At 33.7% G+C, this 72,089-nt stretch overlaps 2 protein-coding genes and 1 pseudogene across 10 annotated transcripts; 1 reads left to right on the top strand and 2 right to left on the bottom strand.

The window, feature by feature from the left end:
- Nucleotides 1-2,792: 2,792 nt before the first annotated feature.
- On the bottom strand, nucleotides 2,793-5,498 carry LOC108336310 (protein LURP-one-related 7). 9 transcript variants are annotated; one of them, XM_017572720.2, is made up of 5 exons: nucleotides 5,209-5,492; nucleotides 4,719-4,763; nucleotides 4,173-4,426; nucleotides 3,868-4,080; nucleotides 2,793-3,398 (listed from the first exon to the last, which is right to left on the bottom strand). In XM_017572720.2, the coding sequence occupies exons 3-5, from the start codon at nucleotides 4,419-4,421 to the stop codon at nucleotides 3,267-3,269; spliced, it is 594 nt and encodes a 197-aa protein (XP_017428209.1). In that variant the 5' UTR covers nucleotides 4,422-4,426; nucleotides 4,719-4,763; nucleotides 5,209-5,492; the 3' UTR covers nucleotides 2,793-3,266. The 9 variants fall into 9 exon arrangements, with proteins under 9 accessions (XP_017428209.1, XP_052735859.1, XP_017428211.1 ...); XM_052879899.1 differs by having other exon boundaries at nucleotides 4,719-4,747; XM_017572722.2 differs by having other exon boundaries at nucleotides 5,240-5,492.
- A 10,473-nt stretch (nucleotides 5,499-15,971) lies between these two features.
- LOC108336651 (uncharacterized) lies at nucleotides 15,972-18,004 on the bottom strand. The gene is made up of 5 exons (XM_052879896.1): nucleotides 17,520-18,004; nucleotides 17,312-17,438; nucleotides 16,922-17,200; nucleotides 16,735-16,839; nucleotides 15,972-16,651 (listed from the first exon to the last, which is right to left on the bottom strand). Exons 1-5 carry the CDS (start codon nucleotides 17,999-18,001, stop codon nucleotides 16,142-16,144), a joined length of 1,503 nt encoding a protein of 500 aa, XP_052735856.1. The 5' UTR covers nucleotides 18,002-18,004; the 3' UTR covers nucleotides 15,972-16,141.
- Nucleotides 18,005-34,382: 16,378 nt separating this feature from the next.
- On the top strand, nucleotides 34,383-48,097 carry LOC108337904 (probable O-methyltransferase 3; annotated as a pseudogene).
- The last annotated feature ends 23,992 nt before the right edge of the window (nucleotides 48,098-72,089 follow it).

Here is a 72,089-nt window from a genome sequence, read left to right as displayed (position 1 = left end):
AATACCACACCTCCTTAACATTTCTATATCCCATCTCCTTCAGTATGGACAAGATTTCAAAATAACTCCATCTGTCTGTGTCAACCATCAAGGTACTGGTAGAACCTCCATGGTATCTAAATGACCCATCATTCACAAACTTACCCCCATGGTGAAACACCACCTCAACATCAGGGTCTGACATTTTCTTTAGTTGTCAACTATTATATGCCTATATAAAAGTAAGTGTCAGACTACATATGGAACAACTTAATGACCTTCACATGCATCTACTATCATTATTTAATGACCTTCACATGCATTTACATTGTAAAGATGCCACGTTTGTAACAACTATTAAACGTGTAGGCATACAAACTTAATCACACGCAATCATTGTTTCACCTACAACATTCCATTTCGTCTTAATGGTTAAATAAATACGCAAGAACCACACAATAAACAACAACCACACATTCAACAATACGAAAGCGAAAACAATACGCACTAAAGGTACACAAAACAGTACGCACTCATGGGGGACCAAAAACATACAAACAGTAGGCATAAGAAAATGACAGACAGTAAAGAAAGGGACCACTACAAACACAATAAAGAGGACCACGACAGGACCACAACAAGACACACTAAGGGGACAACAAGCCAACATATTTCCATGGGGGACCGAAACTACATAAAAGAACTCATAAAAAGCGCACCTTTCACCTTTCCGCCTCCAAAGGGGCACCCACCGCAATAGCTGACACACCGCAAGATACTTCACAACGCCTTTTCGCTCAACAAATCTCCTTCCACAACGACAATCCTTCACTCAGTATCAACCTTTGCTCGTAAATCCTTCTACACTATCAACCACAAGAAGGAACGAAAAATCCCCAATTTATAACCTACTATTCCTAATGTTTTTTATTGTACAATAAAAAAACCCTAATTACTGAATTCCCCCAATTTAAAAAATGTAACCCCATTTCAAATTCGCAATTTTGGCTGCCACGTCAAGTAACTTAAGCCAAGTCATTGCCACGACGCAATTTATTGCACAAATCACATCCACAATCACAAAAACGTTATCAATTTTAACGTCGTTAACTGGATAGGATTGAATTGATACAAATTTCAAAACATAGGTACCAAATGCCTACATTTTTAAAACCGGGTACTAAACAGAAAATTACCTCCTAACATGGGGACTAAGTAAGTATTTAAGCCTTTATTTTACTTATTTTTATTTCTTACATGTATTTTTTATTTCTATATTTAAATTTCAAAATATTAATACCGTGGTGGTAAAGTTGCTAAATCATTTTGCTTTGTGGTATATATTCGTAATTTATGTCTAAAGTCATCTTTATATTTGAGATTAAAAGCAATTATATTTGTAACAAATCTGTTAGTTATTTAAGTAAAATCTATTTGAACTCATTCAATCAAATCCTACACTAATTCTCAGAAACTTTACTTCCAAATCCACCCTCATTTGTCTCCAAATCCACTCAAATAAACAACAACAAAATTTACCTCTCAAATTTCCTCAATCACTCTCTTCTAAATCCATGTCAAGTGAACAAAACTTAAAATAATTTAAAATGTACTAAAGCAAAAAATACTTGTCACGTGACAAAAAACTCATTAGCAAAATTAGTTGGTGTTTTAACCACTTAAAAATATAATATCTTACAAAAAAAATGTTAATTCAACTCATCAAGTTATTTTGATAAGGATAAGTTAGTTGACATTTAAATTAAGAAGTATAATGCATTGCGTCTAAAGAAGAAAAAAAATTAGTTTGAACTTAATTAATAAACTATTTGTTCAAAACAAAATAATAATTATACTTTTTGAATTTTGATTTTTCTAATTATTGTTATTAAGATTTTTTTATTGAAATTATGAATATCATTAATCATAATAATTAGATTTAAACATTTCTCTAAATATTTAATTAATCATTTGGAATCACCCTTGTTATGGGATATGTGTATTTCTATTTAATATTCGAGAAAACTGAACCTGCATTTACACTTTTTCTTGTAAACTTACATGCTGCTAACTTGCACAGCTTGTTTCATATTGTCATTCCTATTGACATTTAAACTATTTCGAGATTGATATGTAAATTTCGAATTTAAAAAGATATGTATTAATGAATCATAGTATTTTTTAACTCACATAAATTGTCATTCTCTTTTTCAAAATTTTACATATGATTTTCAATTCTTTTTCTTATTTCGGTCAATAATTAAATTGTTTTTGTCATTATGTGTTAAGTGATAACATTTCCGGCAAGATTGAAATTTGTTTTTTTGTTTTACTTTGGTCTTTAATAATTTTCTACATTTGGTTTTTGTTTCTCAATAATTTTTTCCAATTAGGTCCCTACAATTCTTATTTTTGTTTTAGGCTTTATCATTTATTAACATATTCTAGGGGATGAGTTGGCTTTTAAGTGACCATTTCAGCAGATGTAAACTTTGGCAAACTTTCACCGATAAATAATATCAAGAAATGTGTTTATCCAAACACATCATTATGAAATAAATTAAGCAATGCTAATACATTACTGTTGTTAATGCTGAATAACTAACAGCTTGTTTGCCTTTTGTGTTACATACCCAAAACTACATTAAAAGAAACAAAAAAACGCAGAAGCAAAATTGTTAGCTTCGACGGGAATGGGATCTAACTTGTGCTGATAGATTATCAATAAAACACTTACAAAGACTACATTTACTTGACTTTTGAGAACAAAAACAAAAACACAGGTCAAATACAACAGAACGATACTAGCATAATAGTCTATCCAAATGTGTCCAATTTCACTAAATAAATACATTGATTGCTGAATCAAATTTCAGTACAGATATTTTACCAGTCTCTGGTTCTCTATGGTTGGATCTGTATTCTAAATGTGGATGCTTCCTCCAAATCTATATCTATATTTTCATACATACTGGCTACGTTCCAAATGAATGGTGAGAATGAAGATAGGTGAAATAAAAGTATTATCCAATAGGGATAAATGATAAATCATTCATGAGTTGCCCAGTTCAATAACAATGAAAATGTTTCTGGGGATAGGATCTAGCACCGGTTTAAATAAAACATTGCTTCCTATAAAGAACAATATCCCATTTGTTCCCCTTATTAGTCAATGGATGAACCGATGTTATGAGAAAAATAAATGTGTATGAGTGAGACAGAAAGATCATCAAAGACATTAATCAAAACCATTTTTTCTCCTTGCAGTTTCATTTGGGTCAATGACACTACTTTCTTCCACTTAAAAATATCACAAACATAGCCACGATTAGAGCATGATCAATAGTCCCCGGAAAGATTGTTAGACGAAATTTTCCCCTACTGACAAATATTTGGTGGAGCTTGTACATCAGGCTACTCTGCACAAAAGTGTAATGAACAAGTAAACCGGAATCAGTTGTTTTGATACCTTGGATTGTATGAAATTTCAACACGGTAAACTTGTAAATCAGGCTCCTCTGTCGTAATATACAATTCTCAGCTTTAAACTATCATTATACTCATATCAAATCATGCCGGTAGTTTTAATTCATACACTGAATAATTCTGCTACATCACCTCCATATCTTCAATCTTCCGAGGTATAATGTATCTAATGTAACATTATTTGGAATCTACCTACTAGGATCAAGGAGTTTGTTTGCATGATGGGCATAGATTCAAACACCATTCCACCGCTGTATAATAAAAGAAAATGTATTGTTTGGATTCTGAATAGAGTGTTCCTTGGGTTCCCAAACATAATTTCAATTATACATGGACGGATGGTAACTATTTGTCTATGAGTAACAAATAATTTACGACATAAGTATAGCATGAATTTAGTACCTGTGCAACCAAGTCAGCATCTTTATAGATGCAGCATGATCTCTGAAAAGGTGAACCCTTCACTTTCCAATCACAAACTTCATCATTGGATCTTCCACTCTCAAAAAGTACCTCTAACTCAACTCTAGTAAATGTTTTGAGGGTCCTCTGCACTCTAAACACCAGCTCCCTATTCCCATCACTGTCTCCCTTATAGCACTTCCAAGACCCATTCTATCAAATGAAAAAGAAAAATCAATTTTTTAAGAAAAGGAAAACTTTATTTATTTCATTAAGAAAGATAAATTAAGATAAGGGAAACAGACATGATAGCTGTAGATGGAGAAGAGGGTATGGCCTGAGGCATCGACCAATACTTTCTTGTCCTTGGGAAGGGGCGATGAGTTAGGATTGGGTGGGTGGCGGTTCACCCTGAAGACTACGTTATCAGACTCATCTGCAAATGCTAGAACACCACGAGGGACTCCGGCATGCTTTTTGGAACCGAACAGATCAATTGGGATCTCCCAGTTCCCTGAACCTGGATATGATGACTCTGAGGTTCCCAATTCCATTTTTCCTTGTTTATTTGCACAAAAATTATTAAAAGAAAAATTAAAATTAAGGTAAGGAAAGACCTTCCAGGAGACGCATCTAACTCAGGAAGTAGCACCACTACAATCCAAGAGAACAAAAAAACATGTATCTCTATTTTCACTCTAAACATGCTTATATTCAATATTCGTGATCTGTGATGAACTAATTGATATAAAGGGGACGGCATCAGAAGTGGTATATAGAATACATAATTAATTGCATTTAAGTATGCTACACATTTTTCGTGAACAAGCAAGAAGTTAATCCAAAATTACCTCAGTGGAGGAATCCTTCCTGCCTTTAACTGAACCACAATCTCACTATCAGCATCCCGCAAATGATAAAACAACACAACATTGAGACATTAAAATCTGATCACAGAGCAAAATTGGCAATCTATTCCAAGCTGCAAGCACGCCTCATGGTACATTACTCATGGAATGGAAAACATTTGTTACTTCAAACTCAGTTTACTAGAAGAAAGACATGTAACCAGCAGCAGTTCCATTAAGTTTAAGACGTTCTTTAGTCACAAACTTCGAAGTATTTTTCAGATTTTTTTAGATCATCCATACAGGAAAGAAGTTACACATTCCCCGTTAAAAAAAAACAAACACTTCCAACTGGTACTACCCAAACAGAGCCTAATTCCAAAATGTTAATAAAGAACTCGAAAAAAAAAATTGGACCTCCCAATACGATATGATAATTTTAAATTATAAATAAAATAAAATAGAGCTGAAATTGAAGTTTCTGTGAGCATACCAATATCCAGTAAAAGGGGGGGAATACATACAAACGCAGACAGGGGAGAGAGTCTTGTGATGACAGAGAGGTGGATCAGACTAAAACTACTGACAAAAACACGGAACCCAATGGCGGAGATTGCGAGACTCGGGACGATGATTTCTCAATTTAGGGATTGGTTTAGAACGCCGAGCAATGAAGAAAGCGTGTTTATATGTTTATTTCTTTTACAAGTTGGGTTTGGAAGATTCTGCTGAACAGTAGTAATATGCAGTTCTGCAAGTACATTTTCAGACTTTTATTCGTTGTGGAAAGGTGAATTGAATCGGTTTCTATGAATGTGTAAAAATATGTATGTTGTCATAATCATCTTAGATTTTATCGAGTCTTAATCTGATTTTTGACATTTTATTATATTATATTATTTTAAACAACATTTTCTCACTTTTATTCTAATATAATAGTTTTATAATATTCGCATTGTAATTAAAGCTTTATTTAAGCGTTAGTTAAAATATATATTTATAAGTAAAAATATCTTTTAATTCCTATGATTTAGAATTTAGAATTTTATGTTATATAAATGTATTCTAATTAAAATGTTTAAGCTTTTATTAATTCTATTTCGAGTCCTGCAATGTAGATGTTTTCTATATATTATGTGAGGCATTAGTTCCGATCAGGCTATAAAAAAATTCGAGTCCGCGGATAAAATTCGTAACGAATAGTTATTATCGGTGGATATTTATTATCTGTGGATAATGAATAGCAGATATTTTAATACTCGTTTTTAAATGGGTCGGATACGGGTATTATACTATTCAACTCGTGCATACCTGTTATCCAAAAAAAAATTAATTAATATTTTTTTAAAATTAAATTTTTTATTACTCTTAAAAAGGAGAAATTTTAATAATAATGACTTAGAATTCCTTTCAATTACCTTTTTTTTAAAAGAAAAAAAAGAAAAAAAGGGGTTACATTACTTTTGAGCTAACCCTAATAAAGATATCAAACATATACATAGAATCTCATTAGAAAATTCTCTCTTAATGGAGGACTCTTTTCTTCTTTCTTCTGGTTCAGCTCGCGCAGGGAGTAGGCTCAATTCCCTCTTCCTCTCTTCTTGGTTTTGATTGGGGATTTAAAATTAGGGTTTTATTTGTTTTCTAATTTTGGGGGTTTTCTTTTGTACGTTTTGATTCATGATTTGGGAGTTCGTTTCTTGATTTCTTCCCTATTGATTGGTGAAGCGATTTTGGGGTTATGATTCGAATGAGTGTTTTGAGTTTTTTCGGATTTTAGTTCATTGATGTAGATTGGATTTTTGAAGACCCTGATAGTTATCGCGGTTTGAAGATTTCTGTAATTGCGTTCGTTTTCATAATTTGGGTTTAGGATTCCTGTTTGCGTTCTCTTGAAAATTCTTTATCTTTTTGTTTCATACATTGATAGGTATTTATGGGTTAATCTTGTGACTAAATTGAGACTTCAGTTACTAGGTGTTTTGTTGTTCAATAGTTGTTTTCTTTAACTTATTTAAAAATTATATTATGTCTTTTTTTAATATGTAACAAATATATTAAATTGTTCTCTTTAACTTGTAGTTTAATTTAAACCTTATATAAAAATTCAAAAAATATATTTTTTAAATATTTGTGAGTTGAAAATGGGTATCCAACGGATATCCGCGGGTTGAAAAAAATCCACGATTTTTTTTATGCGGATATCCAACGAGTAGCGGGTCGGATTGTGGATACGATTTTTACATGTGAGTCGAGTTGCGGGTAGGCACTATCCGTGTCTGACCCGACCCATTACAATCCCTAGTTCCAACCAATATAAGTGTATGAGAGAGAATCATTATATTATATATAATTATTCTATTATTATCATTATTATTATTATATTATTATTATATTATTTATTATTATTATTTATATAATTAATAATTCCTGCGCATCTTTTTGTAATTTGTTTTTTTGTTATATTTTAATAAAATAATTTTATTTTTTAATAAATAAAATGTAATTTCTTTATTTACTAGAATAAGTAATTGAATCATTTTTCTCATTTTCAAACTAATTAAATAACTTTTCTCCTTAAACATAATTACTGCATATTTTTTAGCATTATCTTTATAAATATATGTATATTAAATTATATTACTTTAGTATTTTGTAATATCATTTATACAAAATTATATATATTTTTTTAATCTGTATTTTTTTAATGTAATAAAAATTATGAATACACATAAATAAAAGTACATGTATTTTTGCTATTAATAATGTATAAATGTCCATCAAATGTTGTCTTCCTAGCCTTATGGACGGTAAAAGCAAAGATTAGAAACTAAAGACTACATGACAGGAACATAAATGGTTATGCGTTTTTTGTACATAGAGAAGAATATTAAACATTTTATTTTTATTTCTTTTCATCTATTTTCTCTTACTTTAGTTGACTCTCATGTTAGATCTTAGACCCTTTTTCATAATGAGAACTCTTTGTATTCTCTTCAAAACTATCATTAAAAGCAATAGAGTTATAACTTGGTTGTATGTATGTTAGCAACAATCTAATCAATTTTATTGCAAAGAAACGGCATAAATTAGGGAAGAAGAGTCATTACTGTAATTGTTAATATTATGAGATTCAAATTTAAATTCATCCGTTAAAAAAATTAAAAAAAATTCAATGTAGAATTTTTTTATTTTCTTTTATCTAATGTTTATTTAATCCTTTATTGTGTTAATTTATATGACTGTATAAGATTCAGTACTTAAGTCGGAAAAGTCCACGTTAATTAGTTAATAACATTTTGATGTTGCGTGGGATTCTAAAATTATGGAAATTAATTCGTTATCGTGAACTTTTGAAGTCGATTTTTTGAGTAGATATTAATGCATCTTATTTTAAATTTTACTTGCTTAACACTAACTTTAACTTAGGTGACACTAAATAAAATCAATTTTAATATTAATTAAATATTCATTCGTTTGGCGAAATAATGTCTTCATGTTCTATAAAATAAAGTGCAAAAAAAAAAATACTGGATAAAAAAGATTAGTATAAATGAAAATGATGAATGTGGAAGAAAGATATGACTTTCAACAAGACAACAAGAGAATAATATAGATGGAAGAGAAGTTTATAGATGAAAAAGATAAATATGGAAAAAAAATGAAAATGAATGAATGATATGAATGTGGAGGAAATAGATAAGTATAAAAATATTTATATATAGAAAGTGAAAGAAAAAAAATTGTTATCTGTAAATTCGAATTCATTAAGAATAACTGATAGTATTTTTTTTTCATGAAGACACAAATTCATAATAAAATAAATTAAAATTCACTTAGTTGATACTAAAATTAAAGAATATCTTTTACATATGTTACGTCTGTTCATATTCTAGATGTAATTTTTTTTGGTTGAATAGCAGCCGTAAATTTATATATGTGAGTGTTATAACATAGGCAAGTTTTTGTGGTTTTTCTAAAAATTAAATTTGTTTTGGCAGAAAACCAAAATATGAATAACAGAAGTTATTCATAACAAAAATAATTAACTATATTTTCTCTATCATCTAAAATTATATTTTTTATGAATTTTTATATCTAAACTAATATATATGCATGTAAAAAGTTTAACAAAGTCTAAACCCAAAATCATATAACTCACATTATAAAAGTAAAGACCTAGAAAATAGAATAATAGAGTAGATAGAGGTATTAAGGTAACTAAACTAAGATTTTAATGTTGAAATACACCAACAATATAAATAAGAATTTCTAAACACTCACTTCATTATCTTAAAACTGTTTATCTCTCTAAAATCACTATTTCCTAATTTTTCTCACCCTTCTCTCTAGATTTCTTCACCCATAGTTCATTTGTTCAGCAATCAGGGAGCACTTGAGTGATCCTGGCATCACAAGCTTCCTCATCCCTCTATCAATTTCGTGTTTAGAGCAGGTAAGTGTCGTTCCTTAAATTCTCATGAATTTCTGGGATTTCTGGTACATGCAAGAAAGCTTTGCTGATTGCATGTGTTTAACAGTATTTTATTCCCCTTTCTAAATTCATTTTGGTGCTATGGTTGATCTCCTTTCATAAATCGGTGGTCTATAGGTGTTCTTAGAATTTCCTGGAAAAGTAAGCAAATTCTTGAAGGTTGTGGAAGTTGTCCGGTTCGGTTAGAGGTAAGGGAAGCTAGTTAATTTAATTGGTTGATGTGTTGTGGAACTGTACTGTTGTATAATGTTGTTTGGAAGTTTGCTTGGGTATGTAATTGAGTGATTGTGTGAATTGTATAGTTGTATGAGATAATATAACCTATGACCTTGTTGAACTATTTTGCTTTGAGTTGCTGATACTGTTTCTGAGTGTGTTTAAAGAAGTGGAGTAGCAAAAATGGGGAATTGAGATCAGGTGTGGAATTGGTTGGTGGGGAGAGTCTGAATCAGTTGTTTAGGACTTGTTAATGTTGTAACACCCTAATATTTTAAAGGGTATTACTGATAGTAGAGACTAAATTAATTTGATATCTTCTATAAACAATCAAACTTTATTTCAATTCTCCCAAAGTACAATACCAAACTTACAAACTTCAAACAATATAGTCTTCACCACTTAACATAAATTCGAAATTTCAACTTATAAGTTTTACACAACATAATTTTTCCAATACAAATTTATTCTTTTTACAAAATATCCCTAAAAGTTTTTTCCCCGCATCTCTCTCATCTCTAAGCTTTTTCAACCGCATCTGCAACATTATCTATTCACATATAACATGAGTTATATGATCATAGCACAAACAAATAAGGGTAAGCCAACCATATCATATAAATCATTAAACTTGTAATAAAAATATTTCAATCATGTATTTCTGCAATTGATAAAATATCATTATCCCGATGTCATTAATTCATCATTATCAAAATCATCTTCCTCATTTTCATAAACCTTACAAGTGTACCATGCTTACTCACGAAGCCTTATGGTCAGACCGCTCTCTGCTTGCTTCCTTAAGCCGCACCTGTATACTATGTCTTACTTTCTGAAGCCTTATGGCCAGACCTCTCTCTGCCTGCTTCTATAAAACTTATGAACCATATATTTATGTCAAAGCCTTATGGTCAGACCACTTTCTGCCTGCTTTCATAAATCTCAGGTGTTACTTTGCTCATATCAAGCTCTCATGGTATAAACCGAACATACTACTCCCCGTAGTAAACATCATTTCATAAGCAATGATTTCTTATATCCACTCCAACATTTCATCAAATCAACATTTCATACCCTCTTATCCACTCCAACATTTCATCAAATCATGAATTCCTAACCTCTTATCCACATAACTCAATCATGTTCATTCTCTAATCATAATTTGACAATAACCTATTTTGGTGTCAATAAATTAAACATATTGCCAGATATCATACTTCATATTATAAACTCATTTTGACCATGACGAGTATAACTCAACATATTTTCACCAATCAAAGATCATAGATCAGCCAAAACACTTCAACATATCTTAGCAACTACATATTAAAGTCATCATAGATCAGCCAAAACACTTCAACATATCTTAGCAACTACATATTAAAGTCTGAGCTCAATGTAACGATAAATGAAATATATATGAAGTTTTTACCATGATAACTTTATGTATCTACAATCAACTTGTTTTATTTTATTTTCATCCTAGTAAAGATCTTTCTTTACCCCAATTGGTCACCAGAGAGGACCTAGATGTCTGAACGCATCAAACTCACCTTCGACGCCAGCACATATGACTAGTCACAACTGACTGGACCAGGCCAGGGCTGCTCTATGATCAGGGATGTGCCAACTCAGGTTTTTAAGGTTCCTCTATCCTACCAACAAAGGGAGGCCCTCAATAATTAACAATTTATTTATTTAAATTATCTACCTTGTTCTCTTATGCTCTAAATCTAAAATGCCTAATTTTAATATTTTTACTTCCTCTCACAACAATCTCAAACAATATTTGTACATCTATTTAATACCCATATACAAGCTATTACAGAACCCTTACTCCAGACCTTCCAACAAGATCAATTTCAGCCAACAAACTCATTCAAAACAGATTAAATTCATCACATCACAACATGTACAATTTAACAGTTTCAATTATAACACCCAATATAATAAAAGTCAGTTTTCACAAGAGAACACCAGTTCAACATTCGTATGTATATAAATTCATACAAAAATAATTAGTTGCCCTTACCATCAAAATAATATTAATATAAAAATTCAGGGGAAACAAGAAGTTGAATCTGGTAGAGTCGGTTAGACAACTTCTCATCCTTCTAGAAAGATGCAATAAAAAGAATAGATAAAACAATAAAATTTATGGGGAAACAAGAAGTTGAATCTGGCAGAGCCAGTTAGACAACTTCTCATCCTTCCAAAAGTACAATATAAATAAGAAATAACAGGTATGGGGAAACAAGAAGTTGAATCTGGTAGAGCCGGTTAGACAACTTCTCGTCCTTCCAAAAATACAATATAAAGATATAAGAAACAACAAAAGCTTTGGGGAAACAAGAAGTTGAATCTGGCAGAGCCGGTTAGACAACTTCTCGTCCTTCCAAAAATACAAAAGAAACAATTAAATGTTCTCATTCAAAATTCAAGACCATAAAGAAACAAAATACTCTATATTCAAGATTTAGGATTAGATAAAAGCAAAGTATAAGAATGGCTTCCCTTACCTCTATTACAGACTTAATCTCCTCGCTCTCTGAAAACTTCCAGAATATCCCCTTTGCAATTAAAAATTCTTCCAACTCTCTTCTCTCAAAAATTTTCTAAGTTCTTTAGTGTAAATTTTCAGCCTCCCCCCTTGGCTATTTATAGCAAAAAAATTTACTATTCATTTTAACTATTCATTTTTTTATTCATTTTACTATTACAAAAATAATTTTTTATTTGCAATTTGATGAATTCTGATCTCAAAGCTACGTGGAACACTTATCCTTTCCAAATATATATATATATATATATATATATATATATATATATATATATTTTACTATTCACTTTTTACTATTCATAATTTACTATTCACTTTTTTTTATCTAGTATCTAACTTACAAATATTTTCAAGGATCTTACAATCTCCCCAACAACAATTATTTTCGCCCTCGAAAATTATTTATTTAAACAAAGACTATTTAACAAAAGATTACTTACAAAAGAGATATGGATATTCCTTTATCATAAATTCTTCCAATTCCCAAGTCATTTCCTGTGTGTCTTCATTCCAAAGTACCTTTACCGTGCGAATATCCTTCCCTCTTAGCTTTTTCATTTGAACATCTAGTATACGCACTGGTCCAACTTCCATTGTTAAATTTTCCTTGACCTGAATTTCATCAACTTCTAACACATGCTTTGGATCTGGAATATACTTCCTCAGTTGGGATACATGAAAAACGTTATGCAAATTTGCCAATCGAGGTGGTAATGCTATCTCATAAGCCACTGGCCCAATCTTTTTGAGAATTTGATACGGTCCGAGAAATTTTGGTGTCAGTTTCCTCATCTTGATAGCTCTCCCGACTTCTGTAGTTGGTGTTACTCGTAAGAATACATGATCTCCTTCTTCAAATTCTAACGGTCTTCTTCTTTTGTCGGCATATGACTTTTGTCTACTTTGAGTTGCTTTCATCCGATCTTGGATTAATTTTATTTTTTCTGTGGTTCGCTGTAATAGCTCGGGTCCCACTGTCAGTGCTTCCCCATCTTGAAACCAACACAACGGGGTTCTACATCTTCTTCCATATAAAGCTTCATATGGTGGCATACCAATACTGGAATGATAACTGTTGTTGTAAGTAAATTCTACTAATGGTAGTATCTCATTCCAACTTCCAAGATGATCTAATACACAAGTTCTTAGCAAATCCTCCAAAGACTGAATAGTCCTTTCTGTTTGACCATCAGTCTGAGGGTGATAAGCCGAACTCATCCTCAACTGTGTTCCCAGATCCTTCTGTAGCGTCTGCCAAAACCTTGAAGTAAACCTTGGATCTCTGTCTGACACAATGCTTGTAGGTATGCCATGCAACCTCACTACTTCCCCGATGTATAACTCCGTCAGCTTTTCTAGTGACATACGTTGATTAATGGGCAAAAAGTGAGCGCTCTTGGTTAGTCTATCAACGATAACCTAGATAGAATCGTGACCTTTTGATGATTTTGGTAAATGTGTTACAAAGTCCATCGAGATACTGTCCCACTTCCATTGAGGAATGTCTAACTGTCGTAACATCCCTCCCGGTTTTTGATGCTCCACTTTTGCCTTTTGACACACCAAGCAGGCTGCTACAAACTCGGCCACATCCCTCTTCATTCCATTCCACCAAAATGACTCTTTCAGGTCCTTATACATCTTAGTCATACCTGGATGTATGCTAAGACGACTTTTATGGCCTTCGTCTAAAATTAAATGTTTTAATTCACTCTTTGCAGGTATACACACTCTGTTCTTAAATCAAAGGAGGCCATCTTTACTTAGAACGAACTCCTTAGCTTGATCGGTGTCCAACAACCTGATCTTTTGCTGCAACTCTTGATCCATCGACTGCTCAACCTTCACTTGTTCTAAGAAGTCACTAGTGATTACTAAATGACCACACCATATATGATCTAGGGTTAACTGCAACCCCAAGTTCATATCACGTAACTTTTCTAACAGTTCTAATTCCTTCACCATCATTGTTGTTATCTGAGCTTGTCTCCTACTCAATGCATCTGCCACCACATTGGCTTTTCCTGGGTGATATAAAAGCTCGAAGTCATAGTCCTTCATATATTCCATCCATCTTCTTTGTCGCATGTTCAGCTCCTTTTGATCGAACAAATACTTTAGACTCTTATGGTCACTAAAAACTTGGAAACTTGCCCCATAGAGGTAGTGTCTCCATGTCTTTAATGCAAATACTACTGCTGCAAGTTCTATGTCATGCGTTGGGTAGTTCTTCTCATGCGCCTTTAGCTGCCTAGATGCATAAGCTACAGGTCTCCTTCCTTGCATTAGAACGCACCCCAATCCTTGATATGACGCATCGCAGTACACCTCAAAAGATTTGCTAGAGTCTGGAATGATTAATACTGGTGCTGACGTTAGTCGTTGCTTTATATCTTCAAAACTGGCTTCGCACTTGTCAGTCTACAGAAATGGTTAATCTTTACGAGTTAACTGAGTTAGAGGACCTACAATCTTGGAAAACCCTTCGACAAAATGTCGGTAATAACCGGCTAATCCTACAAAACTTCGTACTTCAGTTACAGTTTTCGGCCGCTCCCACTTTAGCACAACTTTCACTTTTGCTGGATCCACTGAGATTCCTTGAGCAGAAATCACATGACCCAAAAATTGTACTTTCTCTATCCAGAACTCACACTTTGACAGTTTCTCATACAGTTGATGTTTTCTCAAAATTTCCAACGCCACCCTCAAGTGTTCTGCATGCTTTTCCTTATTCTCTGAATAGATAAGAATATCGTCTATAAATACTACCACGAACTTATCTAAACATGACCGAAATATTCTGTTCATGTAGTCCATAAAAATCGCTGGAGCATTCGTCACGCCAAACGGCATTACTATGTACTCAAAGTGTCCGTAGCGAGATCTAAAAGCCGTCTTTTGTACATCTTCCGTCTTGACAAGAATCTGATGGTACCCAGATCTGAGATCAATTTTTGAAAACACCTCTGCTCCTCTCAACTGATCTAATAAATCATCGATTCTTGGCAAAGGATATTTGTTCTTTATTGTAACCTTGTTCAACTGTCGATAATCCACGCACAACCTTGAACTTCCATCCATCTTCTTCACCAGCAATACAGGAGCTCCCCATGGAGACACACTTGGACGGATAAACTTCTTCTCCAACAGATCTTCGATTTGCTTTTTCAACTCTGCTAGTTCGGCAGGAGCCATTCTGTATGGAGCCATAGAAACCAGGCCAGCTCCGGGCACTAGATCTATTGTGAAATCGATCTCTCGACTAGGTGGTAAACCTGACACTTCTTCTGGAAAAACATCAACATATTCTTCTACCACAGGTATTCCGATGATTTGTTCTTCAATATTCTCTCTTTTCTCCTGAGCTAACACCACATAGCAGGTAGCTCCATCCACTACTAGAAAAAAGTGTATTACATACAGCAAAAATCCGTATATAAGACCCAAAATCCGTATATAATACGTCTTTATATACGGATTACATACGAGCAAAAATCCGTATATAATACCGTCGTAGCTAAATTTATATACGGATAAATCCGTATATAACTTATATACGGAAATTATATACGGATATATTCGTATATAAGTTATATACGGATAAATCCGTATATAACTTATATACGGAAATTATATACGGATATATCCGTATATAAGTTATATACGGATAAATCCGTATATAACTTATATATGGAATTTATATACGGATATATCCATATATAAGTTATATACGGAAATATCCGTATATAACTTATATACGGATATATCCGTATATAATTTCCGTATATAAGTTATATACGAATTTATCCGTATATAACGTATATACGGATATATCCATATATAATGTTTTAACAAGAGCTAAATAAATACCATGTATATAGCAGTTCCCCATGCACAATATACAAGCAGACCTGGACATTATAGTGAACATTCAGCATTGTTATAAACAAACCTGGACATTATACATTACACATTGACATATAAATTTAATAAGGTTTTCAGATACACTTAATCCACAAAGGAAACATTGTATATGAATACATAAATATTGTTTACATCAATATAACTGCAACATTTGGTAAGTTCATAAACAGATTGTAGTTGTTGTTCTAAATAAGTTCAACAGTAATGGAAATAAGTTCTATAAAATGCCTAATAATGCATGTAATCATTTCCATCTTGTGGTTGTTCATCTGGTGGTTGCTGGTGTGGTGGTTGCTGTTCTGGAGGTTGCTGTTCTGGTTGGACTATATTGGGTACGTCATTTTGAACTTGAGGATTTTGAAGGTTTAAAAATTGTTGTGCAGCCGTGGCGGCTGAAGGCGGAAGGAATGGCAGGAGGACGCCAATAAAGCCTTCAAGATTTTGAAGCTGCTGACCATATTGTTGTAACTGCGATTTCAGGTTAAGAATTTCTTCTGAATTTTGAGGTTGAGCAATAGAAGATGCCTGTGTTTGTTGGATGTAACTATCAACACAGTCATCTTGGGAAGTGACATTTCCAATGCCGTATACACGTCCCTTGTATTTTCCACCAGCAGCCTCTAACCAACATCGGTTTCTCAATATTTCCTCCTCCGCAGGGTCTAGAGGAGAAGATGTTGAGACACCAACAGATGCAGTCTCAGATCTAATTTGAGAAAATTTTGCAACAAATTGTTCCTGTTAAATGAATAAATATTATCATTACACATGAGGTTTAAAAACCGAAAATTTATAATGTGATAGAGTTAGTACAAACTTACATGGGTCCGCCTAGACCTTTCGTCCACAAATTCTCCTGTTGATTGACGAATATGTGTCTGCTGAAATATTTCATCAACATGCACAGACCGACCAAGCTCTTGTGACTGCAAACAAAAGGAGTTGTTAATAAATATTTGTAAAGTTTATGATTACAAATATAACAAAAAAAATGTACAAGTTATATACCAAACGAATAGCATGCTCATGCACGCTTATAGATCCTCTAGTGTGCAAACAACCACCCTTTTCAGATGTCCGATTCTTCTTTGCCGTTTCACACTTTTGTCTATAAAGTGGCATGTTCCACTTTTCCAAAAGAGCATTCCAAGTATCGTCCCCCAGCCAATCAGGTCTTTTTCCTAGAGTTCTAGCTTTTTTATACATCTCTGAGAGTCTATGAGATGCCTTGGTGTGATAATTTTTTTTGACCTTTTCCTCATCTTCAGGCTTCCATGAAACCCTTCTCTGTTATATTAGAAATAATATGTTTGAATAAGTAAACAAGTTCAAAGTATAAATTAAATGCAGGACACCAACTATTGACTTGTAACAGGATTAGGAATGAAAAGTGTTTACCTTAAAACGTTCGAAGAAGACATCTCTGGTTGACTTAGGGATTGCACCCCATGTTAGCCATGGCTCATCAAACTGTTCCTTGATGGTGGCTGTGATTGCCTTGGATGCAGTTTTTGTAGGATAAAACCTAAAACAAAATTAAACTCAAACATTACAATAATACAACAATGAATTGTGTATATATTAATTGAGTTATTTTTTTTCTTACCCTCCTCCAACGGGTGTAATCATTGGACGACTATTGGAACATTCTTCCATGTTATTGGCGGCTGAACTAGAATGTGGATCTGCATCCTCTATACCAGGTGATGCTGCAATATTTCTGGGAGTTGATGGGTTAGAACCAACATTGGGAGAGAGTGAAGCCTGAAGATAAGGAGGCACTTGGTATGGAGTGGGTGTCAAGCCAGGCACTTGTATTGGAGGTGGAAGAGATGTACCAATAGAGGTAGGTGAAGATGTAGGAACTTGATGTGGAGTGGGAGTGAAGGCAGGAACAACTAATGGAGGTGGAACAGATCTACCAGTAGAGGTAGAGGTAGGTGTAGTTGGTTGACTGGTTGAACCAATTTCATTATTGAAACGTGTCATCAACTTCACTACGTAAGTTTTCTTCCCCTTGCCCTTATTAGAATTTCCTGAAGGTGGAATAGGAGGGCCAGAAGGACCTGATGCCATATTCTTGAACATAATATATATTTTTATACAATAGAAGAAAAGAAAATTTAGAAATAGTACAATCAGAGATAAATGCAATAAAACTCTATTCTGTAACCAACTTGTGAGATAATATAATATTGTGATTGTGATAAAGGTATTTGCCAAGAATTTTTCAGCAAGATAAAATAATATGTGATTGTGATGTGTGGAACTTGGTAGAACATATGGAATCACGTGAATAGTTTTTCACAGTAGTTTTCGCAGGTAAAGTATTTGCCAAGAATTTTTCAGCAAGATTTGGAATTAGTTATGTGAGATTTATTTATGTACGATTAATATTCTCAACCACCAAAAAGAGACATATCCGAATAACCAGCCAAATTCAAATTCAACATAGAATCTCTAAGTTCAGATTGACAAGTAACTAATAGACATCTTTGGCAATTGACAGGAAACTAATACTTTGGATTAACTCAAATGCTAAACACTGAAACTCAAGTCTTGGGTTTTTATTACATTTGAGGTTACCCAATTGATTATTTTTGCTGCCATGATAGTTAAATTTATTTCTCAAAGAAAATGGAGAAGTATATAACTTAATCCAAGTGGTAAGATAACAAGATTGTTTTTCTTAAATGAACTTTTGGGGGTGATTAAGTGTTGTAAAGAGAGTAAGTGCTAGTATAGCTTGTGAGTCCACTAGCTTTAATTTGGATTAGTTGGAAACTAAGTTGACTTCTCCACGTGAAGGATCTAAGACAAATAAAAAAGAATTCTAACTACTAACATGATATTAGAAAGTTGTTATTAATAGAAAAATGATCAAGAATGGTAATTAGAAAATAGAACTGTTAAAATCCAAGCACAGGGGATTGATTGAAGAAAAATGAAAAAGGCTAGCTACTAGGTGGTAGATCAATCGCTACTCTATAGGCACAAAGAGACAACACACATGCTGATTTTAAGGTCTCTTAAAAACTCCTTCCTCTCGGCAATTTGGAGATCTATCTTTTCTTCTTTTCCCGTGGAGATAACAAGAGTATTACGGAGATGATGGCTTGATGAAGGAGAAAGGGGGTGCTGGTGTGAGATGATAAGTCCATAGAGGGAGAGAAGAACGAGCGGCTTTCACGGCTGAAGTGAAGTATACGTTTCTTTCTTTTCTTAAAATACAAGAACTGAATTAGAGATGAAGAGAAGAAGCTGCTGTAATGATTAGAAGAGACGCATATGTGATGAGCTTTTGAGAGAGTGAGCATGGTGATTTGCTTGGAGAAAATTCTTGAAGAAGTAGATGAATATGGAGGTGTGATTCTCGGTCAAAATAGCTAGAATTGTGTGATTCCTACTTGCAATATAATATAATATGTTAAGTATACACCAATTATGTCAATACTCATGAAAATACAAAACAAAGATATAAAAGATATTTAATATTTATACTGAAAAACTGTTAAAACTTAGCAGAGTAATTCGTGTTTTCATGATTTGTCATTTGCAAAATGTATGATTCAATAGAAGAAGTTAATATATTGTCTCTGTGGCTCTGTGTTTTCAGAGCACATTTAAAATATCCTAAACTCAAAACACATAAAAATATGTGCTCGGCAGAAGGAAGGACCATCTGGTTTTTGTTACAAAGATGGAACATGACATCAAATAAGGATAATATGTACTTAGAGATCGATCGATATACAACGTGGTAAGACAGATTCATCAGAGCTTACTACTCTTACTGGTAAGACAGATTCATCAGAGCACACACAATATAACTCAATGGAAGATCTTGGGTCAAGCCGTGGTACTAACACAATATAACAGATTATAAAACATGTACTAAACCACATCATTTCCACTAACAACCGAGACACACAACAAACAATTGTACTAAAATAGACAATCATCATGAGAAGACAATACCCATTTTCAATCATATCCAATAAACACAAACCCAAGTCTAACGAATTAATACCTACCAGGTGCAGAAGGCAATTGGAGCTCCACCTTATCTCTTCCAACGGGAACAAACCAACCTAGGGTTTCACAAATCGGGATTTCCAACCTCCAAAGAAACAAGAACAATAATCGGTCAATGTAACATTATAGATACTATGAAAATGAAGGAAATTTGGATTACTTACCAGATGAAGGTTTCAACTAACCACGGAGGTCGTCCTACAGTGTTTGTTGAACGAGATTGCTTCGGCAACGACACACAACCACATTTAGGGAAAACGCTTCCAAGCCCTTTAGTATGTTCGATAGAAGAGCCTTTCACTGCGTTCGACAGAGGAGACTTCAAGTTAGGGTTCGAGAGAGGTTCAAGTAGGAGGAGTAGCATACAGAAGAACGCTCCATGAGGGAGAAGGTTGCAGTGAGTAAGGAAGATTAATGACGACAAGGAGGCATGGGTAGGAGTGGAGAAGGACGAATAGTTAGGGCTCGAGAAGGGAAGAAACTTGGCTCAAGGGAGGGAGGGAGAAAAGTGTTACGAAAGTCAGGTTCTATATTTATTTAGTTTTATTTTTTATTTATTAATTATCTCCATATCCGTATAAAAAATCAGCGGGTAAATATTTTGTCAACTTACATACGGTTTTACATACGGACCTATCTTTGGAAAATTTTTCGCTAATTTTACCCGCCGATATTATATACGGATAATCCGTACATAACATTTTACCCCATTATATACGGATTTTTCCGTATGTACGCCTATTCTACAGATCCGTATATAACATCCGTATATAACATCCCTATTATATAGGGATAAAAATCCGTATATAATAATCTGTATATAATTGTCATTTTTCTTGTAGTGATCTTTGATATCCTTCGCAACGACTCGAGTTGAGCTTAGTTTTAAATCGTTCAAATTTAGAAACTCTATCTTTTGTTTCCCACAGTCAATAAGAATGTGATTGACAGTCAACCAATCCATTCCCAAAATAATGTCTAGATTTTGAAGGGGTAAGCAGATCAAGTTCACTTTGAACTTGCGTCCTGCAATTTGGATCGGGCATCCGACACAGACTGAACTGGTCACAACTGGTCCCGATGCTGGTGTAGAAACTACTAATTCACACCCTAGATCAAGCATCGGTAATCCGAGTCTTTCTAAACATGCTAGGGATATAAAGGAGTGTGTGGCTCCAGAGTCAAACAAAACATATACGCATTCTCCTAACAACATACAGGTGTGCAAGATTAATGTACCTGGCTTAGTAGCCTCTTCTACAGACATTGCGAATACTCTTCCTATTGCCCGGGGCTTTACTTCAGCAGAATCTTGTTGTTGTGGTTCACCCACCTTCTTTTTCTTTGGACAAACATGAGCAAAGTGTCCCGGATCATTGCAGATGAAACATCTCTTCCCTTCAACCTTTTCTCCAATAAGTTTAGGGCAGTCACGTCTGAAATGTGCTCCTCCACACTCAAAACACTTCACTGTTCCTCGATATGATAATTGTGGTTTTTCATAAGGCTTTTTGTTGAATTTTATTGAAGATTCTCCCTTTGCAAGTCTGGAAACTCTACTTGGATCAAACTCTAACAATTCTATCATTATGGCTTTCTCTACCAATGCTGGAAACTCTTGTATTTCCAATGGCATAAGTACCTTCTTCAGTTCATGCCTTAGTCCTCCCTCGAATTTTCGACATCTCCATTCTTCTGTGATATTCTGAGTATAAAATCTTGAGAGATAATTAAATTTTACTACGTACTCTTGTACTGATAGCCTTCTTTGTTGTAAGGTCAGAAACTCTGCCTCCCTTGCAAATTTTGCACTGTTTGGAAAATATTTTTCCAGGAACCTTATCTTAAAGTTCTCCCAATTCACAGCCTCACCACGAACCGTCATCAACTGTTGCATACTTTCCCACCAATATTCAGCCTCACCCACCAAAAGAAATGATGCATAAGTTAATTTTTGTTCTTCTGAGCAAGTTATTACCCGGAAAATCTTCTCATTCTGCCTTAGCCAAGAGTCAGCCTCATCAGGAGTAGCCTCCCCATTAAATTTAGTTGGATCATGCCTTAAGAAGTCATTCAAGCTAGAATGATTTTGAGGTACTTGATCAACTTGTTGTTGCTGCATCTTTGTCGAGTTTTAAATGATTTCTTCAAAAAGATAACAATACAATTTGGCATATGATATCAATTTCCTCAAATAGTCATTTTCATCATAAACCATTAATAATTTTACTAAGAATAATAATTTCACTCCCTAGAGTCCCAAAATATTTTCGAAAACCATTGCTCTGATACCAAAATGTAACACCCTAATATTTTAAAGGGTATTACTGATAGTAGAGACTAAATTAATTTGATATCTTCTATAAACAATCAAACTTTATTTCAATTCTCCCAAAGTACAATACCAAACTTACAAACTTCAAACAATATAGTCTTCACCACTTAACATAAATTCGAAATTTCAACTTATAAGTTTTACACAACATAATTTTTCCAATACAAATTTATTCTTTTTACAAAATATCCCTAAAAGTTTTTCCCCGCATTTCTCTCATCTCTAAGCTTTTTCAACCGCATCTGCAACATTATCTATTCACATATAACATGAGTTATATGATCATAACACAAACAAATAAGGGTAAGCCAACCACATCATATAAATCATTAAACTTGTAATAAAAATATTTCAATCATGTATTTCTGCAATTGATAAAATATCATTATCCCGATGTCATTAATTCATCATTATCAAAATCATCTTCCTCATTTTCATAAACCTTACAAGTGTACCATGCTTACTCACGAAGCCTTATGGTCAGACCGCTCTCTGCCTGCTTCCTTAAGCCGCACCTGTATAATATGTCTTACTTTCTGAAGCCTTATGGTCAGACCTCTCTCTGCCTGCTTCTATAAAACTTATGAACCATATATTTATGTCAAAAGCCTTATGGTCAGACCACTTTCTTCCTGCTTTCATAAACCTCAGGTGTTACTTTGCTCATATCAAGCTGGTATAAACCGAACATACTACTCCCCGTAGTAAACATCATTTCATAAGCAATGATTTCTTATATCCACTCCAACATTTCATCAAATCAACATTTCATACCCTCTTATCCACTCCAACATTTCATCAAATCAACAATTCATAACCTCTTATCCACATAACTCAATCATCTTTATTCTCTAATCATAATTTGACAATAACCTATTTTGGTGTCAATAAATTAAACATATTGCCAGATATCATACTTCATATTATAAACTCATTTTGACCATAACGAGTATAACTCAACATATTTTCACCAATCAAATCAACCAAAACACTTCAACATATCTTAGCAACTACATATTAAAGTCTAAGCTCAATGTAACGATAAATGAAATATATATGAAGTTTTTACCATGATAACTTTATGCATCTACAATCAACTTGTTTTATTTTATTTTCATCATAGTAAAGATCTTTCTTTACCCCAATTGGTCACCGGAGAGGATCCAGATGTCTGAACGCATCAAACTCGCCTTCGACGCCAGCACATATGACTAGTCACAACTGACTGGACCAGGCCAGGGCTGCTCTATGATCAGGGATGTGCCAACTCAGGTTTTTAAGGTTCCTCTATCCTACCAACAAAGGGAGGCCCTCAATAATTAACAATTTATTTATTTAAATTATCTACCTTGTTCTCTTATGCTCTAAATCTAAAATGCCTAATTTTAATATTTTTACTTCCTCTCACAACAATCTCAAACAGTATTTGTACATCTATTTAATACCCATATACAAGCTATTACAGAACCCTTACTCCAGACCTTCCAACAAGATCAATTTCAGCCAACAAACTCATTCAAAACAGATTAAATTCATCACATCACAACATGTACAATTTAACAGTTTCAGTTATAACACCCAATATAATAAAAGTCAGTTTTCACAAGAGAACACCAGTTCAACAGTCGTATGTATATAAATTCATACAAAAATAATTAGTTGCCCTTACCATCAAAATAATATTAATATAAAAATTTAGGGGAAACAAGAAGTTGAATCTGGTAGATCCGGTTAGACAACTTCTCGTCCTTCCAAAAATATAATATAAAGATATAAGAAACAACAAAAGCTTTGGGGAAACAAGAAGTTGAATCTGGCAGAGCCGGTTAGACAACTTCTCGTCCTTCCAAAAATACAAAAGAAACAATTAAATGTTCTGATTCAAAATTCAAGACCATACAGAAAAAAAATACTCTATATTCAAGATTTAGGATTAGATAAAAGCAAAGTATAAGAATGGCTTCCCTTACCTCTATTACAGACTTAATCTCCTCGCTCTCTGAAAACTTCCAGAATATCCCCTTTGCAATTAGAAATTCTTCCAACTCTCCTCTCTCAAAAATTTTCTAAGTTCTTTGGTGTAAATTTTCAGCCTCCCCCCCTTGGCTATTTATAGCAAAAAAATTTACTATTCATTTTTTACTATTTATTTTAACTATTCATTTTTTTATTCATTTTACTATTACAAAAATAATTTTTTATTTGCAATTTGGTGAATTCTGATCTCAAAGCTACGTGGAACACTTATCCTTTCCAAAAATATATATTTTTTTTTACTATTCGCAATTTACTATTCACTTTTTTTTTATCTAGTATCTAACTTACAAATATTTTCAAGGATCTTGAAAATGTCCCTAAGTCACTCAAACCGTGCCAAAAACCAGCAGAATTGAATTTGAGTCCTTAGGTTGATGTTTATGCAGTTTTGGATTGTGAATCTGGTAGCAGACCCTTTTGAAAATGTTTATAAAGGTTTAGACACCCTTGGAACAATGTAAATTGGTATATGATTCAGGTATGGGGAATTAGAAGTTGGGAAAAATATTCAGTTTTAGTAAAGTTAGGAGTTGTTCATAATTCTGCAAATATTTCTGCAGAATTATGCAGAATGTGGAACATGCGTTGTTGACCGTTCGGTCGTGCACTGTTGACCGCTCGGTCGTGTTCAGGTATTCGGTCATTAACTGGGTTCGGCCTCTTTAGAGTCTTACCAGTTCATGATCGTTTGATATTAGGTGTGGGTGGTCTTTCTCTTGTGTTCGGTCTTAACTAAGTTCTATTTCTGTGGAGTTTTCAGTTAATGACATAACGGTCTTGCACTAGTACTCGGTTCGTTTTGATGTTCGGTCCTAACTGCGTTCGACCTCATAGAGGCCTTATGTAACACCCTAATATTTTAAAGGGTATTACTGATAGTAGAGACTAAATTAATTTGATATCTTCTATAAACAATCAAACTTTATTTCAATTCTCCCAAAGTACAATACCAAACTCAAAAACTTCAAACAATATAGTCTTCACCACTTAACATAAATTCGAAATTTCAACTTATAAGTTTTACACAACATAATTTTTCCAATACAAATTTATTCTTTTTACAAAATATCCCTGAAAGTTTTTTCCCCGCATCTCTCTCATCTCTAAGCTTTTTCAACCGCATCTGCAACATTATCTATTCACATATAACATGAGTTATATGATCATAGCACAAACAAATAAGGGTAAGCCAACCATATCATATAAATCATTAAACTTGTAATAAAAATATTTCAATCATGTATTTCTACAATTGATAAAATATCATTATCCCGATGTCATTAATTCATCATTATCAAAATCATCTTCCTCATTTTCATAAACCTTACAAGTGTACCATGCTTACTCACGAAGCCTTATGGTCAGACCGCTCTCTGCCTGCTTCCTTAAGCCGCACCTGTATACTTAAGCCGCACCTGTATACTATGTCTTACTTTCTGAAGCCTTATGGTCAGACCTCTCTCTGCTTGCTTCTATAAAACTTATGAACCATATATTTATGTCAAAGCCTTATGGTCAGACCTCTTTCTGCCTGCTTTCATAAACCTCAGGTGTTACTTTGCTCATATCAAGCTCTCATGGTATAAACCGAACATACTACTCCCCGTAGTAAACATCATTTCATAAGCAATGATTTCTTATATCCACTCCAACATTTCATCAAATCAACATTTCATACCCTCTTATCCACTCCAACATTTCATCAAATCATGAATTCCTAACCTCTTATCCACATAACTCAATCATGTTCATTCTCTAATCATAATTTGACAATAACCTATTTTGGTGTCAATAAATTAAACATATTGCCAGATATCATACTTCATATTATAAACTCATTTTGACCATGACGAGTATAACTCAACATATTTTCACCAATCAAAGATCATAGATCAGCCAAAACACTTCAACATATCTTAGCAACTACATATTAAAGTCTAAGCTCAATGTAACGATAAATGAAATATATATGAAGTTTTTACCATGATAACTTTATGCATCTACAATCAACTTGTTTTATTTTATTTTCATCCTAGTAGAGATCTTTCTTTACCCCAATTGGTCACCGGAGAGGACCCAGATGTCTGAACGCATCAAACTCACCTTCGACGCCAGCATATATAACTAGTCACAACTGACTGGACCAGGCCAGGGCTGCTCTATGATCAGGGATGTGCCAACTCAGGTTTTTAAGGTTCCTCTATCCTACCAACAAAGGAAGGCCCTCAATAATTAACAATTTATTTATTTAAATTATCTACCTTGTTCTCTTATGCTCTAAATCTAAAATGCCTAATTTTAATATTTTTACTTCCTCTCACAACAATCTCAAACAGTATCTGTACATCTATTTAATACCCATATACAAGCTATTACAGAACCCTTACTCCAGACCTTCCAACAAGATCAATTTCAGCCAACAAACTCATTCAAAACAGATTAAATTCATCACATCACAACATGTACAATTTAACAGTTTCAGTTATAACACCCAATATAATAAAAGTCATAAAACAGTTTCACAATGGAACACCAGTTCAACATTCGTATGTATATAAATTCATACAAAAATAATTAGTTGCCCTTACCATCAAAATAATATTAATATAAAAATTCAGGGGAAACAAGAAGTTGAATCTGGCAAAGCCGGTTAGACAACTTCTCATCCTTCTAGAAAGATGCAATAAAGAATAGATAAAACAATAAAATTTCTTGGGAAACAAGAAGTTGAATCTGTTAGAGCCGGTTAGACAACTTCTCATCCTTCCAAAAATACAATATAAATAAGAAATAACAGGTATGGGGAAACAAGAAGTTGAATCTGGCAGAGCCAGTTAGACAACTTCTCGTCCTTCCAAAAATACAAAAGAAACAATTAAATGTTCTCATTCAAAATTCAAGACCATACAGAAACAAAATAATCTATATTCAAGATTTAGGATTAGATAAAAGCAAAGTATAAGAATGGGTTCCCTTACCTCTATTACAGACTTAATCTCCTCGCTCTCTGAAAACTTCCAGAATATCCCCTTTGCAATTAGAAATTCTTCCAACTCTCTTCTCTCAAAATTTTTCTAAGTTCTTTGGTGTAAATTTTCAGCCTCCCCCCCTTGGCTATTTATAGCAAAAAAATTTACTATTCATTTTTTACTATTCATTTTAACTATTCATTTTTTTATTCATTTTACTATTACAAAAATAATTTTTTATTTGCAATTTGATGAATTCTGATATCAAAGCTACGTGGAACACTTATCCTTTCCAAATATATATATATATATATATATATATATATATATATATATATATATATATATATATATATATATATATTTTACTATTCACTTTTTACTATTCACAATTTACTATTCACTTTTTTTTTATCTAGTGTCTAACTTACAAATATTTTCAAGGATCTTACACCTTACCTGTTAATGACCGTTCGATCATGCTTTAGTGTTCGGTCCTAATAGAGTTTTCTATCTAAGTCTAGAGTGTTCGGCTTTAGGTGGGCACTTTGTCTTGGTAGTGCTTGGACTTGTATTAGTGTTTGGTCTTTCCCTGGTGATTGGTCCTTAATAGTGTCCGTTCATTTCCTCAGCCTTACCTAGTATGGACCGTTCGGTCCTGTTCTGTGGATAGTGAAAGACCGTTCGATCTTACACTAGGTGTTCGATCTAAGTTCTTAATATTCGGTCTAAGCTCTAAGTGTTCGGTTGTTCTAATGTTTGACCGTCAAACTGTATTCGGCTCATGTTTGAGCCTTACTCTTCAAATTGATCGTTCGATCATATTTATAAGTGGTAGTCGTTACTGTTCGGTTCTATACTTGGGTGGTATTGGTTTTACTGTTCGGTTTGATTTTACTTAAATGTGTTATGGATGAGGAAGTATGATGGTATTGAAGTATGTTATGATATGTGTAATATGGATATGAAAGAGTATTCCAAGGAGGAATATCTCGTGGATGGTTATTGAATTTTAAAGTGTGAATATGGATATGCTAAGCTGGCGTTCATCCTGAAATTCTATGAGTATCATTCTCACATAGAGAGAGATATTTCATTTGTGAGAATAGCAGGAGGTCCTACCACCTCAAGGTGCCGAGGTAGGTATTATGGGATTAACCTTGGGTAGTAGCTTGATTGGTGTCAGCTGGTACACTACCACAAGTCATAGTGTTTGGTCTATATATGTATTATGATGTTCATTTTGTATATGATTGCTTGTATTTGGGGTTGGCATGAAGTAGCGTTCAATATTGTATTGTTTGAACTTGTATGAAATATTTAAATGTGTTTTATAATTAAATTACATTAGCTTACCCTTATTTCCTATCTTGTCATGTTGTTCGTTCGGTATTCTTCCTTGCGATGATCACCTTGTGGGTGTGAGTAGATGGAGAGGAGTTTTCATCGGAGCAATCGCTGGAAAAAGAGGATCCATCTAAGTAGGTATAAGACCATTCGGTCTTGTACATAGGTTTGTACCAGCATAGGAATTTTGTAAAGCTTTAAATTTCCTGGTGATTTTAGAATAATTGTAAGATAATTTTTCCTATAGTTATTGTTCTATCTTGTTATTATGTGATGTCTCATTAATGTAGTTTCATACTATAATTTTTGGAATGTTACAAAAAAAACATATAAAAAAGACATTCATAAACCATTATAACCGAGTTCTCCAAAATAGACTAGCGATAAATATATGAAACAAACCTCGACATAAAAAAAATAATTGAAGAGAAAAATGTTTTCTAAATAAATACACGTGAGAAATGCAAAAAATGTAACTGCTAATCACTAATGAAAGTGAGTGAGAAAGCCTGCATATGTTTTTAAACAAATTTACTTCTGGTCAGTAAAAGCAAGACATATATATTGTCTATTTATTTAAAAAAATGCTATTGCACATTTTTTATATTAATTACCTTTATGTCAGTATTCACTAATGTGATGAGAATTTTTGTGTTAGTGTCACACAAAATATTAGTCAAATATTCTAAACAATTTGTTGTCAACAGTTTCAGAGTTTAGGTTTCGTTGGTTTTCAAATCGCATTTCGTTCTCTTTGTCAAGATTTCTCTTCCTCATTACAATTTTAGAAGTTTTGTCTTTCTTAATTCGTGCAGGCAAAAGCTGTCATCCAGTCTTCTTCTTTTTGGCAAGTACAGGTTTGTTTTCATTTCTGCTTCATATTTGTGCTTCATCTTTTTCAAGCACAGAGTTTCGCTTTTCGATTTCACATTGTCCTTCTTTTTGTTCTCTTTCGCAACCAGAGGCACAGGTTCTTCTTCTTCGTTCAACTTGTTTTTACACTGTGCATCTAGGCACACGTTGCTTAAATTTATTGCACGCATTTGTCCATTTCCGGTGCAGGTTGGTTGGTGTGTTTTTTGCCTTTTCAATTTGTTTTGTAAGCATGCTTGTAGATTGCATGTGTAGAGTACATGATTATAATGTTTTCTTTGGATAAAATGATGTGTAAAAGGTTTCGGTTCGTATCGGACGTGGAAAATCCATACGGGCTGCATCAGATGTCAGATATGCTATGTATAAAGTATCACTAAATTGGGAAAGACTGAGGTGTTAGATATGCTTGTCTGTGGAGCCGGATATGTCACTCATCAAACGAAGGAAAGCGTCTTGTTGATAACAACAAAGAAGTTACATCTATTGGTTCTGATTCTTGTAAACCTGAAATAGATTTCAGAAGGTCTATCATAGTTGACGAGAGGTTCTGGCAATGAACTTGACTATGGCATTGTCGATCCTTTAGAATTTGCTCGATAATCACGAAGTTAATAGAGAAGTTAGCAGTTATTCCGAAAAATTCTCATATGGCAGAATCAGGAAACCAGGCAATCCAGATTTTGTAAGAAAAGATGGATGTAGTATGATTCAAACTATTAGTGGTTAAAGGGGACAAAGATTGGGTTTTCATATAGTTATTTTTTTTCTCTTCCGTTGTTTATCATTTACTATAGCTTCATAGAAAAGCATTACAAAACACGTAAAGTCTTGGTGTAAAACCTCAGAAAATGGTGCTTTAGAAATAATGGTAGTCTAAAAATAGTGAGACTCGATTATTTTAATATTAAACGATTTTATTATAAATAATTTTGTTATAAACGAGTTTCATTATTTTAAAACGTATCATCTCTCTAGAAATCACTTTTCTAGAGTTCTCTACCTTCTCTCTAAGAGTTCTTAATCTCAAGTAATCTATTTGACGATCAGGAGGTGCCTAAACGACCACGACATCAAGGTCTTCAAATCCAACCAATCAATTTGTTGTTTAGAGCAAGTAAGTTAGAAACCTCTTTCTTTGATATTTTAGGGTTCTTGATTCGGTAAAGCTTTTTTGTTTTTGCATGGATCAAGCATTTTTTTCTTAAATTCTTGATTCGTTTGTGATTATAAAGTTGGTCTCCAATCACCAACTGGATGTTTGTAGGTTTTCTAGAAGTTCCTTGTGCCGCAAGAAATCTGTGGAGCGTTTAGAGGTTTTGGAACTGTTGAGTCGAGGTAAGGGAAGCTAGATAATTACTTTCAATTGAAGTATGTGGTGTAAGTTTCATAGTATATGAGTATTAAACTATTTGAATGAAAATGTTGTTTGTTGTTAGTGATAATTGAGTTAATTGAGTAATATTGATGTTTTGTGTGATGATGTATGTTGTACAATTCTTTGAATTTGTGTGTATGTGTGTTTGAGATGTGAAAATTGTGTTGAGGAAGTGTTTGATGCGGATTGTATGGTTGGAATAAAAAGGGTAATCTTGGTTGTAAGTTAATTGGTTCAAATTGGAGATTTTGATAAGGAAATAGTGAGAAATGGTTGGTGTATTGTTTTGCTGCAATTGGTCTTAGTTAGGAGTTATTTTGGATCATAATTAAGTGTCAAAGTGGGAGGAAATATGTTATAAGAGGGTATGAGGTTGTGTAGACATAGTTTACATTAGCCTAGGACTTATTGTAGGAAATGAAGTAGTGAAAATGAGAATTAGGGGTTAGAGGTTCAAATGGACAGTTGTAATAGCTTAATTAAGTCATTTGTGACTTGTGAGAACTACTCATTTGATAAAAAATGTGACAAAAGTGGTAGATTGGGATTTGAGCCTATAAGTTGGTGTTTTGGAGGTTTTCAAGTGGAATAGGATTAGAAAACTCTTTATATTGATGTTAGTAAGGTTTAGGAACACTTGTTCAAGTCTAATTAGGTGTATAACACAATCTAGGAAGGTTAGAAGTTGGAAAAATTATATCAAATTGGTCTAGGGAAGTTTGGGGTGATAATTCTATAGTTTTCGTGTTGCAGAATTATGCAGACTCATTGAGCGAGTGGATTCGCTCAGTAAGTCTGGGAGCACTATCTGTTTTATTCGCTGAGCGAGTGGTGTTAAAGGTGGATTTCTATCTGAGGACTTTAGCTTAGCGAATGGTATGCGCTGAGCGAAAATATCAAATTTTCAACTAAGTTTTTATATGTTTTCTTAAAGTGTGTACAATGTATATGAATGTTTGAATGATTGGTTTCTACTACTTATTGTGGAGTATGAATTGGAATTGTAATATGAATTTTAATACATAATGTTTGATTCTTGAGGTTAAGTATGTATTGAAAATATGGTTGATGGACGTAATTTCATGAGTCTCACGGAGAGGTTACATGGTGGTACCCTGTGTTGTGATTTAAAGTGAAAATATGTGGTTTCAAAGTAAGTTCCAAAGTGAATGCTCTCGGTGAGGTTCAAGTGTTTTAGAATGAATACAGGAAGCTCAATATTGGAGGTTATCCTAACACTCTAATGATCTTTCATTCTCAAGTAAAGATGATTAATACATGTGGTGAGAGTAGTATGAGGTCCTAGTGTAGGGGCTACTTGGAGGCCTATCACGCGGTAATGGATTAACCTTATGTGTGTGGTAGAGTGAAACTCATGACAATGACTTTGCAAAGAAGTAGAGGCCACCACAAGTACACAACCCGCCATAGCTCGATATTCATTCTAAGTTCGGACAATCGGTTTAGGTCTTTGCATGTTAAGATGTTTGGATTGGATTAAATTACATATGATTCTTAGGTGAAATGTTTTAAACTTATGATGTATTGTTTTGTATCTAGCTTACCCTTGTTTTTCTGTTGTCTGTCTTTGTATGTTGTTTCTCTTTTGCGATGATCACCTAATGGTGTGAGCTTAGAGATTCACCTTTACAGTTGTTCCAGCTAGAGGTGAGGGAGTAGCAAATGAATTGTTAGATAGATCTACAGAAGTAGATCTCTTCTTTAAAGGAGGTTTGTTTTACCTACTCGTTCTTTTAACATCTATGTAATGTTTCATTTTAGTAGTTTTATACTATTAAAATAGGATGTTACACTTTATGTGTTTATTTTTTCCACCTTCGATTTCGCGTTTCCAAATGCGACAACTAATATTTTTTTTAACGAATTTATTTTATATGAATTTTATGTTTAAACTTTTTGTGTTTTTAAATTTTATTTATAATTTTTTTATTGTTAGTAAGATTTTATTATTTGATAGAGAAATATTTATATGTATTAATTAATTATTTATATTTTGAATAAGTTTTTTTTGTTAACGGAGGTGTAGGAATGTAGGGTTTTTTAATAAATCACAAATGGGAGTGCAGAAATGCATGTTTGTATAGGAAAAAATGGGATGTAGTCAATGCTTGATATAAAAATCTTAACAAACATAAAATTAATAAATAACTACCTTATTAATTAAAAGTATTTTAGAAAATTAAAAGTACAATGAAGGTTTGGAGACCAATTGAGTGATGTAGATAAAATATGGATTGGGCTAGTGGTCCATTGTGATAAAGGGGGTTCACAAGGAAAAAAAATGGAGCATGGGTGTTAAAAATATAAATTGGGTCTAAAAGAAAAAAATAAAGCTTTCTCTTTTTGAAAATTTCTTCCTGCACCATCATATTTTCTTTCTTCCTGTACTCCCATTTTTTTTCAGATTTGTAGATATTTTATATTACACAGTCTCAAATTAAAAATACTATTTATACATTTTGGATAGTACAATAAGTGTAAATTTACATTAAAGATTATATAATACGTAATATAAATTTATATTTCAGATTGTACAATCCATAATGTAAATCTATTCTATAATATAAATTTGGAAGAAAAAATTTCAAAAATGGAATAGTTTATACCGTAAATTATAAAAATGGAGTAGTTGATTTAAAATTTACAAATTTAAAGTAAGTTATACGGAGTTGTGACGACAAAGTTAACTCATAATGACTTTAATTGTAAAACCGAGTTTGCTAGTCGAGCTTCTCCTTTGTGAAGTTAACGAGCTCTCCACCAAATTCTATGCCGAGCTCTCTTCACTCGGTTCTCTACATACTCCTTCGAGTTATGTAAGCTGTCCGAACAGGATTATCTGGTTGTCTTCCCATATTCATCACATTACGCGATTTTCTTATCAAGTTCATCCTACTATTAAGCAATTTTGCCAGATTTCACCACATCGAAAGACGCGAGAGAAGGAAAAATCTTTAGTTCCACACTCACACTACGCAGCAAAAGAAAAGAGAAAGAAAATTTTCTTTTACAATTTCAGTTTACGTATTTATTCAATAAAATATTAATAAACAAATGTATCCCAACTAAGTTATAGTTCAAAATCCACAGAAACTTTGTTTATTAACAAGCACTGATGAATTATTTTACATTACAACAAGTTTTTTTTTGTTGTAATTTTTTTTTTCAGAAAAGAAAAGGCTGTTTTCTAGAAGGCAATTGAAAAAGAATCATATATATTATATAAACCTTGCTTAAACGGTGGTTTCGGCGATCGGTAGATGCGGTGCGGTGCATGCGGTGCCCCAAAAACTTTTTTCGCTTGCTTAGTTAAAAACTCATATAAATATACAAATAAATCGATCTATAAAATATATATGGGCACACAGAATCTTTTTTTTCCAAAATAGTAATAATTGTAAAAATAAATAAAAAGAATATAAGAAATGAAACCACAGAGAGCATTTTACTGTTGCCATGTGGTTGCCTATTGGAATAATGTTAAGTGCCATACTCCAAATATAGGCATACATTATGAACTCTCACGATGATGAGCTTGGTGACAAAGTGGTTCGAGCTCAAGTACACGTATGGAAGAACATTCTGGGCTTCATAAACTCAATGTCCTTAAATGCGTAGTTGACTTAGGCATACCAGATGCCATACATAACTATGGCCAACCCATGCCACTTTCAAACCTCATTGCTTCACTACCAATCCATCCATCCAAAACCCCATTCATCCATCGCTTGATGCGAATCATGGTTCATTCTGGCTTTTTCTCTCACCAAAATGTCACCCATAATGAGTTAGAAGTGGAGTATGCGCTGACTGATGCATCCGTACTACTTCTTAAAAACCATCCCTTTAGTCTGATATCCTTCTTCTTGAAGATCTTGTTAAACAAAATAAAATACGATACTTTCATTTATTTTTCTGTTCTTCATACATTTTTTATAAGCAATATTAAATGTCTATACTTAAATAGAAAACAATATAAAAACAGAAAACAATTTTAAATATTTAAAACTTATTCCTAATTAAGTGCAACAATAATTTAAATCTAAATTATATCTTCAACACTCCCCTTCAAGTTGGTGCATGAATATTAATCATGTCCAACTTGTTAATGACTTCTTCAAACACCTTTATTGAAACAACCTTTGTTAATATATCAGCAAGTTGATCTTCTTCAGATTGAACATGTGGAGTTTGAATTACTTGATTATCTAGCTTTTCCTTATTAAAATGCCTATCCACTTCAACATGTTTGGTTCTATCATGTTGAACCGGATTATGTGCAATCTCTACCGCAGCCTTGTTGTCACAGAAAAGGTTCATCGGTTGTTCATATTTGATTCCCAAATCAGCTAGTACGCTTCTAATCCATAGTAATTCACAAATGCCATATGCCATACCTCTAAATTCAGCTTCAGCACTAGACCTTGCAACTACCTTTTGCTTCTTGCTTCTCCATGTGACTAAGTTGCCTTCTACAAAGGTAAAATACCCTGAAGTTGATTGCCTTGCAGTTTTATCTCCAACCCAGTCTGAATCTGTGTATCCTTCTATGCAGGCTCTATCATTTTTTTAAAATAATAAATCTTTCCCTGGTGAACCTTTGAGGTATCTAAGGATACGGTATACTGCTGTCATATGTTCTTCACTAAGAGAATGCATGAACCTACTTACAATGCTCACAGAATAGGCAATGTCAGGTCTAGTGTGACATAAATAAATTAACTTTTCTACTAACCTCTGGTATCTATGCTTGTCCGTCTCAATCTGGTCTGGATATACAACAAGAGAATGATTCATTTCAATTGGAGTATCGGCTGGCTTGCAAGCCAACATTCCAGTCTTAGATAGAAGGTCTAGAATATATTTTCTTTGAGATAGAAAAATACCTTTTTCAGATCTTTCGATTTCTATGCCAAGAAAGAATTTTAGTTGTCCAAGATCCTTCATTTCAAATTCAGCAACCAATTTCTTCTCAAGTAATTTCATTTCTTCCACATCATCTCCTGTTAACACCATATCATCTACATGGATAATAAGTATGGCCACTTTTCCTTTGTTATACTTTATAAACAAGGTATGGTCTGAATTACTTTGTTTATACCCAAACTTCTTCATTGCTAACGTGAGTCTTCCAAACCATGCCCTGGGTGACTGTTTAAGGCCATATAAAGCCTTTTTTAATTTGCAGACTACACTTTCTTTTGAAGGGGGTAGCTGTACTCCCGGTGGAACCTCCATGTAGACCTCCTCTTCTAAATCACCATTCAAGAAGGCATTCTTTACATCAAATTGTTTCAGGGGCCAATCTCTATTAGCTGCTATGGAAATTAGGATTCGGATTGTGTTGAGTTTAGCCACTGGAGCAAACGTATCTTGATAGTCTACCCCATATTTTTGTGTGTATCCCTTTGCCACGAGTCTTGCCTTGTATTTATCAATACTTCCATCTGCTTTTAACTTCACAGTGTATACCCATTTGCACCCAATTATCTTTTTTCCACTTGGTAAAGAAGTTAGTTTCCAAGTTTCATTTTTCTGAAGTGCTTCCATCTCTATGTTCATTGCTTGCTTCCATATAGGATCTTCTAATGCTTCCTGCACACTGTTAGGAATAGATACAGTTGATAATTGATCAACCGTTAGAGCATATGATTCAGATAATCTATGAGATGATACATAACTGCTAATAGGGTATTTTACTTTCACTCTCGGATCTGGTTCATAAACTGATTTTGGTATACCTTTATTTTGTCGTTCTGATCTTCTGATTTGTGTATTGTGAGTGTTAGAAGAAGTTGGGATCGAAGAGTTTACAATAGGGACAGAAGTTACCTCAGTAGTAGGTTCGGGATGTGTTTCAGAACTGTCCACATCAGGTGATTCTGGTATGTAAGGTAGACTTAGTGCCTCATTTTGTGAAGAATGACTTGCATTGAGAAGATCTGTACCTGGAAGACCGGTGGAGACTTCAGGAGTAGGATTTTGATTTGGTGGACTGTCCATAATAAGAGGAGATGTTGGAGTAGGAGTCACAGGTAAAGGTAAGCATAATTCTTCTCCAATATGACGAATCTCCCCCTGAGAAGAAGAAGAGGTGACTCCCCCTGAAAAAAAAGGTTCAGACTCCTTAAAGGATACTTCAAGTGTTACATGCATTTTGTGAGTTTGAGGGTCAAAGCAACGATATCCTTTTTGGACGTCAGAATAACCGACAAAGATACATTTTTTAGCACAAGGATCAAGCTTACCGCATAATTTTTTTGGAACATGAACATAGGCAGTGCAACCAAAAACTCGAGGTTCAAGATTCATGACATGTGGAATAGAAAAGAAAGTTTCAAGCTTCTTTTGAGGGGTGAGAAAACCTAAAACACTAGAAGGAGTGCGATTTATAATGAAGCCCGTACAACCTCCAATAATTGTCTGTTTTTTCTCTCAGCTAGTCCATTTTGTTGAGGTGTATATGTACAAGAAGTTTGATGTTTTATTCTGTTAGAGGTGAAGAATTCAGAAAAGGATCCATTCTTATATTCGAGGCCATTATCAGATTGAAAAATTTGTATGGAAGTATTAAATTGTGTTTGAACCATACGGTGAAATTTCTGAAAAACAGGGAAGACGTCATTTTTATGTTTAAGCAAAGAGACCCACATCATTCGAGTACACTCATCAATAAAGGAGACATAATAATAAGAATGAGAAAACGAAGGGACTTTAGCAGGGCCCCAAATGTCAGAATGAATGACTTGAAAGGGAATACAACTTTTATTCATACTGGGGTAAAAGGGAATGCGATGGCTTTTAGCCATTTCACAAGTAGAACATTGAAATTTAGAGGAATGACAATTTGAAAATAAATGGGGAAATAACTTTTGAAGATAACCAAAGGAAAGGTTTCCGAGTCTTTTATGCCAAAGCCAAGCAGTAGAATGAGAAGAATCTGGAGTGTTAGTAGCAGATGCTCTGCAATGTAAGTCAGTACCACCCTCAGAGACATCTAAGAAGTAAAGATTACCACGTCTAACACCATAGCCAAGAACACCTTGGTCTGGACGTCCTGAAAAACACAAAATGTGGGCCAAAAAATCACACTACAGTTAAGTTGTGATGTAAGTTGACTAACAAATAAAAGATTGAAATCAAGAGAAGGAACGACAAGAATGAAATGAAGAGTGAGAGTTTTTGATAGAGTAATGGTACCCTGACCAGTAATGGAGGCAGAACCACCATTAGCAGTGGTTATGGTGGACTTACTGCATGGGAAACAATGTTTTAATACAGAAGCATCATGAATCATATGATCTTATGCGCCAGTATCAATTATCCAAGTAGAATTCTTAGAGTGAGCAGAGAAAGCAAGAGTTTTACCTAGAATACCTTCATACACAACATTAGCTTGAGGAGAGGGAGAGGAGTCACCATCAGAAGAAGAATGGAGGGCTTTGGAGGAGATTTTTCTGCGAGGACGTTTGGTGAAGTCCCACCACATTGGATAGCCGATGATTTCGTAGCAACGATTCTTGGAGTGACCAGAATCACCACAATGAGAACATAACAAGGGTTTCGCAGTGGCCCCAGTGAGATACCCCGATTTGTTTCGAGCACCAATATGCATGTCCATTAACTGGGACCAAAGGGGGTAGTTTGAGTCATCAAGAATAACAGTGATGGGAAAAGAAGAATTATCTTGCTGAATGATAATATTGGAAGATGGGGTAGAGGTGTTAGACGGTGAGGAGGTGGAAGAAGGATTGGCCATGGCGAAATTGGGAATTTAGGGATTGGAAACAGTGCGGAGATGAAGATAGATATTCCCGGAATTAAAAACACCTGATACCATGTTAAAAAATTCACAGGGAATAAAATACGATACTTTCATTTATTTTTCTGTTCCTTCTCAAATGAGGTACATTTTTTATAAGCAATATTAAATGCCTATACTTAAATAGGAAACAATATAAAAACAGAAAACAACTTTAAATATTTAAAACTTATTCCTAATTAAGTGCAACAATAATTTAAATCTAAATTATATCTTCAACATATCTCCCTTGATCCATTTATGACAAAGCCATGGCATCAGTTTTCTGATTGGTTCAAAAGTCACTAGTGCAGAAAGGGCTTTAGACGTCCGTTCCTTTGGCTTTTTGACGTCCGACCTTCCCCCGACGTCTTTGTGGGTGACGTTACTCAGACGTCGGGGGGTCCACATCGGACGTGTGTATAGACGTCCGATGTGTCAGGCCCGACGCCTATGCAGACGTCCGGTGTACACCCTCGGACGTCCATATAGACGTCCAATGTGCCCCGTCGGACGTTTATACAGACGCCCGTCTTCTCCTTCCCCGACGTCTATACACACGTCCGAGGTGTGTCACCCGACGACCACATGCCTGAATTGTCTTGTGCTAGGGGTGGGGTTGGACGTCGGTGTGTGCACTGCCTGACGTCTGTAGACGTCCGACAGTGCACTAATCGACGTCTACTGGGCGTTTTTTCTTTAAAAATTAATTTATTTTTGCAATAAAATCACACCTGAAAAGCAGAAAATTGTCCCAGAACAATTTTGCAATAATATATATATGCCTTTCATATAAACAAAGTTCTACTTAATGTAAAATATAATCCACTACCAAAACTATCAAGATAAAACTTAAACTAAAACTAAGCAATGTTCAACAACAAATAAAACTATTCCTAACTCCATCTTTGCAGAAGATAAGCGGTCCACTCCTGCCTTATCTATCTAATTGTGTCCTCTGGTATAGGCGATGTACTCTTGAAGCGCTGCAAAATTCAAGAAAGATTCACTGGTTTCATATATGTTTGAAGATGAATTTGATTTGTAATGTATTCAAGGTATACGTCATTACCTCATTCCAGTCATCTGTAATGACAGCTCGAATGATGGTCTTAATCCAACACATCACATAGAAGCCACATTCCCATGAATCTAGCTGCTGGTTACACTAAAATAACAAACTAAATAGTTAAGAATTTAGATCATTCAATAACATAGAAAATGAATTAGAACTATAAATGACTTAAAACCTTTGGATACAAGATTTGAACCAGTTGACCACGTGATTTACCAATAACTCTGTACATATGGAAAACACAAAGTATAATTAATATGACTATATTTATCATAAAAGTTGAAGGTGAACATCAAATTCAAAGTCATTTTTGGAGAAACACTTACCCTTGAAGCATAGTTCTCAAGTCATTTTTCATCTTCCTATGCAAAGAACAAAACCATATAATTTTACATGCTTTGGGAATGATGACCATCAGCTGCCAGTGCATGCTATCATAAAGGATAAATAGTTATTGAACTAATTAAGGAAAGTATAATAATGAACTGGCCACATATAACAACACCTACCCATCAATGTATGGCACAAGGTATACGTCTCTTTTTGACTCATCCATCCATGTTTGCAAATATTGTTGTCTGTTTTGAAGTGTGTTACCAGACGATTGAATGGTCTGAGGTTCAATAAATCCGTACATGGAAGACCGACCTTGATCTACAACGATTGTGTCCATGTACCTAAACCAACAAAGTTAAGTTGTTAGAAACTATAAGAATCTAAATAAAAGTAATATGAAAGACCAAATTGACTATCTTACATGCACCACAGCTGAATGATGGAAATATTCAACATCCGGTCTCCCCCAATGATCTTCAATGCATTAGAGAGAGTGATATAAACTGGCACATGTGGAGGAATACCAAATACTCTCAAATCCCAGTATAGTTCTAATGGTGCTTTCTTCAACCTGGGAAATTTTGTCATTAGCTTTGATAGAGGATCATCCTCCGCTTTAGCCATGTCATCATCTTCATGTATGACTGTATCATGAATTGACTGCTTCTGAGGACGTGTGAACTGAAGATAAGAATTTACGTCAAAGAGTTATCAACAAATATTTGAAGAATAAACATAGAAATACTAAGGAAAAAGACATTATACCTGTGGAGTAGCGATGTGTGACATGATCAATGCTCTAGGCCAGGCAATAAATGATCCTATGGCCTCCCCCACAAAGTTAATTTCTGGAGTGGGTACAGGCACCTGAGCCTGGGGATCCCGAACCTCGTCAATCGTCACACGCACGTGTTGGGGTAATATGGGAACACCATGAATAGTCTGCCCTCCCTCAAGCACTCGTCCGACAGCCACAATGCGTGGGGGATCCCCATCAACCAACAGCTCATACTGACCGTTATACTGAGTGGGTTCTACAGCAGAGAATGATCCTCTAGTGCTGACCCGAGGTGGTGTGGGAGTTTCAGCGGCCCCCATGTTGCCTTGCGTCATGGAATGCAGCTTTTCTTCAAGCGCTCTTTGTATTTCTTTTTGTTCTTGTAGCTGCTCCATGAATCGTTGCTCCATTGATCACATGCTTTGGTTGAGTCTTTCCTCCCACTGAAGATCCATCTGCCTCAGTGTCTCCTGACTCATTGATGGGGGGAATTTTCTGTGTAGGGCCAAAGTAGTCACGAAGACCAATCGCCCCAAGAACTCCACGTACACGTCCTGGGTGCTCGGGCCTTCCAATGGCCGTTGTTAGAATGTCGTCCCTACATTGGCCAGCAAATGTACCCTGAGTCTGCTGCTCAACCAACTCATCCTGCACATAAAAAAAAATCGTTAATTAGAAGACATGCTGTGATAAATACACAATCAAACAACTGCTTATAATTTGAACTTACAATTCTCTGTGAGATCAAGGCAGCTGAGGAAGATGTCATGTTCCCATCAGATTTAGTCCGAGCAGCCTTCCATAGCTCGTACCTAGCAGGTGCAGGTGCTAGGTCCGGCGACTCAAGTCCCAAGGCATCCGCTCTAGACTTTCTAAGTTTCTTTTCCAATTTTGCATAACCACCTTGTGATAACAAGTGTGGTGCATCGTTTAACCTTTGTCTTTCTTGGGCGGCTAACCTTTTACCCTGTGAAACCGTGTATATAAATAAGTGGAAAATCATAAAAACTCAATGAATACATTTTCAGATGTTAAGAAACATACCTTCCATTCCTCAGACTCTCTAGATGCACGAAACTGCATCCAATCCTCCTCTGTGAATGTATATTACTGACATGGATTTTCATGTTGCCTGTCTCCAAAGACATAGAGTCGTGTCAGCCTTGTCTTTAAATCCCTCCATCTTATCGCTATAGAGACATGACTTTTCGCTAACTTACCCAGATAACTCCTAAACCTATCAGCATTTGGCCCTGATGGATGACCTGATCTGGGGTCAATGTCAACATGTCTCCTCTGACCATCCACACGTCCGGATGTCACATATGCCACTCGGGTGACGCCTCGACCACGTTTGGTCTTTCCCGATCCTGAGTCTGAGGCCGACATACCTGAAAAATTATACAAGGTTAGTAATAATTCAATTATGATGAACATACATATAAAGTCAATAAAAAACAAAAATATCAACCTATTAAGATATTATTTTTTCCCAAATCCCTTCATTGTGATCACTACGAATTCCCTGGATGACATCAGCAACGTCATCAACTGGGTCTTCAGTGGGTCTAGATGCAACAGATGTTGTCTCAAGTATATCAAGAGAATCGTCATCATCATGTCCATGCATGTTTTTTCCTTCTAAAACCACTGACCATTTGTTATTCGCTGGATCATTTACGTAGAATATTTGTCTTGCTTGACTAGCCATGATAAATGGTTCATCAGTGTAATTCATCTTGTTCAAGTCTACCAATGTGAAACCAAGGTCATCTGTCATGACACCATAATTTATATCAACCCATTTACACTTGAAAATTGGGACTCTAAAAGTGACGTAATCAACTTCCCATATTTCTTGTATTATTCCAAAATAACTGATGGATGTTGTGATTGGATTTTTGTCTTTAGAACTAGCAAAGTGCACAGCCTCAGCTTGTAGTGTGACGCCACTATTTTGAACTCTGCTTTTGTCATCTTCTACCTTTGTTTGAAAAGAAATATTGTTTATATAGTACCCACCATATGTAATGACATCCGTGTTCGGCCCACGAGATAACCTCAATAAAGTTTCAGAAACATGTGGAGTCGCATAAATCTTTTTCTTAAACCATTGTAAGAAGGTTTTCACATGTTCATTAAGATGCCATTTTTCACTCATTTTTGGGTTTGCTGTCTTTATTTCATTAACGTGGTCAGAAATGTACGGAATCACATCAACAGTGTTGTTTAAGACATACAAATGAGCTTGGTCAATTTCTTTTCTACTAACACTTTGAATTCTCACACCTTGAACACCCTTACCTTCACATTTTCCTTCATGTCTGCTCTTGGGAAGACCCACGGGTTCACAAGATGGCATATAACTTGAACAAAATTCAATGGCTTCTTCTACAACGTATCGCTCTATGATTGAAGCTTCTGGTCTATACTGATTCTTGACATATCCCTTTAAGATCTTCATGTATCTTTCAACTGGGTACATCCACCTTAAGAAGACCGACCCACATATTCGAATTTCTATGACTAGATGAACAATCAAATGTACCATGATGTCAAAAAAGGAAGGTGGAAAATACATCTCCAATTGACATAGTAGTCTTATTCTTTCATTTTCCAATTCATCTAAACCTCGAGGGTCAACAACTTTTTTGAAAATGGCATTAAAGAAAAAACTCAGACGTGTCAGAATACCCCTAACAAAAGGAGGTAATATGCCTCGAATAACAACATGTAACAATTGTTGCATCAACACATGACAATCGTGAGACTTTAAACCATCTAGCTTTAAGTCTTGCATAGACACAAGGTTACTAATATTTGAAGAATAACCTTGTGGAACCTTCACACTTCTTAAACACTTACAAAAACTTTGTTTTTCTTTTTTAGAAAGTGTGTGACAGGCTGGGGGCAGATAGGTGCGTCTTCCTATTATCTGTGGATGTAACTTAGATCAGATTTCCATGTCAGCCAAATCTTGTCGTGCTTTTATTCCGTCTTTGCTCTTCCCTTTGACGTTTAATAACGTTCCGATGACACTGTCACAAACATTTTTTTCAACGTGCATCACATCAATACAATGTCTAACATCAATTTCAAACCAATATGGAAGCTTAAAAAATATTGATCGTTTCTTCCAAATGTTTTTTGCAGAGGTACTTTTATGATGTTTTCCAAACACAATTCAATGTTTTTGACTTCGTTGTACACCTCTTCACCATTCCGGGGTCTGCACACAACCTCATCCTCATCACTTCCATTAAATGCTTTTTTCAATCTACGATAAGGATGATTACGAGGAAGGAATTTTCGATGTGTTGTATATACCGTCTTCTGACCATGTTTCAACTGAAGGTAACTAGTGTTTTCTTCACATATGGGACATGCAAAATGACCTTTAACACTATAACCGCTCAAGTTTCCATACGCTGGGAAATCATTTATAGTGCAAAACAACATTGCACGCAAACAGAATTGTTCTTGAACATGTGAATCAAACACGTCGACCACTTCTTCCCACAACAATTTCAAATCATCAATTAAAGGTTTTAAGTAAACATCAATGTCATTTACAGGTTGTCTAGGACCCGATATCATCATGGACAACATCACATATTTTCTCTTCATGCACAACAAAGGAGAAAGATTGTAAATCATCAACATAACTGGCCACGAACTATGTTTGCTACTTAAGTTTCCATAAGGATTCATACCATCAGTTGCAAGTGCAAGCCTTAAGTTTCTTGGATCTGCACCAAATTCTGGGAATTTGTCATCAATCTTTTTCCATTGTGGTGAATCAGCAGGGTGTCGAAGAAGATTATCGCACTTTCTTTCATTAGAGTGCCATTTAAGGTTCTTTGCATCTTCTTTTACAGAGAACATACGTTTGAACCTAGGTATTATAGGCAAATACCACATCACCTTAGCAGGTGCACCATCATTATCTTCATTAACAGTGATTCTGTCAGATTTCTTTTTAAAACGGGATAAACCACATGTTGGACAATACTTTAGCGAAGCAAAGTCCTTTGTGTACAAAACACAATCATTAGGACAAGCATGTATCTTTTGATATTCAAGACCCATTGGACATAAATTTTTTTTGGCCTCGTAATTACGAATAGGTAGAGTATTATTTTCTGGAAGCATCTCCGTCAACAACTCCAACAACTCGGTGAAACTTTTATCGGTCCATCCATTCCTTGCTTTTAAACTAAACAACTTTAAAGTTGCAGACAGACGTGTAAAGTTCGAGCATCCTGGGAACAACGGTTGCTCTGAATCATTAATAAGAGAATCGTACAAATTAGCTCTTCCAAAATTATCTTCACCGACATCACGTATCATGTCCTCTAAATGGTCACTCATTCATTCTTCCACATAATCCGTTCCTCGTGACGTGGTAGGCTGATCCAGTACTTCTCCATGCCAAGTCTAAACGGTATAAGTCCTCATTATGCCGTACATGAATAAATGGTCACGCACATTGCCTAAGTCTTGCCGTATTTGATTAAGACAACGAACACAAGGACAAAAATATGTCCTATTCACTGACTTAGCATTTTGTTCAACGTATTGCAAGAACTCCGAAACACCCTTATCATATTCTTCACTGATGCGACGTTCATTCATCCAGCTTCGATCCATACTATGTTCGTAAAATCATCAGTATAAGTTTTTTAACTCTCACAAGGTTAGGCCCTACCCATTCAAAAAAATTAATTTTCATAATTTGCTAAGACACGTACAAAGAAGTCTACATGATAAGATTGATAAAATTTCGGCAGCATTTCGCATTGGTCTCCGAAATACACGAAATGAGAGTAATCAACGATGACCACAATCAAATATGCATCCGGAGAACAACACAAATATTGAACCGAAATTTTATCAATCTTATCCATAAACTCCAATTGACATGTTTTGCAAATTATGAAAATTAATTTTCTTAAACTGTCCAATCGGACAATTCAAAATTTAACACAAACGATTAAAAGATTAATCGTTTGTGTTAAATTTCAAACGGGAACTAAGTGTCACTCAATGATTTGATACTTACATTGTAACATATGACAATTATAATAACACAACTAATACATGCATATTCAAAAGCCAATAACACATGCATACCTTATAGAGTCAAAAACATGCATACACAAAAACAAATAACATGCATACAAAAAACCTTTATCAACGTACAAGCTAACCTGAAAAGTTGATTCCAAATGAAAGGGAGGGAAATCAAGGAGGGCACGGCCTAAAACGTAGGCCAAAAACAGTCGAAAAAGCCGCCCAAGAACACGCACCAAACTGCACTAAAACGCACCGAAAACGATTTTTAATCAGTTCAAATCAAAGATATTTCATCACATAGCAATGTAATCGGATTGAAAGTAAATTTAAACGGTCCAAAAGAGAGAAAACGCACTTGGAAAGCAATGCCGCAGAGAGAGTTCACGGGGAAGACGATGAACAGTGAGCGTAACTGCTCGCGGGTTCACGTTTTACTATAAAAACCAGTAGACGTCCGGTACTACGGGGCCCCGATGTTTATAATATTATAGACGTCCGGGGTCTCACTAATATGACGTCTATGGGGATTTAAAATTGATATTCGCGGGGGGTTTTAGACGTTTGTGGGGGAGGGGCTCGGACGTCTATAATATTATAGACGTCCGGGCCCCTCCCACGGACGTCTAGGAGGCTGAAGAACTGAACGCTTCAACTTTCCTGTCAGCCTCTTAAACATCCGTTGTGGAGGGGGTCGAACGTCTATAACATTATAGACGTCCGGGCCCCTACCACGGACGTCTAAGAGGCTGGAACAATCACATCTTCAACTCCCTCTGTCAGCCCTTAAACGTCCGTTGTGGTGGGGGTCGGACGTCTATAATATTATAGACGTCCGTCCCCCCATATCGGACGTTTAGGGTGCTGACAGGGTGGTTGAAGAATTAATTGTCTTCAGCCCCTTAGACGTCCATTGTGGAGGGGGTCGGATGTCTAAGGGGCTGAAGACAATTAATTCTTCAACCACCCTGTCAGCACCCTAAACGTCCGATATGGGGGGACAGACGTCTATAATATTATAGACGTCCGACCCCCTCCACAACGGACGTTTAAGGGCTGACATAGGGAGTTGAAGAGGTGATTGTTCTAGCCTCTTAGACGTCCGTGGTAGGGGCCCGGACGTCTATAATGTTATAGACGTCCGACCCCGTCCACAACGGACGTCTACAGTTTCACTTATTTACGGATATGCCACCGGTCAATTATTTACGTTGGGGCTTTTGTGGACGGACGTCTATGGGGTGACGTTAAAGGCCAATTCTGCACTAGTGAGTGGTGATCTTACACCCTTTGAAACTGCACACGGGATGTCGTTTTGGGATTATGCTGGCTGTGACCGGAAAGTTAATCACTTATTTAATGATGCAATGAAGAATGACGCTCGATTGATCTCTAGTTTGATGATTGAGAAGTGCAAGGGAACGTTCACTGGATTGGAGTCATTGGTTGATGTTGGAGGAGGCACAGGGACCATGGCAAAGGCCATTGCAAAATCATTCCCAAAGATGCAATGCATTGTATTAGATCTCCCTCATGTTGTTGCTGGCTTGCAAGGTGTTGAAAACCTAAAATACTTTGGAGGGGACATGTTTGAGGCTATTCCTCCAGCTGATGTCATTCTGTTGAAGGTAACACAACAAATAGTGTATAATGGGTTTTGAGAGTTTCACAGAAAGGAAGAAATCAATTGGAAAAGAATTGAAGATATCACCTTATTCTTACTTTATTATTAATCTTATAAGTAGTTGATAATTGCTTTCTAAATGTCTTCAGTTTTGAACTTTTATTATTTGTATATACTGAATGTGTTGGTTTGAATGAGAAAGCAGTGGATAATGCATGATTGGAGTGATGAGGAATGCATGAAGATATTGAAGAAGTGCAAGGAAGCAATCAGAAAGGAAGGTAAGAAAGGGAAGGAGACGGTGATGGATGATGAAAAGAGAGATGATGATGATGAATTTGTAGAAACTCAACTCTTGTTTGATATTTTAATGATGGTGTTTGTCGCTGGAAAAGAGAGAAACAAGAAGGAATGGGTGAGGTTGATTTCCTCTGCTGGTTTCAGTGAGTGTAAGATAACTCCAGTCTTGGGATTAAGATATCTCATTGAGATATATCCATAGTAATTCCTTGTCTAATGTTATCGGTACTGAAAGTTTAATGTGTAACAATAACAATTCAGTTGGAAATAGAGAAGGATAAATAATTTTGCTTAGATGAATTAGTTCTACTTCTGCTTATCAGGCAACTATTTATAAATTTATAAATTTTTGAAAAGTTAACTAAAATTATATACTTTTCCCAGAAAAAAAGTCATTACCCTATTTATTAATTTTACTTATGAATGACGAGAATAAAAGGATAAATGTGAATTTAAAAATGGAAATAAGATGAATTAGAAAACAAATTAAAATAGAAAAAGTGAAGAACATTGAGATATAGATGAAGAAGAAATGAACGCCACGTATGAAGACTTCTTTATATTTTTAGAATAAATATACAAAATGGATTTATCACTTCATTCCTAAGAATCAAAATATAAAAAAGTGATGAGTGAGGGACGCTCATGGAGTAGAGAGGTGAGCTTGCGAAGGAGGAAGAAGATGGAAGGATAAGAAAACCATAAATGATTCATTTTATAATGTGGAAGTACAAAAAGAAATATATTATATAATATGGAAGTACAAGAAGAAATGTATGGAGGTGCAGGAAGAAGTTGACTGAGTTGACCGAAGAAGTTACCTCTTGGTGGGTGTTGCTCCCTCCACCACCACCCTTTGCTCCCTCCACCTCCTTGTTCCTTTTTTACCCTTCCTATATTTTTCTATTCCTGATTTATCCTTCAGTAAAATTTTACTTTTAGGATTAAAAATTTAAACTTTTACCCACTGCAATCTTTTACATGAATGTATGACAGCGACACAAAAGCTCTTCTTCCTCTATAATGTTTCACTTCGTATTGTTTCATTGTGCTCTTCTTTCTTTTTAAAGTTGGAATTCTTCCTCTTCTTTTTTTCCATTGTGGTGTGAGAGTGTGATGAGTGAGAGGTTGCAAGTGGTGGTGGAAGAAATTGTTCCAGCAAAGTGCTAGTGGTCGATTTCGGTGGTGCTTGAAGGTGCAGTGGTGAAAGAAGTGAAGGCACACTGCATTCATCTTCGAGTTACGTAATCAACCTTAAATTAAATTCTAAAATAACGTGTAAATCCTTAAACGGATGTGAGCATCCGTGAGCGGATCTCAACATCCGTTTAAGCTAAAACGGATGTCACTTTTACTACTCACTCTTCTCCTTTATCTTCTTTCTAGGCAAAGGTCAAACAAGTTACTCCATTAGGGTTCTTCTGGTTATATCAATTCTTGGGAATTTAAAATACAAGGAAAGATCTACACTAAAGAATTTTTTAATTCTATAGTATTCTTTTTATAATCAAGTCAAAAAGAAATTAATGAGACCAAACTCATGCTCCATTGACTGTGTGAGAATTGCTTCAGTCGACTCAAAACATCTTTATTTAATCTTCTCATTAAGAAAAAAAAATAATTTATACTGTAATAAGAAGGTGTATCGGTAAAAATAAAAAATTCCAATAAGATATAATGTTGTAACCTATTTTAGTTAAAGTTAGGCATTAAGAATCACATTAAAAATTAAAGTAAAAAACTTATATTAAACAAAAGAAAAAAAATGTACAAGATGATGGAATGACCATGAAGAATAAGCTCAGCAAGTGAGCTCCAGTGGCAGGACCATTGAGAATACCCCAACAAAGTAAAACAACAATCATTTTGATGTAGAATTTTATTTTACTTAATAAAAACAATGTTGAGAAAAGATGCCTGAACCAATTGTCCTCGGTTACAGTAATATACCACGGGCTTCCTCGGTAGATAAAAGATAAAAGCTAATATAAAGTTCTTCCTTACTGTGTTAAAAAACCTATAAGCAGTACTCAATACACAACAAAACTGCAGGTGGGGAAGGAGAATTGCATCACCAACCGTAAATGCTAAGCAGAAATTAGAAACCAAAGAAGCCAAGCTCACTAGCTTTCTCCTTCTAAAATGTCGCGAAGTACTGATATATGATTGTCACTGCAAGCAATATTCCAGTCCCTGAACCAATTGCCCCCATGAAATCAGCCAACACAGTCAGGGCAACAATACATATGCCTCCAAATGCTGCAGTAGTGGGAATGTATCGGTTCAGTTTTTTCTGAAACCAAACGGATATGGAGAACGGATCTGATGAGAGTGGGGGGTGATAATCTGGAAAGAGAGGGTAGGGCTGCGTGAATATGATGAAGAACAAACGGATATGGAGAAAAAAGAAGCAAGAGTTGCAAGATGAGAAAGGATCTGGAGTTGGGGGGTGCAAATCTGGAGAGAGAAAGAGAGAAGGAGAGTTGGGAGGTGTGATTGCGGGAGTGAAAATGGGTAAAAATTTAGAGTTTAAGATTAAAGTAAATAAAGAGGGATAAAAGTAAAAAAATATTATGTAGAAGGTTGGGGAGGTGGAGGGAGTAAGAGTGGTGGTAGATGGAGCAACACCCATTATTTTTTAGAAGACGGATGTGGTGGAGTTTGGGGTGGGAATCTAAAAGAAAGAGAAGGAGAGTTGGTGGTGGGGCTGAGTGAAAAGTGAGTGGGTAGAAAAATAGGGTTTAAATTCAAAGTAAATAAATATAATTAAAAATAAAATAAAGGTTATTTTTGTAATTAAAAAAGGTTATTTTTGTAATTAAATTTATTTTGAAAAAGGTTGGGGAGGTGGAGGGAGAGAGTGGTGGTGGTGGAGGGAGTAACACCCCCTCTTGGTCATATTAGGCTTTCGGGTTGAATCTTTGAAGTCCACTTGTTTCATTAACGAAATTTCTATTTGCACCTATTATTTTAAATTAAAAAAAATATATAAACCTTAAACTGTAGAAATCAAAAAAATAAAATAAAAAATATATTTCCATAAACATGTCCTTTTAGTGGCCATCCATTTCCATTTAGATAAAAGATTGTCACTCCTCTTGTCATTATTGTAGTCATTTTTATATATCTCTAATTCCATTTTCTCATTTTCTTATATTGAATGTAAAAGTCTTGGCCAAAAGAGCTTTCAAAAGAAAAGGATTATATACAACAAAAACTAATCTTAAACTATATTGCTGCATTACTCTCACTACAACTCATACCAAAAGAAAAGATAAACTAATATACAAAAAAAAAATCATGTTATAGACATTTATATGAAATACAATCATTCATACTAGATTCTACTATCCAGATCTATGTATTTATATTAAACTATGACGAGTTTACACTTGTGGTGGTGGCCTCTTACTTTGCAAAGTCATTGTCAATGAGTTTTACCGTACCACACACAAGATTAGTCTGTTAACATCTTTGATGAAAAAGCCTTTAGACTAATTTTTCCTCTCACCACATACACCACACTTCTCAACTTGAGATTGAATGGTTATTAAAGCGACATGATAGTTTCCATATAGAATCCATACATTAATACACACTACTAAAATCTCTACAAGAAACTTCTTGAAATTTCTTTCACAACATTCACCATACATACTTAGAACAATGTTATCAATGCATAATACATATTAAAACAATCTCACATCCATAGTAATCCATCTCAAACAATTCAAAACATTAGAGAGTGGTGCTCAGCGCTAGACCTTTTGTAAAAGATGGGCGTTAAACGATAGTTTTGTTGCTCAACGACATTTTTGGCGCTCAATGCCATTATTCTTGCATAATGTTGCACTCAACGACAACCTTTTTGCACCTCAATGACTTGGAATTAAATTGTTCCAGACTTGTAGTGAAAAATGCCGCTCAACGGTGCCGTGCCATTTCTCAATGCCAAAGCATTTACATTTTTGCGTGCTTAACGATCTATAGCTAAAGTGCTCCTAGACATGCATAATGAATTGTCACTCAACACCATCTTGCCACCTCTCAGTGCTGCATCAGATTTCAACAAACTTAAAACTATGATTTAGGAAAAAGGGGTTCGTTCAAATGGTCAAACTGGTATTCCCTACTTAGTACTTTGGTAAAAAATAACTTTCAATATCAGGGTACATACAAACTTGCTTAAATGATCAAATCCTAAGTTCCTTAATTTAACACCAATTTAATCAATGTAAACAACAACACTCAAACATCTAACACAACCAGATTTTCAGCAATTTAAACACTAATATCAATAAATCAAATAATTGTAGAGAAACTAAACGCACAATTTAATATTTTCAAAGCACCTATATTTTAAAATAAGATAATTAGCTTCCCTTACTTGAGAGATGACCAAACTACTATAAAACCTTATAAACATCCCTTAAGGTACAAAAAACTCTATCTCCCCTATTAACAACACAAACATGATTATGACACACTATTAGAACCACTTATCAACATGAACTCTTAAAGAAGACTTAAACACCACATGAGATCCTAGATGGCCCACATGCATAGGAAGACTAAACAAACAAAAGAAATGGAAAGAAAACCAACTTACTCTGTGGTGAAAACTAATAAGATAAAAGTGGAAAGTTTGCTTCAAAGATTATCTTAAGGGTTTACGATCTTTAAACAATTGCACAAAAGGTTAAAAACTTTACAAAAAGAGTGAGAGAACTATAAAGGAGGAAATTTCACATAATAATATGATTTTAAGATAATGAAACTCTTTTATTGAAATTCTATTTATATTTTAAATTTTTAATATTCAAATAATCAAATTTCATTATTTAAAAGATACTGTTAATTCTAAAATATTATTTTCTAAGTTTATATATATATATATATATTATTTTTCACCAAAAAAAATAGGTATTTTCTTTATTATTATAAAAAAATATTGATAAATCTTACTATATTGGTTCTGTATTTGATGATTATTATTGAAAGAAATGTTAGTAGATTTTTTTTTCATAATAATGTATTTGAATCTTTGTTACAAGAGATTTTTAGATGAGTTTTTTTAACATATATGAATTTAATTAGGTCTACGGGTATATTCTATGGATCTAGACTTCAATTAGGTGAAATTACACCAAATGGATGAAATTATTTTCAAATATATCGATTTATATATTCTAAATCTGAAATTATTTTCAAATATATCGATTTCTATATTCTAAATCTCAAATTATTTTCACACTTATGAATATGATAATTGAAATATTTTTAACATAATAACTACTTTTAAAAATAAAAACAAATCAGTGTTAGTTAAAGTATACTTAATGAGATGTTAACAAAAAATTAATTCCTTGAAAATAATTGAAATACTTTAGCATCCAGTAAACGGACACTATAACATATAAGTTATATAATTTAAATATACTTAATGTCGGCTAAATTGAGATTTTCTTTTTTAAATAATACTTTTTTAAAGAAAAGTTTCTTAAATAGACTTTTGAAATATTATTTTATAAAATAAAACTATTGAAATTTTATTTCTTGAAATGGATCTATTTTGATATTTTTTTTTTGTATTTTTAAATTGAAGAAAAAATGTAAAAAATAAAAATTAGAATAAATATTAAAATTATGGACAATAATCTAAAATAATAAATTAAAAATACTGTGCTTACATTTTAATTACGTTAGAATAAAAGAATAAAATAAAAATAATTTTTAAATTTTTGTTAATATAATTTAAAATTAAATTTGTTATTATCGATGTTTTAAAAAGTTATTATTATAAGTATTTATGATCAAAGTAAATAGACATACACATATGTGTTTACTTTTTTGAATTAATAAAAAATAATAAAATTATTATTATTACTATTATAATTTTGAAATTAAATATAAATAATTTTATTGTTAATAGTTTGTATTTATTTTATAGATAGTTTTATAACTAAAAAAAATGATTAAATTTAGAAAAAACGGTCAAGTAAAAGAATAGTTAAATTTAAAGAAATGGTTAAATTAATAAAATAATTACTTTAATTTTTAAAAAAATATTTAAATTATAAATTTGGAAAATAAATATGTATTTTATATAGGTATAGATAATAATAGCAACAATGATAACAATGCTGTAAAATTTTAAAATTGTGTTTTAGTTTTCATTTATTTTTTTTATTATCTATTATTATAATAAGAAATTTTATTCCAAATCAAATATTAAGATTAATATCTTTATTTATTTTTAATAGTGTTTTTTTTTTTTTTATTTCAAACGTTCGTATAACATCATTTACCCAAAAGAACTGATTCCAATTCTCAACTGTTTTTTATGTTCGATGTTAGAAAATGCATTTAGAATTTGACTCTCCCTGGCATCAAATTTTGGAAGGATTTTTTTTTAAAAGAAAATAAATTAAAAAATTAAACATTAAAATTAAAATAGAGAATAATAATTTAAAATAGTTAACTAAAAATTTTGAAATTAAATTTTAGTTAAAGAAAACTAAAATATAATTTGAGGATGAATAAATTTTAGTTTTTTAATATTAATTTTATAATATAATTTTGAATAAAATTAATTATTATTATTATAATAAGTAAGAGAAAACGATGAATAAAAAATAAAAGGTTTTTAAAATTTTAAAACATTACTATCATTGTTGTTAATATTATTTAATGAACATTTTCTATTATATTTTTCTTATTCAAAAATCAATAATAACAAATTTAATTAGAAATTATATTAAAATAATTTTAAATTATTTATTATTTTTTTTCTTCTCTAAAAACAATTAAACTTCAAACTAAATACTTTTAGTTAATTATTTTAAATTGCTTTGCCATAATTTAATTTTATATTTTTATTTCCCATCTTTTAAAATAAAGGTTAAATATGTTTTGGTTCCTTAATTTTCAATGAAAATTGGAATTAATTCATCTTCAAAACTTTGAACTAATTTAATTCCCAAACTTTAGAAATGTGTGAATTTAGTCATTTTAACCAAATTTTATATTTTTATTTCCCATCATTTGTGGGGAGATCCTCCTTCTATTGTTGTTGGGATATGAAGTTTTTCAAGAAGCTTTTGATATCCTGCTTCTTGTTGTTGGAAGCGTTCCCTCATGTGCTCCTCCATCTCGAGTTTCATCTCTTATATTAGAATTAATGAACCTTGTCTCTCAACACCAAGAGGGGGGAGGGGTGAATTGGTGTTTTATAAAAACGTGCACTTTTTAAATCTTTTTTGCAAAATAGAATGATCTTAAAATCTTTCTTGTGCAGTAAGCAAATATGTATGCAATGAAACGGGAAATGTAAAGAGATAAGGATAGAAAATCAAACACAATTTTTATCCTGGTTTGGCCTCAATGCCTACATTCAATCACGCTCCCAATCAACCTTAGATTGAAGAGTATTTCACTATAATGATAAGAGTATTACAACCAAGGTTTTACAGAGCACACTCAAATGTAAACACCTTACAAACTCTCAATCAAATATAGAACAAAATACACATACAAAAACAGAACCCCTTATCCCTGTTGTAGAAACTTGTTAAAATAGAATAACTTAGTTTCTCACACCAAGAGGGGGGATGAATTAGTGAAGTGTAAAAATATAAGCTTTCAAAATCTTTGTCACAAAATCAGATGCTTTTACACTTTTCTTGAATCGCAAGTTAAAATATATGCAATGCAGCAGTAAACTTAATCGAATATACTGATAGCTTAATCGACTTAATAAAATAGTGTAGGGATCAGAAAATTCAAACACTGATTTTTATACTGGTTCGGCCAGCCTGCCTACATTCAGTGTCCTTCCAACCGCAAGAAGCAAATGCACTATAAAGATCAAGATTTTTAAAACAAGGTTTTTATAGAGACCTCACGTCAAAAGTGTAAAACACCTCTCTAACCCTCTATCTAAATATAGCCAACAACACAAACAAGGCTATTGATGAATCAACAAGTGTACCGAATTGCACAAGTAATATAAGATGGTAAGACCAAGTATCGTATCCGAGAGGACTCTCGGCACTAAACAGTCGTGTGATCGATTAATTAAGACTTAAAGAAAACGAGATCATTGGTTTCAGATGCAAAGACAAAAAATTAAATATGAATGCAGTTTGATCAATAAGAGCACAGTGATAAACAAATGTTGTTTAATATGAGATGAATATGTTGTTGGGGTTAGATTTCACCAAGTTCCCTCTCATGTATGTAAGAATTCTTCTTTATGCATTAATGTCAACGTCACTCACTAAATTACTTAAACCCGATCCCTCGACGAAATAAACCTGTCCTCAATCACTAGTTCATGCAATTCCTAGCATTCCTAGTACTTAAATGTGAAGGTCAAGAACTTTAAGACGACCAAGACTCATACCTTCATCCTTGAACAATATTACTCTTGGGACCTGAATCGTAAGGAACCTCCCGACACTCGTGCAATTCATACATCATGCTATGAATGAGTTAAACAAAGCATGTAATAAGCACAAATGAATTACTCTAACAATTAATGAAAAAACATGTGTTATTAAGAATCAATTCAAATACATGAGAGTTCACAAGGTTACATCATCCCCAACAACAAATAGAGTTTAGTTCACCATAGACATGATGAAACTAGATGAATAATGGAAAAGCATGAGATAGCAAAACCCTAAAAGTAGAGGATGGAAGCTCCCGCATCCAAATCTGCCTTCAGAGAGTGGAAGAGTATGTTGTTGTGCTGCTCCAGCCAGAGATACAAAACATAGGATGTCTGGGTCCTTTAAATAGAGTGAAGACAGAACAGAAACAGAGCACAGGCCCGTGTCGCTGGCGCTCAAGCGCCCCATTTAGGGCGCTCAGGCGGTGAGTGGTGGTCTTCCATGCTTAAGCCTTCTAGATGACACCCAAGCTTCGAGCTTCCGGTGCTTAAGCGCCCCAAAACGAGCGCCCGGGCGGTGAGCAGTGGTTTCCTTCGCTTAAGCCTCAGAGAGGACGCCCAAGCTTCGTGCTTTCGGCGCTCAAGCGCCCCAAAAGGGGTGCCCGGGCAGTGAGCGGTGGTTTCCTGCGCTCAAGCCTCCAAAAAGGGCGCCCAAGCTTTGAGCACTCCTCCCTTCTGGTACTTTTCCAGGCCTTTCTGAGCTCCATCTCCATGGCACTTCATCCCTGCTTTCCATATTATCTCATTTTCTACTAAAACAAGGAGAATTAGTCATAAAATCATCAAATTCAACCTCAACTCTCTTATTCACACAACTTAACAGAAAAACATGATTCCAAGCAAGTTTTTAAGCAAAAAAGGGTACATTTAGTATCAAAATTACATCACAAATAACGGTTTTTCAACCGTTATCAAAGACCAACAACAAGAACACCCTCTTCTGTTGTCTATCCCTTTGAGGCACCCTCAAAGTCAAGAACACTGTTCTTCTTCTTGCAAACACAACAGGGAATCCAAGCTAATCTTCAAAGATTGCCAATCCTAATCACGCAGAATACACCCAGTTGCGCAAATTGATCAGACGTTCAAATCAGCAAGCCTTGCTTCTCAAGAAACCTCAAGTCTTTGACAACCACGGTCAATCTTGGTTCTTGGAGCTTTTTCTTTCTCTATAGGATTACACAACTTTCTATAAAAGATATGAAATTGTCAAATGCACAAAAGTTCTTACAAAATTCAAATCAATCGTCAATTTATAGTAATACAGACATTAGATGCATTTTAATCGATTTAGCTACTAATGAAGTCGAATGCATCTTGCAGTTATAATAGACTAACATCAGTCAACCTCATTAATTGAATGAACATTTAATACAATCGACTTACAATAAATGCGTGGTCAATATATTTAAAAATATGTCCGTTAAGACAATTATGTCAAGCATTCAATCAGTTTTCAAAATAACAACCAACTTAGTCGAATACAAATTGCATGCAGTCGATTAAGAGAAATCACTTAGCACATTTTTAAAACTTTTCTCTTCAAAATAACTCACAACGCACTTGATAAAAGTTTGTGCAAACACATGAGTTTTAATCGATTCATCCCATAATGTAATCGACTTAAAACTGTTGTTTTGGTACACATTAAAGTTCAACCAAAGTGCTTGTGGTTTTCCATTTCCAAAAACTTATGTCATGCATACACATATAAAATCACATATTAAACACAGTGATATGCAAGGAACAACACAATCATGTTCACAAATATGCTTATAGAAATTTATCACAGTAAACAAAAGCATATAACATGTAAGCATAAAACATGTAACACAAAATACTCATGTGTTATTAATTATGTGTTGTCATCATCAAAAACACAGATATCACTAAGATTGTGGGTTCAGCTAACCCAGTTCTCCCCTTATCAACAATCTCAACAATTCCCCCTTTTTTGATGATGTACAACCATGATTAATAAACAACCATGTTACACAAATCATAAGATTATGTCAATATTCAATTACATCAAATTCTCCCCCTTTGGGCATTATCAAAAAAGATATTAAGAGTAATTGAGATACTGATAATCACGCATATAGAGATGCATCAGATAATATAACATAGATAATATGATGCTCCCCCTATAAATGATATTCATATGACAATAATATTTTCTCCCTTTTAATGGAAACATGTGACTATCAACAATATGTAATGTTTCAATCTCAAATGACAGATGCATAATGCAGTGTAATCAAAGTATATTTTAGAGCATATAACATCATATTCAAGCATTGTATCAGAACAAATATACCACAATAGTAATTTCAGAGCATAAATGATACAATTTGAATCACTAATACAGTGTAAACACTTAATATCTCATAAACATATTCACAGCGGATAAACACAGAGATATACGATGTATAAACATTCAACAGATATTTATCAAGGTCTAAAGATGACAAATCTTATTCTTTCAAAGACCATGGAACCTAAAAGGGAAGGTTTCCAATTCTTTACTTCTTTTCCAATAATTGTTTATTCTTAAACTATTAAACTCTCTTTTAAACAAATTGTCATTCCATATTCTATGCATATTTTTTTAAATGACAATTCAAATCTTGAGTTATTGTTATCTTTAAGAAAACAAATAACTCAAGACAAAAATGAATTTGGACTTCTAAAAATTCAAAAGACTACAAAACAAAATATTAGAAGTCTTTATTTCCTTGTTTTTATAGAAAATTTCTTTCTTGGGTTAATATTAATTGAAGATATATTTGATGTGTATTGCAGATTTGTGTTTGATCCAGGAGGAAGAAAAGTAGACCTACAAGAATAAGGCCACTCCAAGATGGCCATGCTCCCAAGACTGTGTGGAGTTTTTTTTTCATAAGGCGATTGTCAGATTTGAGGACAAATCTTTTTTTAAGAGGAGGGTATGATGGAATCCTGCTTGACGTAGTCCTCCTTTTGTATTTTTACCTTTCATAGCTTAGCTTTTAAGAAGCATGGGTTACTATAAATACCCAACTCCTCTATTGTAATTGGACTTTTGAGCTTAATGAGAATTTGATTTTCTGACCTTCAGAAATAATTCTCTCTTGAAAGTCACATGCTAGAGAGTCCAAAGACTCCCTCTAGCCACCTTCCTTGCACACTGCCTCCATTTTCATTTTCCTTGATTTCCACGGTGCTCCACATATTTCTCTCTCTTCCACGACGTCGCTTCTACACCAATCCACTTCCTCTACGTGGCGTGCCTCAGCAGCTACAATTGCACACGTCAGCTCCTTCATTCCACATCACTGGCTTTTTCTCTCGCGCATCAGACACGCACCATTTCATTTCGCATTTCACTCTCGCGTCTCCTTCCTCGCGAGCTGTTCCTCTCTCCTGAGTTCTTCCACTGTAAGTCTTGTTTACACCATAGATTCGTCTCTCCTTGTTGCATTCATCATAACAGAACCTCTAAACCCTCCTTTTCCCTTTTCCTTCAGATTTAGCCGATTAAAACCATTCTTCTACCGTTTAAACACCTTTAATCCATTTGATCTTCATTATCCACCGTTCAATCTTCATTTTGAACTGATTAATCGGTTCATTTTGATGTTCTGCACCTTTCTAGGGTTCCTTCGGTCCAGATTAGGGTTCTTCGTGTTCATTCTCAGATTTGCTCCGTTCTCTTTCGATTTCTCTCTTCCTATAGTGTCTATGGTTTCTACGAAGGTTATCACAATTCTATTTTCATAGATTCTCTCTTAATCTTGTGTTCCAATCATTTTCCGCTGCGTTCATCTCTGGAGGAAGCTTCAAAGGAGCTCGCGACACGCACATTCGTCATCTCCTTGGATGCTCTTCCATCAGTAAATATGTATGCATGGATTGATCAATGGTAATAAGAAAAAAAACACATGAATTGAAATATATGGGTGATTATGTTGTTGGGGTTTATCAATTTCATCCCATCCACTCTCATGTATTAAGGAATTCATCTTTCTTTTCATTAATGTTAATGTCACTCTCTAAATTACCTTAAACCCAATGTCTCGATGAAGAAAGCCTAATCATAATCACTAGTTTACAATGTCTTGTCTCCCTAGCAATTAATCATGCATATAGTGAACAGAAGCTTAAAGGCAACCAACCATCATACTCCTATGTCTAGGTTTATTCTACTGTTGTGAGAGATTCCCCAGATCTAGATTTCCCCGTATGTCGAATAAGTTAAACAATGCATGCTTTGAGCAAAGAGGAAAAACCCTAACTATTAATGAAAGAAAGCATGTATCTTATAAAAGATCTTGAAGAACAAATTCCATTACATGAGAGTTTCAAAGGATTTACATTGATTCCCCAACAACAAAATAAGTTTAGCTCACCATATTCATGGTGAACCTAGATGAAATATAATGAAAGAGTGAAAGATGAAACCCTAGAAAGGTGAGAAAGGAGCCTTAGCATCCAAAATCCTCCTCCAAGGGGTGAAATAGAGTGTTTATGCTTCGTCTCAGCCAAAGATGACTGACCTAGGTTAACTAAAACCTTATATAGTATTCTAAAAATTAAAGAAAAGTAGGCCCAAGCCCAGAAAAGTGGCGCTCAGCGGTAAATACCACTCAGTAGCAATAGCGCGTCTTCTATTCTGCCCCTCAGCTGCATTTTTCTTCTCAACGGTGCCAACGGGTCCTTGAGAGTGCCGCTCAGCGGTAATTGGCGCTGAGCGGTACTTGCGGCTTCTCTCTTTTGCACTTTTTGTGTCCTTTTCTGATTCCATCTCTGTCCCACTTCACTTCTTTCATCAAATTCATCTCAAAACCTGCAAAAACAAGGAAATCAAGCATAAAACCTATCAAACTCTCTTATTTCTGAAAACATAAGCAAAAACATGATTTCAAGCTATTTTCTAAGTCTTAAAGGTTGCTTTTGATATCAATTTTAAGTGTAAAAAGAATAGTTTTTTAACTGTTATCAATCTCTTAATTCTTCAATTCGTAAAGGTTTATAAGCTTCCTAGCAAGTCTAGAAACTAAAAACTAATAACTATGCATGTTTACTTGAACTACAAACAACAAAAGGAGAAAACCTATTTATTCTTCTTTTTCTTTAAGTCCAAGCTATGTGAAGTCCCACATTGCTTGTACTATAAAGAAAAGAAGAGTTTATAAGCTTATCTACAACTAGAAATAATGAAAGAACAAAAGAGGCTAATACAAGCCAATGAAACCTATTATACTCTTTTTGTGCTTTTTATCACTCTGAAACTCTTCATTCTTGACCTATGTATGATCATATCATAAGGACTCTAACAAGTCAGAAATGACTTACTAACACTCTCCAAAATGACCATTTATACACAAAACCTAAAATTCAAAATCTCACTAGTTCAAACCCGCAAAATACACTTAAACAACTTTGTAAATACTCCAAAATGACTACTACTCCATTCTAACACACATATAAGCTAATGCTCATCCCAAACAAGTTACAAATGACCAATTAACGACCATGAAACAATTGCTTCTTCACCCTAACACCTATTTCTCAAACTCACCTATCAAAACCTCCCTTTTTAACTTCACCACCCAAGTATTTGATCCTTCTTCCTTCTAAACACTTTGAATTAATTTCCAACATAAAAAAAACTTCATATTACATCCTTCAAGACAACAAAGACATTCAATTTCATCATATCAAACGTAGATCATACAATACAAAAACATACACATTTAATTGAACTAACATAGCATAATTACTCAAATTAATACTCAATCAAGTTAATAAGCAAACAACCACTAAACTTGCAAGACAATTATAGTTAATGTTAAAACATCTAGCTTCCCTTACCTTACACCGAAGAAACAGAGCTCTATAAACACCGAACCCTTGCTTAGAGCTAAAGGAACTCTAGAAACGCCTACAAAATACCGAACAAAGATCAAAGAGAGTCCTTAGAACTTCTTATCAACATGAAACTAAGAAAGGACATTACAACTCACATGCGACAAGAGACCATTAAACATGATCTCAATTAAGAACGAAAAGAGAAAAAAAGGAGTCGAAACTTACTTGCTCTATTGAAGAAACTGATCGGGTATAAACGTAGACCTCGCATTGCCGTGGTGGATTAGGTACATTCTGATCGTCAAAGAGATGACTCAGGAGTTAGAACTCTCAGAGAGAAGGTAAAGAACTCTGGAAAAATGGTTTCTAGAGAGATGTACGTTTTAAAATAATGAAATTCGTTTATAACAAAACTATTTATAAATAAACCATTTAATATTAAAATAACTTAGTCTAACTATTTTTACACTACCACCACTTCTAAAATACTATTTTGTGGAGTTTTACACATTGTAAGGAATAAATTGTTTAATTTAAATATATCTAACGTCATTTAAACCATTGACATTGAATTAGGTAATGAAACTGAATGAAAGTTTCCTTACAACATCAAAGTTGTGAATTGCAAGATATGTTACTTGCAAAATAGAACTATATTGTATGTTTAATGAAAAATTGTTATTGTCCTCACAAAAGAGGCTCATTTTCCACTTCTTGAAAGCCTTTATCAAGTCGTACAATAATGGTGTTCTAATTTCAACATAATAATGTGTAAATCATTTTTTTCAACACTAAATATCCTAATCATGATTATGATTATATACTGTTCAAGACTTTGTATGCTAATTTACTGTTAAATATAGAAAAAACACAAATAGTGAAGTAATTTGTTTGATATTTTAGAAACATATATAATGATAGTCTCTCCTAGAAACCTTTCACAAATTGAAATTTCATCAAAGAAATTTAGCTTCTTCTGACTTTTTTTGAAAATAGTAGAATGTATGATATAGGTCACTAAAGTGACATATATTTCTTGAAATAGTATTTGCTTGAATGAGTTTCTTGCTTAGATATATAAAATCGCATTATGAGACATGTTTTTTCTTTCTGTTTTTTAACATGGATTGAGACAATTTAATTATCTTTACTACTAATGAAAGAAGTAAAACACAATATTTTAATAAATAATATAACCAACTCTTAATAATTACGACACATTTATTGATTTTTAAATAAGTAAAATTAGTAAAATAAGGAATTCTAATATCAAGAAATGAATAAGTGAAATGAATAAAGGTTTACAAATAAAATATTTGTGCATTACTTTGATATTGAAAAAATAGTCTTAAATTATGAAGAATTTTTTATGGTAAAAAAAAAATTAATGAAAGTTGTGTTTATCTTTGTATATTTTTTGCAGATTTTCTATTCTCGATCATACATGTTTTTCAGGTAATTTATATCTCCCTCTAAATTGTTAGGTTAATTATTTATATTTGGCATTTTTTTTTATCATTTATCCTTTGCCGTACTTTTCCACTTTCATTTTCACGATTAACTCAACTTTATGATTTTAATTTTTTTTAAATTAAACCTCTCACTTATAAATAGTTACTTTATTTGCACGTATAAAATATATTTATGCAGTTCTTATATAATTATTTTTTTTCATTTGAATTTAAATCCAAAAAATCATAAATATGTAAGTTTTCCTTTTATATGTGTAAACAAGGAAATAAAACAAATCCTTCTATAAAAAAGCGTAAAAATATTTTCTTTTGAAGTTTTCACTAAGTTTTATGATTTTTATATATTTTTAATTAGTGTATAAAAAAATCATTTTAAGTGAGTTTATCATTTTCATTTATCTAAATTGAAAATCTAAGAATAGTTAAAGAAAGTAAAATAAATCATAATTGACATTTATCTAAACTTTCATTAAGTCAAGGACTTTGACAAGTAAATTATAACTAATAGGATAAAAATTCTACATTGTGTTTATTTATGTGGATGAAATATTTTTCTAGATGACCGAGTGTTCTGTTTGTCTATTTAAACGGATTTAAGATGATTTACGAGCAAAAAAAATGGATAATTGGTCTTCACATGCATCAGACGATAAAAATGTTAGAAATTCAAGTTTGAGTCCAAATCCTACATTTGATAAAAATAGAAAAGTAGAGTTGTATATAAAAGTGAAAGACCCATTATCATTTTATAAATAAATAGATTTCTCTTATTAGTGTCTACTTTTTTTTCAATCTCTTTAAATAAAAGTTTTTTAAATTGAAATAGTAATTTCATCAATTTTATTGTTTAAGTGGATTTTTTTAAAATTTAATCTTTTTTTCTATTTAAAGGTTTTTTTTTAAATTTAATCATTTTTTGGTTAAAAAATTATCTACAAAATAAATACAATTTATTTATAAAATTACCTACATACACATAGTGTCGTTGTGCATTTGTTTTCACTAATAAATTTAAAACAAGATATTAAATACTCAAAATCGTACCTTTTAAGTGTTTATTTGTTATTAAATTCTAAACTATTACTTCAACTAATGCAAACATCTAAAAAAGGTTGACTCGTTATAGGTTCTTCAATAGGTTTATAAACACCAACATCCTTTATTATATATGAATCAGTGTTTCTTTATTTTATTGAATATTTTTATGACTCTTTCCAATAAAAATTAATTGCATAAACATGATTATAGGACTTCTGTTGCTATCCATATGCATGAATTGATCACCCTTGAACGGCTTGGCGACATCAACTATGTTGAGTGGTCGTTGAACGCACAGATCAAGATCCGAGGCAGAAAACATTGGGATTACATCTTTGGAACAATGACTACACTAGAAAACAAGAAATATGATGAAGACGAAACATGGGAAGCTGAAAAGTACATAGTTAAGTCTTGGATTCTGAACTCCCTCATGAAAAAAAAATCAAATACCTCTTTATTCGCTTAGCTATGACAAAGGACATCTGAGAGACTATGTAACAAACATACTCAGTCAACCAAGATATGTCCCGATCATATCAATTATATCGTGAGGTAATCTCAACTTAACAAAATGTAGGATTTGTTATTACATATTTTTGGTAAATTGCAAAGATTATGGCTGGAATATGATACTATCACGAATTGTACCATGGCATGTCTTAAAGATGTTGAGAAGTATAACAACATGGTTAATTCTCAAAGAGTTTATGCCTTTTTGGTTGGTCTGGATACACATTTGGACGCAGTTTGTGGTTATATCCTTGCTACCATTCCTCTTCCAAATGTTCAATCGGTTTAATAACTAGTTATGCTAAGGCAAACCGCCAAAAGGCTATGCTTGATAATGAGTCTACTATGGGGACTGCCTTTATTGTTTAGAAGTTTCCTAAGAAAGGAATCCATAAGTGTACCTACTGCAATGGGGATAATCATGTCATGGAGACATGTTTTAAATTCCATGGCTATCCGGATTGACATCCAAAAGGCAAAGCTACTCCCAATACGAAGGTAGAAACTGCTTCCAAGAGCCATATTTCTACTGCCAGATTTGTGACCAAGTTAGGTATATCTAACTCTGTTGTTAATCTTTTTATTGTTACTAGGGATAGTGATTGGATAATTGATTTAGGTGCTACTGATCATATAACTTGTGATTCTCATAAATTTACTAATTTTTCCCGTAATTATTCTAAAACTGTTATTCTTAATATTAATGAGCTCCCATCTTCTATTGAAGGTGTAGGTACTATCCCTCTCACCCTCTTTATCGATTTCCAATGTTTTATTTGTTCCTACATTGAACTGTAATATTCTCTCCTTCAACAAGTTAACCAAATCACATTCTTGTGTTGCCTCATTTTACTTAACCCATTGTCTTTTTTAGAACATCAATTCCAAAGAGAAAATTGGCAGTGGTAAAAAGAGTGAAGGATTGTATTATCTTGAAAATGTCTCACAACAAACCTAAAAAGAAACATTGTCTTGTCTTGCAAATGAACACATACAAGACAAAACAAAAAGGAAATTTGGTTATGGCATAAGCGGTTGGGACATCCCTCTTGTGGTTATCTAAAAAAATTATTTCCATAATTATTTCATAAATGAAATATTTCTGATTTTCTTTGTGAAACTTGTGTAATGGCAAAAAGTCATTGTGTTGTGTTTCCTTTAAGCAATAAAAAAATTATCTTTTCTTTTTCATTAGTTCACATAGATGTTTAGGGCCTTGCCCCACAATCTACACATAATGAAAAAAAATGGTTTATCAGTTTTGTTGATGATTGTACTCGGGTAACTTGGATGTATTTGCTTAAACATAAAAGTGATGTGTGTGATGTGTTTCGTTTTTCCATCATATGATAGGTAGTTTATACTGAACTTGGTCACAAATCTGGCAATGGTAGAAATATGGCTTTTGGAAGCAACTTCTACCTTGGTTTGAGGAGTAGTTTTGCCTTTTGGATGCCAATCCGGATAGCCATGGAGCTTAAAACATGTCTCCATGACATAATTATCCCCATTGCAGTGGTACACTTGTGGATTCCTTTCTTAGGAAACTTCTTAACTATAAAGGCAATCCCCATAGTAGACTCACTATCAAGCATATGGCGATTTGCCTCGACATAAAGAGTTGCATAAACTGATTGAACATTTGGGAAGGGAGTGGTAGCAAGCATAAAACCACGAACTGCATCCAAATGTGTATCCAGGCCAACCAAAAAGACATAAAGTCGTTTAGAATTAATCATCTTGTTATACTTCTGAGCATCTTTAGGACATTCCATGGTACAATTCTTGATAATATCATACTCCAGCCATAATCTTTGCAATTTACCAAAATATGTGATAATAGATCCTCCATTTTTCTGAGTATCCTCACGATATAAATGATGTGATCGGTACGCATCCTAGTTGATGGAGTATGTTTGTTGCAAAGTGTTCCAGATGTCCTTTGCCGTAGCTAAGCGAATAAAGTGGGATCTGATTTCTTTTGTCATGGAGTCTAGAAGCCAAGACTTGACTAGGTAGCTTTCATCTTCCCATGCTTCATATTCATCAGGTTTCTTGTTTTCTAGTGTAGCCTTTGTTCCAAAGATGTAACTCCAATGTTTTCTGCCTCTGATCTTGCTCTCTACGTTCAACGACCACTCAACATAGTTGGTGTCGTCAAGTTATTCAGGGGTGAACGATTTGTGCATAAGGGTAGTAGCAGAAGTCCTAGAATCATGTTTCTTCGATTTTTTTTATTGGAAGGAGCCATCAGAAATATTCAACAAAATAAAGAAGCATCGATTCCTATATTGTAAAGTGTGTTAGTGTTTAGCTCGAATACCATATAAAAAGGTTTAAAGAATAATTCTAATGTATTATTTCAAAGAATAGTATACCATATATATACATACTAAAGTCCTATAATTTCTCATCTATTAAAGGAATAACAGCTATATAAATCTCCATAAATTACCTCACAATTGTAATAATGTCTAAATTACCATTAATACAATATTTGATTGTCTAATATTTACTAATAAAATATTTAATATATCTTAACATTCATCCCTTAATGTTCATACTTTTTTATTTAAAGTTTTAGCAAATTTTCAAGTAAAAAATATATTGTATAAGATTATTAGATTCAAGAGTTTATGAAAATTCATCAAATATTTTTAAACTCGATTCATAAATTTGACTTATGAAGTTCATTTCACATAAAAATCACTAAAAATAAATAAGTTTTCCTAATTTTAATTTCATATTCATGAACTCAAAATAAAATTAAAGCCACACTCAAAAATCATAATAAAAATAAACCACAAAAATAGAGGTAGAACCCTAATTATATTAAACCCCAAACTGAAAACAAATTGTCGACAAAATGAAAGCCCTAAAGTCAAAAAGTAACTTAACTAAATTAAGTCACCCATGCTTATAAAAAATACCCTTATATATCATGAATTATAAGTTTTAAGGTTAAGGGTATTTGAATAATTTCATTCTCAAAACTAAAAAAAAACAAGAAACCCCTAAACCCTTACTTACCTCCCTCATTCCTCTCAATCCTTTCTCTTTCATCTCTCTCACTCTAACATTTTCTCTGTCACCCTACTGTAGCCCCAAGTGAAAAAATCAGAAACATTCGCCGTTAAACAATTTACCTTTGTAAAAAGTTAAGTCATTGGCATATTCGACTTCAGGCAAATGTTCATTCGAGATCTCTTCAATTTCATCATCTTCACTAATCTCTCTAATTTCATCATCGGTAGATGTTGAATCATCATCTCTTAAAAAAACCCTTTAGGCCAATTACCAATTATTTCATATGTCATTATACTTGCGAAAATTAGATAAGACAAAAATTATAAAATGAAAACGAATTATAAAATCATTTATTTAAGAAGTTGTTTAACCGTGAGTGTTTCTGATTTTTTTTCCAGGCTAATTACCAATTTCTTTTGATGTCATTATGCTTGTGAAAATTAGATAAAATTAGATAAGACAAAAATTATAAAATGAAAACTCATTATAAAATCATTTTTTGTAAGAAATTGTTTAACAGCGAGTGTTTCTGATTTTTTCCAAGCCTTACCAATTCCTTCATATGTCATTATGCTTGTAAAAATTAGATAAGACAAAAATTATAAAATGAAAACTCATTATAAAATCATTTTTTGTAAGAAATTGTTTAATGTTTCTGTTTTTTTTCAGTTGGGGCAACCAGAGAGAAAATGTTTGAATGAGAGGATGAAGGAGAAAGGGTTGAGAGGAATGAGAGAGGTGAAAAATGGTTTACGGGTTTCTTTTTTTAGTTTTGAGAATGAAAATTATTAAAATACCCTTAACCTTAAAACTTAATATTAGGGATGGCAAAAAAATCTGTGCCCGCGGATATCCGCGGATAAAATCCGCGATGGATAGTTGGTACCTACGGATATTTACTACCCGCGGATTGCGGATAGCGGGTTTTTTAATACCCGCTTATAAATGGGTCGGGTGCTGGTATTATATTATCCGTACCCGCAGATATCCGCTACCCGCAAAAAATAAAAATAAAAATTTAATTTATATTTTATTAAGTTAAATTTAATTAAAATTAACATTAATTTATATTTTATAAGGTTAAATATAATTTAAAATTAAATTTTAATTTATATTTAATTTAATATATATTATATTTTATATATTTTTTGTATTTTTATTTAAGTTTTATTATAATATTTTATAAAAATATATTTTTTTAAATATTTGCGGGTATCCGCGGGTATCCACGTATATCTGCAGATTTTAAAATATCTGCGGATATTTTTTAAGCGGATATCTGTGCGGGTAATGGGTGGATTTTGTTTTGTCGGGTCGGGTTGCGGGTAGGCACTATCCGTGCCTGACCCGACCTGTTGCCATCCCTACTTAGAATCCATGATATATAAAGGTATTTTTGTCTACTAAAACCCGGTACACATTGCTAAAATGTATCAACTAAAAAACAGACATACGCGCGTTAGCAAACCCATATATATATATATATATATATATATATATATATATATATATATATATATATATATATATATATATATTAACAACTTAAAGAAAAGACTAATTAATACACTTAAATTAATATAAAAAAATAGCATTTTACATTGAATATTAAAATATTGATTTGGAAAATTATTATATAGTTATAGTTTTTTTACACTATAATCAACCTCGTTAATATTAATAAATTTTAAAAAATATATTTTCACATACATAAACTTTTACATGTTTAACATTATTATTTTTTATTCTTTCCTTTCTTAAAAAATTATAAAAATTCATTTCTATAATACGTTTTCACACTAGTACAAAATGTGCTTTTAAACTCGCACAATAAACCTCTGTTTACACAAAACCGCTGCCTATCCAAACGCGGTGGTAGTTCCGTAATTAAAGAGACCTTATAGGCCTCGATTTAATGAGGACCGGTGCATACCAGGGCTACCACTTCGGTTGCGAAGGCAACCGGTGCCTAAACATCACCTAACATGCTAGGATTTTTGTCTGAAACGGTTAGAAAAGGTGATACTGCCTCGGTTGCACGCAAAACCGAAGCAGAAAGGCCTGAAACACGTCTGACTCGCCTGCAACACACCTGCAACACGTCAAGTCAGTCAACTCTGGCCAAAAGAAATGATCTCGGGTAGCACTGCAATCGGTGTCAAACGTCATTTAGGCCTCGGTTCTTTTGTTAACCGAGGCATATAAGCTTGAGTTTTTGCATTATGCGTCAACTATAAGCCTCGGTTTCTTGAATAAACAAGGTGGTAGTGCCCTATTGCTTTAGTTATTCTTGATAACCGAGGTAGTATAGCTTAATAAGTCTCAGTTCCCAGCCCTTTTCATTCGCGCTGCTTCCTTTTTCTTTTCTTCTTCGTTGCGCTTGTGCTTCCTTCGTCCCTGCCGCCTTTGTCTTCATTGCTTCTCCTTGCGTCTTTGTCTTCCGCCTTTGCCGCCACTGCCGTTATTCTCTCCAAGGACTGCTGCCACCGTAGTTGTTCTCTCCAAGGGCTGTCTCCACCACCGTCGTCGCGCTCTGCCGTGAGACCTTTGTTCTGTATGTGCTTCCTTCTTCCCCTCCGTTCATTGCATTCATAACCTTTGCTGCCATCGTCGCCCCATTGTCGTTAGTGCTGCCCATCACGGTAAGTTGTTCATTGCATTCGTCCATGCAATCGTGCCTTATCCTTGTGTTTGATAAATGAATTGATATATTGGTTGAATTATAATAAAATTACCTTATCTTATTGTTGGTTTATACATCCTGTTGATTATAAAATTATTAGTTAAATTAGATGTTGAACTTGCTACAATGGAAGATAAAATATTGTTGTTGGTTTATACATCCTGTTAATTATATAATTATTAGTTAAATTACCTTGTCTTGTTGTTGGTTTATACATCCTGTTGATTATAAAAAATATTGGAGTGGAGACTATAAAAAATTATTAGTTTGAGAAATAGATTGACTGAAGTGATCAAAATTTATATTAATTTTGGAATATTAAAATTACAATCACATTTTTGGCAGTTAAAATTCTAACAACAAAATTTAATTAGCCAGTAATCAATTATTCGATCACTAATGTAAATACCGACCCTTTAAGCATAACTTTAATCCATATTTTTTTTAAGTATAAAATATACGCATCATGGCAAAAACTAAAATTACGTTTTTATGTTAAATTTAACTACTGAAAATATGTAAAACTTTTGCAAAATCTATAAGTTTATGAAAAATCATATTTTGAGGCCATATAAAACAAAATACACAACATATCAATATAATATATACTAATACTTTATATTAATATGAATATATATTATATTGAGTTGTGGACTGGATGTATATATAAATTTTAGTTCCTCTGTTAATGTCACCTCATGTTAACAGTTTTTTTTGTGGGTATTTATTTCGGTTGTTAAGAATCCAGTGGAATATTCTATGTTTGAATTTAAACAATTAACGATATAGGTAGGGTATAATAAAGTAATCTTTAACTAACAATTATAGTCAGTGATTATTTTCTCAAAAATAATAAAATTGTTGATCGACTTTTACGCTCTCAGGTTTTTATTTTTAAATTTTTTCTTTTAATATAACCATGTTGTTTCGGATGTTTTGGGCGAGGGCCTTGTTGAAACACACTTATTGGTCGAAGACGGGTGGACGGTCACGAACGGTAAAGGCGGGCGGACGAACGGCGAAGCTGTCATGGACCGGGCGAACGCTGCTGAACTGGCGGACCGGAGCGAGCTGAACTGGCGGACGGAACAAAGACGGATTGACGCTGCTTCACACCCCAAACCGGGCGGTCGTCCTCCTCTCAAAATTCCAAGCCGAG

Source organism: Vigna angularis, chromosome 7, assembly GCF_016808095.1.
Source record: "Vigna angularis cultivar LongXiaoDou No.4 chromosome 7, ASM1680809v1, whole genome shotgun sequence".
Lineage (NCBI taxonomy): Eukaryota > Viridiplantae > Streptophyta > Magnoliopsida > Fabales > Fabaceae > Vigna > Vigna angularis.
Note: the sequence above shows the minus strand (reverse complement) of the source record. Positions and strands in the feature narration are given on the sequence as shown.

What these genes read in the sequence shown, in the direction of transcription:
- LOC108336310 (XM_052879898.1), bottom strand. Translation starts at nt 4,421, where the DNA reads ATGGAATTGGGAACCTCAGAGTCATCATATCCAGGTTCAGGGAACTGG. An exon ending in TCTCCATCTACAGCTATCAT is followed by an intron (nt 4,081 to 4,172) that starts GTCTGTTTCCCT and finishes TTCATTTGATAG; the next exon opens with AATGGGTCTTGGAAGTGCTA. An exon ending in ATGCTGACTTGGTTGCACAG is followed by an intron (nt 3,399 to 3,867) that starts GTACTAAATTCA and finishes ACTTTTGTGCAG; the next exon opens with AGTAGCCTGATGTACAAGCT.
- LOC108336651 (XM_052879896.1), bottom strand. Translation starts at nt 18,001, where the DNA reads ATGTTCAAGAATATGGCATCAGGTCCTTCTGGCCCTCCTATTCCACCT. An exon ending in ATGAGCATGCTATTCGTTTG is followed by an intron (nt 16,840 to 16,921) that starts GTATATAACTTG and finishes TTTTGTTTGCAG; the next exon opens with TCACAAGAGCTTGGTCGGTC. An exon ending in AAAGGTCTAGGCGGACCCAT is followed by an intron (nt 16,652 to 16,734) that starts GTAAGTTTGTAC and finishes TTCATTTAACAG; the next exon opens with GAACAATTTGTTGCAAAATT.